At 39.5% G+C, this 65,966-nt stretch overlaps 1 protein-coding gene and 1 long non-coding RNA gene across 2 annotated transcripts; both read right to left on the bottom strand.

The window, feature by feature from the left end:
* Positions 1 to 7,608: 7,608 nt before the first annotated feature.
* LOC118812539 lies at positions 7,609 to 9,240 on the bottom strand. Its single transcript, XR_005007557.1, has 5 exons — positions 9,198 to 9,240; positions 8,771 to 8,833; positions 8,267 to 8,344; positions 7,775 to 7,837; positions 7,609 to 7,689 (listed from the first exon to the last, which is right to left on the bottom strand). It is a non-coding gene; the product is annotated as an uncharacterized LOC118812539 (long non-coding RNA).
* A 6,670-nt stretch (positions 9,241 to 15,910) lies between these two features.
* On the bottom strand, positions 15,911 to 50,514 carry LOC118811242 (antigen WC1.1-like; the record flags this gene model as incomplete). Its single annotated transcript, XM_036575400.1, is given in 30 exon segments — positions 15,911 to 15,941; positions 16,051 to 16,063; positions 16,129 to 16,200; positions 16,350 to 16,655; positions 16,900 to 17,229; positions 17,395 to 17,718; positions 17,853 to 18,566; positions 22,675 to 23,019; positions 23,081 to 23,398; positions 24,065 to 24,402; positions 24,462 to 24,783; positions 26,394 to 26,462; positions 37,011 to 37,070; positions 37,174 to 37,236; positions 37,335 to 37,397; positions 37,827 to 37,904; positions 38,332 to 38,394; positions 38,751 to 38,813; positions 43,469 to 43,564; positions 43,694 to 43,852; positions 43,960 to 44,019; positions 44,716 to 45,030; positions 45,213 to 45,284; positions 45,432 to 45,737; positions 45,972 to 46,301; positions 46,467 to 46,790; positions 46,924 to 47,238; positions 47,327 to 47,641; positions 49,797 to 50,141; positions 50,202 to 50,514. Coding segments are annotated over 30 exon segments (6,522 nt in total), but the record flags the coding sequence as incomplete, so codon positions are not given.
* Between the last annotated feature and the right edge of the window lie 15,452 nt (positions 50,515 to 65,966).

The raw sequence follows: 65,966 nt of genomic DNA, 5'->3' as shown, positions 1-65,966 counted from the left end.
CCTCTCTGGGATGCTTTTTTTATACCCAATCATGTTACTGACCATTTGCTAATCAACCACCAGGGTTTTTTTTTAGCATTACACAACTTTACCAGTCTTTTGTTGCCCCCTTCCCAACTTTTTTGGAATGTGTTGCTGGCATCAAATTAAAAATGGGCAAATATTTAAAAAAAATGATGAAATTTCTCAGTTTCAACATTTGAAACATTGCCTTTGTACTATTTTCAATGAAATATAGGGTTTAAATGATTTGCACATTTTGCACAGCGTCCAATGGAAATGGGGTTGTACATTTTTATGCATTTTTCTTTCACAAGTGCACTTAAGATTAAAAGATTAGTTTAGAGGGACTGAAATACATTTTCTTCAAAATCATACAATAAGATAGGAGACATAATCGTAATAAATCCCTGGAGTGTGGGTGAAGATTGTCTGCCGAACTGACATGCATAAAAATGGTTGTTACAACTGCCATGAGCAAAAGACAAAAGCATTTGTTTTATTGTACTTCATCCACACACACACACACACACACACACACACATCCTGACTGGCTACTTTATTAAGCACATCTTAAGTTTCTACTCTTTGTCCATTTTTTCAGCTACAGTTACCATATAGGTTCACTTTGCAGTTTAGCTAGAAAGACTCATGAGGCAAGAGTGAAGGAAAACAGTTTTGTAATCTTCAATAAGATTTTACAAGTTGAAAGATAACAGCTTAGTAGAAATTAAAGAGTCTTTAGTGTAGGCCCCATCCTCAATCCAGGTCTTGGAGCATCGAGACCCTTGCTGATCCTGCTGGATAGTAATGGGGAGCCTTCCCCCGGACAACTAGACAGGGACCAAACTGAAGGTGGTGGGGAGGAAGGAGAGGGACGTTAAAACATATGCATCTGAAAGCAGCAGAACAGGTACATAAGTCGAGTCATTACACCAAGACAGGTGTAGGCCTGTGATTGGTCAGGATTAATGAATGAATGAATGACATAGCATTAGAGTCTTCCTGCCAGAGCTGTTGCTAAAGCTTCCATTCCTATAGTTACAGATTGTAGTCCATTTGTGTCTCTGCATACTTTGTTAGCCCCCTTTTATCCTGTTCCTCCATGGTCAGGACCCCCAACAGGAAAGTTACACCCTAAACTCTGGGAAATCACATGGTAAATTTAAATGAGCACTGAATTAAGCGAGCACTGCATTAAGTATTTATTGTAAAGTATTGTATTGTATTGTATTGTATTGTATTGTATTGCACTGCTCTGTGTTTAACTCTGTTCCTGTTTCTCTAGGTGTCTATAATGACTTTCTGATTCTAGCAGTATCTGAGCTCAGGACTGGCTTCCTCTCTAACCTATTGGTAACTAGCAAAGATACTTCCTCTGGATAGACAAAGCACTTTTTGTAAGTCGCTCTGGATAAGAGCATCTGCTAAATGCTGTAAATATAAATGTAAATGTAAATTAAAGAAAGTTGTACTCTAAGTGCCCAGTTGTTAGTTTTTGTTCCTCGTTGTTTAGTTTGGTCCTGCTGTGTCTACATTTCAATAAGAACGGCAAGTATTTTATTGGTACTGATTCATATGGGGCAGTTACACTGTAAGTTTTCCTTCCAGATGGAGCTCATTGAAGTTGCTGCAAGCCATCACACTCATGTTCTGCTGTGTGATGTCTCCCGTTGTAAGTGGAAACCTCTTCCTCCTCCCTCATTCATACCAGTGTCAGTTGTGGCACGTGTGTGTATGTGAGTGTGTGTGTTTGATTTACAGTCACTTTAATCAGGTCAGATTCTGAAACTGGGTGAGTCTTTGTACTCAGCGCTTTGTGCTCAGCGCTGCAGTTCCAGAACTCCTCTCTTTGACATCATAATGACAATTTCATTGATGTTTGTGTTTGAGGTTAATACACATTGTATAATATGTGTCATCACAAAGTGGGCAGTACAAAAAGTCATAAAGCCAACTCAGCCCACACCCACACAAATCTCTGTCCTGGACCCCATACTTACATAATTTTGTGTTTTCTCTGCTCCCACTCTCTCTCCTGGCGTAGGGCATGTTGTGGTGGTCAGGGCAGTGGTCTTTTAAAGTTTAAAGATAAGTGAATGACCCCTCAGACCAGTTAAGATGTGACTGGTCTCTACCATTTCAAAATGAGCACAATATTCAAGCAAAGAATTGCAGACTGAACCAGTCAGCATCAGCTTTGATCCACAGCCCAGATCCAGAAGCAGAAGCTCTAATGTATGTGATTAAACTGCTTTTGTTGAAAGAGAAAATAAACTCTTTGGAGTAAAATTTCCATCTTGCTATTTTTGGTGTCCCAATTCACCAGAACAGCAGATGTCACCAAAGCACCAGTGCTTCTAGAACTTCTAGACCATTTTACAATTAATCTGTCTTCTTTCTGTGATAGTGTTGCTGGTGACTGTGGAGGCCTCTCTCTCTCTCTCATCTGGCAGACGGAGCCATCAAGCCTTATAACAATCAAATGAAAGAAAGCACGTTTATGAAAGAGGAAAATAATAAATCATTCAAATTTAATTAAAACATAAAGGAAGGGTTAATTGTTAATCTGTGTCTGTCTCATCATTCTGTCTCTCTTTCTACACTTTGTCTTTTCTTTGTGGATGAATTTGATCAGGTTTGATATCACTACAAGGTTTAAAAAAGGTTGAAAAGGCTAGGCTTCAACTACAAGATACAATTCAAAATGTTCTCTGGTCTTTACTGTAGCCCAACTACATATAATTTGCATTTATTTCATCATTCACAGTAAATCAGGTCTATACACCCTAAATTTCAAAACAAATAGTAGAATGAAGCTGGTTAATGAGTTTTTTTTTTTATTATTTTATAACAAAACTGAATCCATGCTGTAAAATCAAATTGCCTTTGTCATATTTATTTAAAGACATTTTTACAAAGATATTTTCTTTTATTACAGACATTTTCAGTTATTTAATGATTAAAATAATTGATTATTAAAATATAAAGAAACAAGTACTGAAAATGAAAAAAAAGGCGAAGAGAATTCAATCTCCAAAAAATAATAAATAATTTTTTGGAGAACCTGTATCCTCGCTCACTGTCTTTGGGTAATGAACACTGATCAGTTTGCCTTTATTTGAGTTTAAGTCCCTCTTTAACCACAGAATGCCATGTTTATTCTCTGTGTATCTTTACACTCTGTGTAACCGGAGATTATACTTCATCAAAGACAATTTGGTGTGCTATTTTTTTCTAATCTGTTTTCTGTTCTGACCTAGACGGCAAAGATAGCCAAAGCTTTTGCTCCTAAAAGAGTAACACAACATTTCTGAGATATAAAAAGTCAAAATGACAAACGAACATTTATCATGCATATAATATTGCTGGTCAAAATATAAAAAGGAGAGCACTGGAGAGTTACCTCTCTGACCACAGCAGGAGATTCTATTACACACTCAATACATAAGAAACAAAAGATAGAGAATTTGACTTGCAGCTGTGACTAAGGCTCTGGGTATGCATAATGTTCAATAATAATCACCAAGTATAGAAAACCCTTTTTCAGTTATAATGGCACAGTTTTTGAGGGACAACAGCACAAATGTCTGTAATCCTCTCAACACTGAATTTTAACACCACTATATCCTATCTGAGATGTGCAAAGCGAGAATAAACAATGCTTATGCTTCTTAAGGTACGAATTGTGATCTATAACAAAATCATTTATTGTGTTGGAAGAGGTTTGAATATAATGTCCCGAGGAAAGACACTTGCTGTGGTCTCTCAGTCACATGATTCATCTCTGTCTCAGGCTCCTCTTCCACATCATCATAATCTGTGTAAAATGAGAACATATATCTCAAATAATACATTTTTTTAAAGTACACTGTATTGCATTGGTCACCAACCCTGCTCCAGATCTACCTTCTTGCAGAATTCAGCTCCAGTCCAAATGTAACATACCAGATCCACCTAATTAAAAGTTAACCTCCTCAGGTAAGCAGATCTCCATGAGCAGAGTTAGTAATCACCGCCGTATTCCAACAATAAACAACGATGGAAAATGCAGGTCCAGAAAGCTACAACTCTCTAGAGTGTTAAAACTCCCCAGAATTGTGTTTCAACTGTTTATACACTTCTGATAGTGCTTTGATATTATCAGAGAATGCAGGCAGTTGGTTTCACACCTCACCTGTACAGCAGATGCCACCAAAGCACCAGTGCTTTTAGAACCTCTAGACCTTCCTAGGTGTGGCTTAAGCATAACCTGCCCCTGTATTAATTCCTAATGTGGTTTATCTGTGCCTCCTCTTGCTTGCTTTTAAGGAACTGGGGAACTTTGCTTAGTCTTGCACTACTGTAGCCTTCTACAATGAAGTAATGAAGCAGTGAAGGATGAGCTAACAAACTGTAACTGGGGCAATTCCCTAGAGACTCTTATAACAACAGCTGTTCAACTAGACCAACTCATTCATGAGAGCAGATGGGAAAGGAGACATGTTAACATAACTGCTCAAAACATTCACACATCCTTTGTCAACAGCTCCCTTGGAGCCATCGCAGTCTCCACATGTTGGAGAGGAACCCATGCAACTGAGTCACTTTCGCCTTTCTCCTAAAGAAAGGCGAAAGAAAGGGGACGCAGACACCATGAATGTAAATACCTCTGTACCATGTGGTTTAGCTGGTCAATTTTTGGAATGAGGGACCATGAGGGGCACTAGAGAGTGGAGCTGGGCAAGGTGCACCACCCCTCGCATACATGCTTTTAGACACCACACTGTCTTGGGGGCAGGACAGTAATAACCAGGATCAACTCTCAGCTGTAGTGGAGGTGCAGAGGAGAACCTTCTTGATGTCACCCTGGCCAAGCAATTGCTCATTCCTCTGGAGGAATTAATTACAGGGGGTTAAATGGCATTAAAGGAAAGGACAAGTACCCACTCCCTCTTATGTCATCTGCCTTTGACCTGCTGAGGGGGGCCACTGTGTTCACCAAATTAGATCTGCACAATGTCAATTAGCTAGTACGTATGAGGGAAGGTGATGAGTAGAAGACTGCATTTAACACCACTATTGATCACTTTGAGTACCTGGTAATGCCCTTCAGACTGTCTAACTGTCCAGTTGTTTTTCAGGCCCTGATCAATGATGTGCTTTGGGATATGGTCAACTTCTGTCTTCATATACCTTGATGAGGTCTTATTCTCATTTTCTCTAAAGGCCTGCCAGAACACATTCAACATATACTGCAAGTTCTGAAAAATATATTAGAAAATTGTTTGTAAGTCAAGATGGAGAAGTGTCAGTCTCATGTGTCTCACACCTCCTTCCTAGGGTTCCTGATTTCCTCAACAGGCATAGTGTGTGGAGAATGTATTGGATTGGCCCATTTCTACCACACATACAAAAGATTCATTTATATTTTAAGTTCTGTAGCAGCACCTATTACAACCCTCACCCATGGTGCACCTACATGGGTGAAATAGAATCCAGCTGCTCAAGCAGCAGTGACACTCTTAAGGCATGTTTCACTAAGACACCCATCCTGATAAAACCCAATCCTAATCATCCCTTTGTGGTGGAGGTGTAAGCATCCAACACTGGCATGGGGGCCATCTTGTCACAGAAGTCTACCGTTGATGGTAAAACTCCCATCCCATGTGCCTTTTTCTCTAGAAAACTTTCTCCCACCAAGCAGACATATGATGCTGGGGATCAGGAGCTGTTAGCCATCACCCTCACTGTAGAAGAGGGGAGGCTCGGGGTGGAGGGAAGCTCTCACCCCTTTCAGATGTGGGCTGACCACAAAAACCTGCAGTACGTGAGGGAGGAAACATCTCAAATGTTGAAACTGAGAAATATTATTATTTTTTGAACATATGTGCCTGAATATGATGCCAGTGACACGTTTTAAAAAAAGTAAGACAGGGAAAGACTGATGAAGTAGTCTAAAAAAAAAAAACACCTGGTGAAAGATCTCACAACTAAGTAAGTGAAATATGAAAAGGTCAGTAACATGATTGGGTATTAAAAAAGGGTCTTTCAGGAGTAAAGATGGAGAGGGGTTCACTATTCTGTGAAAAACTGCGCAGGCAAATAGTGCAACAACTGAAAAATAATGTTTCATTATTTATTTACTACATTTATTATGTACTACGGTACATAATATTTATAATATTCTATGGTACATAAAGATTCAGAGAATCCGGAGGAATCTTTCTTAATAAAGGACAAGGCCAAAAAACAATATTGGATGGCTTTGATCTTTGGGCCTTCAGGTGGAACTGCATTAAACACAGACACGATTCTGCACTGGAAATCACTGCATGGGCTCAGGAACACTGAAGAAAAACCACTGTCTGTCAACACAGTTCATCACTGCAGCCACAAATGCATGTTGAATGTTGAAACTTTACCATACAAATTTTGACGAATCAAAATTTGAAATTCTTTTTGGAAATCATGGATGCCACATCCTCCGGGCTAAACAGAAGAGGGATCATCAAAGCACCATCCGTAATGGTATGGAATACATTAGTGCACATGCCATGGGTGACACACATCTGTAAAGGAGCTATTAATGCTGAACATTATATAGGTTTTGGAGCAACATATGCTGCCATCCAGATGATGTATTTTTCAGGGAAAGCCTTGCTTATTTCAGCAAGACAATGTCAAACCACATTCTGCATGTATTACAACAGCATGGCTCTGTAGTAAAAGAGCCCAGTTGTTAAACCGGCCTGTCTGCAGTCCAGACCTGTCACCCACTGAAAGCATTTGCCGCATTGAAATGGAATATATGACAGTGGAGACCTAAAATTGTTAAGCAGCTGAAATCCTATATCAAGCAAGAATGAGAGAACACTTCACTTTCAAAACTACACCAATTGGTCTCCTCAGGTGCCAAACGCTTACTGTGTGTTGATGAAAGAAGAGGTGACACAACACAGGAACATTTTCGAAATATGTTCCTGGCATTAAATTTAAAACGGGCGTATGTTTCTCATAAAAACAATAAAATTTTGTCTTTGTACTATTTTTAATTAACTATAAGGCCTGACTGATTTGCACATCATTGCATTCTGTTTTTATTTATATTTTGCGTGGCATTCAAATTTTTTTTGGAAATGGGGTTGTACATCAAAGAAAGTCCACTGTCTATAAAGCTGTAAAATACTACATTAATGCATAAATACTGTTAATAATGCATTAACATTTCTGACAACTGACAGTGTTTAGCATCTGCATGTCTTGAGTACTAGACTCATCACATTTGTGCTTCCAGCCTTGCCTGTATGCCACTGTTGCACTAATCACTTTCATTATTACAGACAGACCCACCCAACTCTGTTCTGCACTTAGAGCTTGTGAGTTAAAAAGGCTAACAAATTAGTCTTTTCTAACTGTTTGTACATTAACAAATATGGATATGTTTGTTTATTGAGTGGACGACAACACTGTTTATGTATCACCTTTTAGCCCTTCATCCTGTTCATTACTGAAGACATCCTCATTGCTCTCTCGAGTGTCCACTACACCAACACGGAAAGATAAATATACAAGTTATTTTTTCTGTGTTGAAGCTTCAGTTTTAAATTGTAAATCAGTCATTATTTACACAATAAGAAGACTTACTTTTCATAATGCTGGAGTTTGGTCCAGTGGTAACAGCATCATCATAGACATCTGCCAAGTATTCTGTCAAGTCATTAAATCAGCTTCAGTATCATCAGGGACTGTGTTCAAGTTTGAGATTACAGTATTATTACATTATAAGTCAAACCTGTTTCAACAGCTGAGCTCTGATCAGCAGTGGTGGCATCATCATAAATCTCTGCTAAGCCCTCTACACCAAAACACAGACATATTTAAATCATATAAAACCATATTTTACACAGCTGTATTTGTTAGGTGTTTCAGACACAAGTGTACGCTGGGTTTTTGTAACATTTGTTACTATCGATGTAGTTTTATTGCATTTTTTAAGCATTAAAATAAATTTGTTTACAAAATGATTTTTTAATTTGAATAAAGATTAATACATTAATTTGGGCCAGATTTTGCAGGTGTGATGGCATATGTTGGCACCAAAAGGCCTTCCTGCACTTATATGTGGACCACTGCTTAAAGGGTCAGTAAAGCTCCACAAATGGTTCACAAAGTCATTACAAATACAGACTATTTAATTATTTTAATTTCATAACATTTGTAATGATTTTAATCTCTACTTTATTTCTGCATCTTTCTAAACTAAAGCCCCAACACAGAAACATACCTGCTACACTATCAGAGATCTGTCCAGCAGAGATGACATCATCATAGCTCTCTGCTGTGTCCTCTTTTGCTGATTCACCTAAATCAATAAAAGCATACCTTATTTATAAACATTTTAAAAATGGATGTCAATTTCCTCAATCACAATTACTCATTGGACAACAATGAAATGCAAAAAATGATAAGACTATACAGACAAACTGCTGACTGAATGTCTGCCAAAAGGCCAATCACAGTTGATTCCCATCTCAGTTGAAGTCCTACCTGGGTGCTGACCAATGGGTCACTTCTGGAGTTATTTTGTGTATAAGTAAGAGAGGACATCAGGTGTGACGTGGATGAGAATTTTACTCTGAGCCTAAATATTCTTGGCATAAAAGAGACATGGCTAAAACAAACTCGACTTAATGTATTTATTTGTGTACATGTATTTATAATGAATTCTCTAATTTCTAAAAGGTGATTGTAATATTTCTCAGTTGTATGGACTTTCAGATCTTCTTACCCAAATGGAGCTCCTCATCCACATCCTCATATCCTGAATTCTGTGCTTCAGAGATGATACTTCCTGTTAGAGGAGAGCAAAACAGTCATGAAACAGAATGCAGAACCACCCAAAATCCTCTGAGTGCTGTGGATCGTTGTGAACTGGGTCAATAACAGGAAATAATATCAGTGCAGACAGTAGAGGGTGCTCTCAGACACAACACTAAAATACAGACCCAGACACATCTCCTCCATCATCACGCACTGCACTCCCACACACACATTTATTCCCTTCACATAAATTTTCTATTTTAATTCTCTAAATACTGATTTAACTTTGGCTCATGAAACATGGATATAGGGATGAATTCTCTCATTTCTAAGTTGCGATTGTTATACGTATCAGTGGAATGGAGATTGGCTCACACATGTTCTGGTCCTCTTACCTGAGAGAAGCTCCTCATCCACATTCTCATATCCTGAATGCTGTTCTTCAGAGAGGATACTTCCTGTTAAAGGAGAGCAGAACAATCCTCTAATTGCTGTGGATCACTGCAAGCTACAGGGGGGGGCATCATCAGTTAACTTTGTATTTTGTTAAAATTCAGCCACAACAAAAATGAATTGCATACAATCATCTTTTGGTCTCATTTTAGGCCAAAATCATGATTTACAACAAAAAAAAGATTTCAATATAAGATGCATCTGTGTTTCTTTTCTTAGAATGCCTCCTCTCTCCTCAGTTCCTCAACTGATACATCTATACAGCTGCTGAGGAACACATTCTTAAGGTCTTTACACACCAAACATGATTTATTCATGCAATTTTTTTCAGACAACAATAAGTTAATTCAAGCATGTGTAAAACTGATGATCTATTGCAGTCTGTCCCAGTGGACAAGAGGGTCGCCTCAATGCAAATTAAAATTGCAGGGAGGAAAACTGTGACTATTGTGTGGGTTTATGCACCAAACAACAGTTCAGAGTATTTGGGCTTCTTGGAGCAAGTAGGTTGGGTTCTGGAAAGGGCCCCACCTACAGACTCCAGAGTCTTGCTCGGAGATTTCAATGCTCATGTTGGCAATGACTGGGAAACCTGGAGGGGGGTGACTGGGTGGAACGGCCTGCCTGATCTAAACTCAAATGGTGAATTGTTATTGGACTTCTGAGCTAGTCACTGATTGTCCATAATGAACACCAAGTGTATGTGGTACCAAAGGTCCTTGGATCAAAGGTCAATGATTGACTTTGTTATCGTTTCATCTGACTTGGGATCATGTGTTCTGGACACTCGGGTGAAGAGAGGTGCTGAGCTGTCAAGCGATCACTATCTGGTGGTGAGTTGGATCAGATTTCTGGCAAAACTGGCAGTCGGATCTGATAGACCCAAGAGGACAGTGAGGGTGTGCTGGGAAAACCTGGCAGAGGCCCCTGTTCACCACAGAGGAGGTAGATGACATGGAGTCCAAATGGACTCTGTACAAAAGTTTCACAGTGTAAGCCATCAGGCATAGCTGTAGCCAAAAGCTTGAACCCCATGGTGGACGATGGTGGTGAGGGAAGCCGTCAAGCTGAAGAAGAAGGCCTTTAAGGACTGGTCGGCCTGGAGGACTCCTGACTCAGTAGATAGATACGGTTGGGGAAAAAAGGCAGCAGCAGCGGTGGTGGCAGAAACAAAATCCAGAACATGGGAGGAGTTTGGAGAGGCCATGGAAAAACAGATTGGCTTCAAGGAGGTTCTCAACAATCGTCTGGCGACTAAGCAGAGATCAGAGTGGCTTCGCTAAAGTTGTACTCAGCAGGGGTTGAGAAACTCTGACTTCCAGAACACTTTGAGAAACTCCTAACCCAAAAGACATGCCTCCCCCATGGGATGGAATTTCCCTGATGGTGGTCATTGAGGTAGTTGGCAAGCTCCTTGGTATCAAGGCACTGGGGGTGGATGAGATTTTCCTAGAAATGCTTAAGGCTCTGGATGCTGTGAAGCTATCATGGATGACACGCCTTTGTAATGTCACATGGACCTCAGGAACAGTACCCTTGGAATGGCAGACTGGGCCGGTGGTAGACTAATCAGGAACAGCCATTTACAAGACTTATGTGTCTGCCACCACAAGTGCAGTGAACCCATGAGATTCCACACTTGGCCACTCTGCATGGCCACACCTCCCGCATGTCGTGGGTCACCACAATAATTACTGCAGCCATGGGCTACAGATCAGATCAAATTTGGAAAAAAATTCAGACTCTCTGTTGACTGACTGACTCATTCAGTCACACACTTGCTCACTCACTCACTTGGCCTCCTGGTCACACTAATTCAATTGGTCACCTATTCATTTATTCACTAATCACTTGGTCATACAATGACCACTTGGTCAATTACTCAGTCACTTGCTCATTCACTTGGTCACTCATTTGCCCGGTCAATCATTCAGTCACTGACTCACTCACTTGGTGACTTGGCCACTCATACCGGCACTTACTCATTCAGTTATAAACTCAAAAAATCACTTACTTGGTCACTCACTCGTCCACCTGTTCTCTTGGGCGATTACTCATTCCCCCAATCATTTACTTGCTCATAACTTGTTTGCTTACTTGGGCACTCATTCATCAACTGGTCACTCACTTGGTCACTTGGTCACTCACTTACCCGGTCAGTCATTCAGTCATTTATTTGGTCATTCACTAACACACTTGGTTTCGATCACTCACTCATCTGATCACTCATTTGGCTACTGACTCATTCATTTGGTGACTTGATCAAAGTAACTAACTTGGTCACTCACTTGTTTCAGTCACTTACTCATTTGATCACCCAATCAGTCACTTGGTCACTTAATCCATCACTTACTTGTAAAGTTAAAAAATTAATTGATCACTCACTCATTCACTTGGGTGCTTGCTCACTGATTCAAACACTCACCCACTTGGCTATTTTTTTGCTCACTTGATCACTAATTCTTCAAGCTATCACTCACTTAGTCACTTGGTCACTCATTTGGTTACTCGATCACTTTCTGAACAGTTCATTCTGTTGCTTACTCAGCCACTCATTTAGTTACCATTTGGTAACTCTTTAGCTTGCTTGGTTACTGGGTCTCTCGCTGACCACTCAGTCAGTCACCGACAATGAGACTTAAACACTTTGTCATTTATTCATTACACACACACACACATACACACACACATTTGGTAACTTTAACTTAGTCTCTCTCTCTCTCTCTCTCTCTCTCTCTCACACACACACACACACACACACACACCACACACACACACACACACATTTGGTAACTCTAACTTAGTCTCTCTCTCTCACACACACACACACACACACACCTGCAGCTGTGTGGTTTCTCTGTATGTACAAAAATGGAAGTTTTACAGGAATTACTCAGTTTAACTTCAGCTGCCTGATAGATGCTTATCAGCAGAATTAACACACTACACTACATGTAGATCTACTCTAACTGTACATGTCATCTAATATACACTAAACTCTCATTTAACTGATTTACTCTTTTTATAAATACACTAGGAAAAATATACTGAAATAATTCTAAGTCATTAACTCACCGACTTGAGTTAATATCACATTCACTAACACACTTGCTCATTCGCTCACATACTCATTCAGTCATGCACTTGCTTACACATCCACTCAACAATTATCCATCATGCTGACACACTCGCTTGCTTACTCACACACCTGCTCGCTCACTCACACACTCACTCATTTCCACTCTTGATCCCTTACTGGTTCACTTTCTAGTTCACTCATTCACTTATTCACTTATTGATTGACCTACTAACTCTTTGGCTGTCTCTGAATACTTGAATGAAGCTTTCTCTGTTATCACTCATTCAGATATTCACTCACTCACTCACACACACACACACACACACACACTGACTAACTAACTGACTCATTTGTTTACTTGATTGTTCTCCCTCAATTATTTACCATCTGCCTGACTGACTTAAACACAGCCTGCATCTGAATAGTCAAAATAAACTTATTTTAATATCTGCTTTCCCACATACTTATCAGTTCTGCCAATATAGTCCCAGCAGTCATGGCCTACAGATCAGACAAAATCTAGTAAAAAAAGGTCAATTTACAATTCAGACACAACCACAGACTCATTGATTGTAACTTACTCACTCAGTCACTCAATCGCTCTCTCACCCATTCATTTACTTGCACACTCATTTACTAACTCACTTAAAAAAACACTCTCTGAATGACTGACTGACTGATTCATTTGGTCACCCACTCAGTCACTCAAATGCTCTCTCACTTGGTCACTTGGTCACTCAGATGGTCACTCACTTGCCTGGTCACTCATCCAGTCACTGACTCACTCACCTTGTGACTTGGTCAAAGTAACCCACTTGGTCACTCAATCAGTTACTTATTCAGTCACTAACCTGATCACTCACTTGGCCAATGACTCAATCACTCACTTGATCACTCACTTGATCACTTACTCATTTAGTCACTTTTTCATTCATTCAGTCACTTACTTATCCATTCATTCACTTTAGTTTTCACTTACACATTCATTCAGTCACTCATGCACTCAGCTACTTCTTGTTAACTGTGTCACTCATTCATCAATAAGTCCTTTATTTGGTCACTCACTTGGTCACTTGCTCTCTCATTCAGTCACTCACTTAATCACTCAATTGGCCACTAACCTAATTGGTCACTTACTTGCTCACTTTGTCACTCACCTGATCACTCTTTGAAAAGCTCATTCTGTTGCTTACTCAGTCACTCGCTTGGTCACTTGGTCACTAACCTGGTTATCCAGTTGCTAACTTTGTCTCTCAGTCACTCACTAATCACTCCGTCACAGATTCAGCCACTCATTTAGTTACCCACTCATTCTGTAACTAACGGGCTCATTTACTTGGTCTCTCACTGATCACTCAATCAGTCACTGGCACTGTAACATAATGACTTCACTCACTCACCACTTGGTTGTTCACTCATTTGGTCACATGGACAATTACTCACTTACTCGATCACTCACTACTATCAATCCTTCAACCATGTTCTCTGTACCTAACTCTACAGGTCACTTGGTCTCTCATTTGATCACTCACTCACTCCATCAGAAACTAACTTGACCACTTACTCGAACATGCACGCACTCATTTAGTCACTTGTCATTTTTTCAATCATTCACTTATTGATGGGCTCGCACACTGAATGACAACCCGCCCTCCCCCCACATAAAACATTAGGTGTTACCCCCACTCTCTCCCTTTCTTCTTTCTCTCTCCCTCTCTCTCTCTCTCTCTCTCTCACACACACACACACACACACACACACACACAAACACCTGCAGCTGTGTGGTTTCTCTGTATGTACAAAAATGGAAGTTTTACAGGAATTACTCAGTTTAACTTCAGCTGCCGAATAGATGCTTATCAGCAGAATTAACACACTACACTACATGTAGATCTACTCTAACTGTACATTTCATCTAATAAACTGACTGATTTATTCTTATTATTAATACACTGAGAAAACTATACTGAAGAAATTGTTCATTTGAGCAAATTGCATATTTATTTGACCACAGAGCAAATGAACATGCATTGTGTTCTGTTTAATATAAGTATGTAAATATATTTTAATTTAATATATTGAACCTCATGCAGAGCACTCCATATATCACTCACCCCTTTGAGTCAAGTCATTTCTTTTAGTGATGTATCTACGGTCAATCAACTCCTCATAGACTGCCTCAGTCATAGTCTTATGTCTCTTCGTAGAGAGCACTGTGAGGGAGACAGACAGAAACATGGAGCCAGTTCAGTAGAAGAGAAGACTGATGACAGACTGAAGGACTAATGATGTTTCGAGAATGTACAGAAAGTGGATTGTAGATGATCTCTGAATCTCTCTACCTCTCCTGAGCACTCTGTTCTGGTAAAACAGCACAACTAGAAACACTAAGGCCAGGAAAAGCAGCACTCCCAGAACAACGAGAGACACTGGATAGATGGGCGGAACAGGTGGAGGAGGAGTTTGTGGAGAAGGGATTTTTCTTTTAACTGGCTGACCAACTGTAAACAAATAAGGAACAGTATAGAAACTGTGTAGAAACTGTGTGAAGCACATAATAATCTATTCAGAAGCATTTATAAAAATGACCTCAGTGACAAAATAGTACCTGTGGTGGTGGAGGTGGGGGTTGTAATTATGGGTGTAGTAGTAGAAGGCATAGATGTGTCTGTAAATGCAGAAGCAATTCACAAAATTAAAAATCCAACAAAGCACAAAAAACAAACACTCACTAAAGTGGAATCATGTTAACTAGCAATTCTGTTTCAGATTTCATACAACTTAAAGCCACACTATGTATTCTTTTAATTGAAAGAACTATCATTAGTCATGAAAATGTGTTGTGTATGCACTGCTGTAAGTCATCCTGTAAACCCAGACATAATAATTTAAAAGTCAGAGGCATCGGATCAGATCTTGTGAAGATATTGGACCCATCATATAACTCTATGTATTAATGTCACATGCCTAGGTTCAAAAAAGCAAGTCTCAAATGCAAAATCCACAATATATTGATGAAGACATGATGACGATACTTACATCCTTGGAAGACATGTCCTTTCTGTTTAAACTCTTTGAGTTCTTCTTGAATACTTTTTTAACACGCTCATGCTAGGGAAGGAGTCTGAAGCCTAACTGATGTTACAAAATCTACAAATTCTTCTGCATGCTGCGTGCAATTACAAATTTCCACCAGAGAGGTCTCCAAATCCCCAAAACTTACATAGTGTAGCTTTAAGGACTCCAAACAGCCTTGCACATGATTAAGACTAATCCAGCAAACTCCTCTGACCTTCACAGGTGACTCCAGCATCCTGCCTGAGGGAGCAGTCAGTGTGGTTCTTCAGGGAATGAGGACAGTCCCACAGGTGAATCTCATTCCCTCTACACTTCACTCTGTTCAGCCAGATAGGCCCTTCACCAGCACCAAAGACAGCACTCCCATCAGCACTCAGTGCCGGCCCACAGCCCAGCTGCCTACAGACCACCTGAGCATCCCTGATGTCCCACTGATCATCACAGACGGACCCCCACACAGCGTTATGATTCACCTCCAGCCTCCCAGCGCAGCTTCTATCAGTTCCTCTCAGCCTGAGATGCCAGTGATCTACATAATACACATCACACATGAGGAGACAGAGAAACACTGACTATGCAGGACAGTCTGAGAATAAACTTCAATACAGCTATAAACTACACTAAGGTAATATTTTTACTCTTTGTCATACACTGTGATACAAATGCACTTATCTGTGTGAAGAGGACTAACACTTACTATTAATGTGTGTTCTTACCTGTGCAGTGTCTCTGATGAGGAGATGATGAGGAGCACTTCAGACGCCGTCTCTGCTCAAAATTTCCCTCATCTTTGAATATGTCAAAGTAGTTTATTTATATGTAGCTGTATTTGTATTTAGGATGTAAATCCATTGTGCTAATATGCTGACACTCTAGATCAAATTCATTTTCACACATGCTATTTTGACAACATATAAAAGCACTACAAGCTGCCTACCTGAGCATTTAATGTGAGCTACCTCGTTGCGATTATCACAGTTGTTCTGTCCCCAGGGTGAAGATGGACAATGCCACAGACTGGAGTCATGACTCCTACATTTCAGATCATCCAGCCAGTTAGGAACTGATTTCATTCTTGCTTTGGAAGCCCTCAAACTGTCAGATCTTCCACAGTTCAGCTCTTGACAGATCACATTAGCTGTTTCTTCAGTCATTCCATTTTCACACACATTACCCCAGGACCCATTGTAGAACACTTCCAGGTTCCCCTCACAGCCCTCAGTGAGTCTGATCTCTTTAAACTCTAGTGAGAGAAAGACAAATTGTACTGAGTCTTAATACTTGTTGTGAATATGCTTTTTTACATGTTTTAGGAAATGTTACTTCATTTAAATATACAATGCCGCTTCGGTCAAAAATTTCAAAAACATTTTTGCACAAAGGCAATTGAAAATATTTTATGTAATCAGAAAAGATAAACAAATGAAGTAATAACAGCCTGTCCTAAAATAAGACGATATGAGGACTTTAAGATCAACATGCTCTACCTGAGCACACAACTCCTACATCGTCCTTGTGTCCACATTCATCCTCTCCACACAGCTGAAATCTGCAGTTCCACAGGGACGTCTCGTTCCCCTCACACTCCACCTCATTCAGCCATATGGGTCCAGTTCCAGGTCCAAACTGGGTTGGTACAGGAGCACTGAGGGCCACTCCACACTGCAGCTGTCTGCACACCACCTGCGCATCCTTAATATCCCACAAGTCATCACTCACTGTCCCCCATGAGCCGCTGTGGAAAACCTCCAGCCTTCCTGCACAGTCTCCCCCAGAACCAACCAGCCTGATGGAGCTGTGAGCTGAATTAAACTTACCTTCACAGACAGACAGACACACAAGACTGAGATCAAGATAGAGATCTACATTTGTCCACTGCATGATGTTTTTTTCTCATTTTGCACAATTACAGCGTATGTTAGAAAGGATAAATTTAGTGAAGACATTATTATCTGTTTATACTTAGACTATTAAATGGTTACCAGAGCAGGTGATTGAGAGCTGTTCTCTGGAGCTGCAGTTGACCGCTTGTGCACTGCCGCAGTTCCCCAGATGAGCTTCACTCCCAGAACAATTGAAACCCTTCACACACATGTGTCTGTGTTTAGGACTGGATGGAGAGGAGCTGGAGAAGTTCAACACAGAGCCACAGCCCAGCTGTCTGCAGACCACAGAGGCCTCAGACTCACTCCAGGAGTCCGGCAGAACTCTCCCCCAGTCCTGCATGAAGTACACCTCCACCTCCCCCTCACACTCCATCCCTCCAGACAACTGCACTCGCCCCTCATGAAACGCCAGAGAGGAGCCTAAAGAGGAAAATAATCACATGACCAAAATATGTTCAATTAACTGAGGGTGCCATACATTTTTACAGTTTTACAGTTTTTTTTCTAACATGGTCCAAATAATTATTGGGTGGTACACAATTTTAAGAGCTCACCACTGCAGATGACTCCAGCATCCTGTTTATGAGAGCATGCAGTCCGACTCCATGATGAAATGGGACATTTTGACAGGTGTGTTTCGTTCCCCTGACAATCAAACACATCAGCCCAGATCTGGCCACTCCCCTCCCCAAACCAGTCTGACCCCAACACAGCCACAGCACTCCCACATTTCAGCTGACCACAGAAGACACTGGCAGCTCTCATATCCCAGCTTACATCACACACTGTGCCCCACTCACTGAGGTACTGGAGCTCCACTCGACCAGAACAGGAGTCCAAACCATTCATCAGCCGAGCCCCTGTGTGACCTGAATGAACATCACATTAAAGGAAAGAGCAAGGATTAAGGCAATTCAGCAAATTGTTCAATGTTTTTAAAAATATTAATACTTTACCTGCACACACCAGACCCACATCACTGTCATGGGAGCAGTTGTGCTTGAGTGGTGATGTTGGACAGAAGTAAATCTGAGATTCTTTGCCTCTACACTGAAGCTCCTCTGACCACACTTGACCCTCTCCTCTGCCAAATGCAGCTCCCCCCAGCACCTCCACAGGAAGCCCACAGCCCAGCTCTCGACACACAACCTCTGCATCCTGCTGGTCAAAGCCAACATCACACACTGTGGACCAGGTCTTCACGTTAAGCACTTCCACTCTCCCAGAGCAGAGGTGAAAACCATCAGTGAGTTTGGACTTTCTGTGACCTGTGTGTATTTGAATAACATCAACATTGTAAATAACTCATAACAGATTTACAGATCTATGTACATATTATATTCAGAAATTCTTGTCATGGTTTCCAACAAGTTTCCACTAAGTAACTGTTCAGTGCAGTCAGTGTAGGATGTTAATGTTAGAGGAACGTAACACAAGAGAGAAATTAAATGTGCTGTGCAACTCAAGGGAGAATTATTTAAATAATATCTTTTTATCCTTTGTGTTAAATATTTAATGTTTATTTTATGTTTCATTTCATTGTTTAAATCCAGTTCAGTATTCAGACACCACAAATTAGTAACATTAGTGCTTTGTTGCAAATCATTTGTTGGTAATTACACCTTCAACACATCTATGGTAAGAAGTAATTAGATTTGTGCAGCACTGCAGTTCAAATTTGACCCATTCCTCTTGGCAAACCTACTTAAATTGCCCAAAGTCATGAGCGTCCCTCTGCTGGACTCACATTTCAAAATTAATTTCAAGGCTTGGCCTTCTACCTTTTTAGAATTTAGTCTTGAGTTATTATGGATGTATGTTTGGGGTTGTCGTCTTGATAAAACAACCATCTTATCCCCTTTCTTACTCAGTGTAAATTCTACTCTAAATATGTCCTGGTACATTGCTCTAGGTATGCTGCTTTCAGTGATGTGTAATTCCTCAGTACTTTTTGTCCAAATGCTTGATTGCAAATTTTAAACCTGCATCTCTGTATTTGTTTTTTAACAGATGTAGCGAACACTGGCCGAAACATGACCTCAAGTTGAATGTTTACTTAAACTCATCAACAACCAAAAGCTAAAAGCCTTTTGGCTCCAGTGAGTCTGGAGCTGGAGGTGTAAATCTGTCACTTATCACCCCCAACTCCCAAAATCAGTCGATTTACGGCTGAATCAAGAGGCTGCACCCCTCTCCTTTGACCTGGAGAAAAACAGGACCCTTCACTGGAATGCAGCTGCACGGCTCTCCAAAATCCTGTGGACAACTTCTTATCCCAAGTAACAGAAAGTACATTTCTAAGGTACTTGTCCCCTCCAAACTACAATCATTCGTTAGAACTCTTTTTAACTAAACTAGACATACCAAAACGGAACTTGTACGACTTTGGACGGCAAAATTACAACTTTCTAAATTCCCTAGGGATCTCAAGCATGGACCCACAGCACCCCCAAGGGGTGAAACCGCAAATTACCGCATCACCACCGTAAGGACTTGTGCTTATAAAAAGCAAGAAAACTTCGTGCTTTGTCTGCTTGATTCTGCTTGATGATTCGTGCTTTGTTTACTTGATTATCAACGTTTCTATGCTCTGTAAGTAATACTACTTGTGGTATTAATCTTGTTGTTGGGTAGTACCTAAATATTACCTGTATCTTTTTCTATCGTTAAGTGCTAGAAATATGTAGAGTATAACTTTGATAACAGTCAGACCCAACCATTTTCATGCATTGGGTCATGTTCAGAGTTGATAGTAAGTACCTGTGTTCTTTGACATGTATTGTGTATCAGGTAACAAGGGTTAAACTCTCTCTTAGAAACATGCCTGAATATCTAAATTGTTCATTCTTTGATTTTGAAAGTTAAACCAATCGGACGATACAGAGATGTTCTTTTCTTTGTTTAAACTAGCTGAAACAAAGGAGGCAGTGATTTTGGGGAAGGTATTCCTCAAACTATGCACAACCAATCAGAGAACCTTATGTGAAGAGAACCTATCAGCACTCTGGCACCACCTCCAAAGGGTAGGGTCTCCAGCCGAGCAAAACCAGAGTGCACCGCAAAATTCGGAGAGTGCCTGCGTTCGCAACAACTTTCTAAGTTTGTGCCGGCCTAGGTCAGAAAGACAGGTCAGAAGTATTAGGACGCTAAATTTTCAGATCTGTAACCTTTGTTCGCCTACACACCTTTGAACCACCCTCAGAGAAGGAAGGTGGATATTTCTTGTCGGGCCAGGGAGGTTATATCCATAACTTTCGATTCTGCTAAAGAGAGGTAGTTGAACCCTGATTGCAACCTGAACCTCGCCAGCGGAGTGGGAGCGGTTCGGACGCCACGGAGACCCAGCATCGCACCCAGAGCCACGCACTGATCTGTGAACAGATCGACCCTCGAAAGGCCGCCCAAGCTCCACCGTCAGGCGGCCACGAGACGCCTCCGCCCAATCACTGACGGGAAGGCGCGTGCCCGCACGGAGATGCAACATCCATGGCCAGCGAGGAGAGGAACCAACGCGTGAGCTCCAGCCTTCGATCGAGTCTGTCCTGAGACGACCCCGCTTGAAGTCAGCCCCCGACTCCCACGTAAGCTGGAACCATAAATTTGCAGTCAGGGCCCTGACGCCAATTTATTTAATAAGAGAACTTTTAAAGGTACATCCAGCCATATAGTTCTTCCCGTCCAGGCTCAGGTTAATTCTCTAGAGGCTCTCCCAAACAACTCCCCAAACCACACTGCCTCATACCATTTAGCCGTGAATCACTCTTACTCGAGCTATTTTGTCTTTCATTACTATCACTTTGTTTTGTTTTGTTTTCTGGTTTTATTTTCTATTGTTTATCATTGAATGTAGTCCAAAAGTAGTTTGATATTTAGCCAATAAATTCCCTTTTCTGAAGCATCCTTGGTGCGAGCGTTTCTCTCTCTTGCCCTGGTCTGTAGACTTCAAATAAATCCGGGTTACCTCACACCCTCACATAAGGTTCTAGCAATAATAATATTAAAAATTGCAAAACCCGTTACACAGAAGAGTTCTGAGTGGGGTGTAGGAATGGAGATAACTGTGGTGCAGTTGCTCTGCAACTGCAACTGTGACGAGACAAAAAAAAAATGTGTCAAGGTCAAATGGAGTAAATAAGATTGAAAGTCTAATAGTTCAGTATAATAAAATACACTACAGGATTGTAATTTTCTAAAAAAAAAAAAACATATGGCTACAGAACATGAATCTGCTATTTTAGCAGAACTCAACGTTCATGATATTTGTGCAGTGCAGCACCAGTTAGCTAAAACTGATAAGAGCTAGCTGTAGCTGATCTAGCAGGCTAACAGCTTCACACACCACAGCACACATTTGATTTTGGCAAACTAATGCACAATTCACCGGAGTTTAGAGGACAAAGACTCAAATCTAAGGTAATGAAACTAAGCTGTGGTATGCAGTGCTTTTACAAGCTACTATAACTGCCTTGAATACCACAAAGCAGATTGAACTGCGGCTATAGCCACCGACACAAGCTTTAAATTCCAGCTAACGACTGACACACATTTTCCAGATAAAAACCCTTATCTGAGCAAGTGAATCAGATAATTAGTGCTGGAGTGGCAGAACGACAGAATCTAACCTTTTCTGTGGTGTGTTGAGAGGTTTGACTGAGCAAAAGCCCCCTGTAACCTCATGTATTTCCTCTTTGGTTTTTGTAGAAAGCTAAAGAAAATCATGTATTGTGATGAGCATATAACACTCATTTAACTGCAACTGAAACAATATCTTGATATCTTGATTTTTGGAGAAAAGACTTGATATATAAATGAAATGTGGCAGCAATCACCATTTAATCCTGAGTCATAAAACATGAACATTTGAGATTTTCGCTCCACTTCATCTCAGTTATTATTCATACTACTTATTCTGTTCAACAAGGCAGAGCTGAATTTCCTTCTGTTAACTTTCTCCATTTTGTTACATTACAGTCTGCATGGTAGTGGGAGAAAAGGTTTGGAATGGTAAGGGTAATGAGGTGTTTCCAATTTACACTGATATGTATATTCATAAATCTTCACAATCCTAATGAGTGTAAAGACCTGGACATACTCTTTTTGCCAACTTTATATGTTTTTTGAGCAGAAGTACATCATATAAATGTTTAAGAAGGTATTATTTAAAATAGATTAAGTTATACTGTTTACATTATGAGAGTTTTTCACATGTACACATTGTCTCATTTGCCAGTATTCAGAACTACTGGTATATAATTTAATATAAAAAAGTTATTCACATTCAATCATTCAATTAATTATTCCAAAATAAGTTATGATCATAATGATAACATTTAGATGAACTCATATTCATTAATGTCATGACTAATTGCAGCTTACCTGAGCAGATGACTGCAACATCACGTCCATGATCACAGTTATGTTTGCCCCATCCCTCTGTTATACAGTTCTTCAGAGATAATTCTGATCCAGTACAGGTCACATCATCCATCCAGATTGGTCCTGATCCTGGTTCAAAGTGAGCTTTACTCAGTGCATCTACAGCGTCTCCACAGCCCAGCTCTCTACACACCACTGCAGCATCTCTCTTATCCCACTCATCATGACACACTGTTCCCCACTGTCCTCTATGAAGAACCTCCACTCTCCCAGCACAGTGACTGCCACCATCCACCAACCTCACACTTTCTTTACAACAGGGGGAGGAATAAGAGGTAGGGAGAGCTTGCAGAACAGTTTCAATATTTTACATAATTCATCGCTGCCCACAGAATCTAAGGATTACAGGAAAATCTATGGGTCTTACCAGCACAGACCAGAGCCACATTATTGTCATGGGAGCAGTTGTGTTTGAATGAAGATGTTGGGCAGAAGTGAATCTGAGATTCGTTGCCTCTACACTGAAGCTCCTCTGGCCACACCTGACCCTCCCCTCTGCCAAAAGCAGCTGCTCCCAGCACCTCCACAGGAAGCCCACAGCCCAGCTCTCGACACACAACCTCTGCATCCTGCTGGTCAAATCCAGCATCACACACTGTGGACCAGGTCTCTCCATGAAGCACCTCCACTCTCCCAGAGCAGTGAGAACCACCAACCAGCCTGACTTCTAAAAGAAGAACAATACACAAAAACAAATATACATCTACAAACTAAAGCCTAAATATACAAAGAAAACTCTATCTAAAACCATTTATCTGGGCAGTAAGCGTTCACTTATTCAGAAAACATTAACAGTGAAATAAATAAAAGTTAGCAATAAAACAATACATTATGCAAACCATTTGCAAATGTGTCTTCAAGGAAATCCAGTGTTTACAATATATAAATATATCAATATTGAAAACAAGAAAATTTCAAGTCTATGCATTTATGTTTGTTTCCTTTGCGCTTGCTGGTTAGTTTATTGTATTGTATGCCAAGAACTTCCTTGTAAATAAACAAAGGTGCAACTTCATAGCCACTTTTGGCTCAAGTAACACCTTTGAGGGTGACACAGCTAAAATCAACTTTATAACGAAAACAGAGCCTAGAGATTAATGATATAAGTGCAGGATGTTTTTTCATAGTTTTCACATTCATGTGAATCAGATAAGTTCCACTGTGGATAATGCAATTACATTGTACTACAGGGAGTTTTAGTCAGCCTATTGCTTTTGTCCTGAAAACTAATAGAGAAACTAATCATATTTCAACTTAGAGAATTATTGGTAAATAGATATAGTCAATAACATTCATAATCTTAATTCTAAAGTGATTATAATATTATGACAAATCATGAATATGATGACTAACTGTAACTTACCAGAGCAGACGACTCCAGCATGTCGGTTGTGAACACAGTTATGTTTACCCCATCCTGATGATTTACAGTTCTTCAGTGTAGACTCTGATCCAATACAGTGAACATTACTCATCCAGATTGGTCCTGATTCTGATCCAAGGTGAGCATCACTCGGTGCATCTACAGCCTCTCCACAGCCCAGCTCTCTACACACCACTGCAGCATCTCTCATATCCCAGCCATCATCACACACTGTTCCCCACTGTCCTCTATGAAGAACCTCCACTCTCCCAGCACAGCGACTGCCACCATCCACCAACCTCACACTGTCTGTAATTGTCAGAATAACATTTTAAACAGTTGATCACAGCATAGAATCTAAGACTAATAGGAAAAGGTGCAGCTCTTACCAGCACAAACCAGACCCACATCATTGTCATGGGAGCAGCTGTCTTCGGGTGAAGACAATGTTGGACAGAAGTGAATCTGAGATTCGTTGCCTCTACACTGAAGCTCCTCTAACCACACCGGACCCTCCCCTCTGCCAAAAGCAGCTGCTCCCAGCACCTCCACAGGAAGCCCACAGCCCAGCTCTCGACACACAACCTCTGCATCCTGCTGGTCAAAGTCACACACTGTGGACCAGGTCTCTCCATGAAGCACCTCCACTCTCCCAGAGCAGCGAGAACCACCAACCAGCCTGACTCCTAAAATAAGAGTGGAGATTGTATAGTACTGTAGTTTCTCAGGTCATATATCATTCTGTTACGAACTTTGAACCTATTTGTATTTTACACTTGAACACATTAACATGTTAACACATTTTGTAAAGATATACAGATTTAAAAAAAATATATTAATAATAAATTAAATGAAATTTAAAAAGTGAAAATTGAATTTATCAGCAAAACCTACCAGAACAAATGACTCCTGCATCTTTAGTATGATTACAATCATGTTTTCCCCATCCTGGTGATCTACAGTTCCTCAGTGTAGACTCTGATCCACTACAGTGCACATTATTTATCCAGATTGGTCCTGATCCTGGTTTAAAGTGAACATCACTCAGTGCATCTACAGCCTCTCCACAGCGCAGCTCTCTACACACCACTGCAGCATCTCTCATATCCCAGTAATCACTACACACTGTTCCCCACGTTCCATTATGACGAACCTCCACTCTCCCAGCACAGCGACTGCCACCATCAATCAACCTCATGCTGTCTGTACAACAAGGTGAGGATACACAAATATAGATAGAAAAATTGCAAAAGTAATTAAGTAAATATCTTATCACATTTATCAATTCAGACATTATATATTTGACATCAGTAAGAGAATAATATAATAATGGCAGCAAAGATCACAGCCACAACATGCTCTATCAATAGCTTTCAATCATTTATAATTTTATGCTGTCTAACCCCTTAAAATCTCGGGCCTATTACATACTTAGGGTTATTCAGTAACTACAGAAACTTCAGTGTAAACCGGTTGAGCTATTCTTATGTTACAGAACTGTTTAATAAAACCTTTTTGTGGCTGGGGTCCCTGGACACCTGCCCAGAAGTCTTAGTTTGTAATGTGTTCCTGTCAAATGGGAATTTGAAGGAAAATGTGGTTTCAAAATCCACAAAGATGTTCAAGATTCCAAAAATCTGTAATGACTTTTTACAGTAGAACAAAAGCTGTAAAACAGCTATTAAAGCTGTAAAAACTGTTAAATTCATTCAAGTAATATAGGAGTTAATACCAATGGCATCAAATAGAAGATTTCCTGAGCAGGTAACTCCAGCATCTTCAGAATGATCACAGGTATGATCACCCCATTTAGTCGATGTACAGTTAATCAATGTAGATTCTGATCCACTACAGTCAACATCATCCTTCCAGATTGGTCCTGATCCTAGTCCAAAGTGAGCACGTATCAGTGCATTTACAGCCTCTCCACAGCCCAGCTCTCTACACACCACTGCAGCGTCTCTTATATCCCAGTCATCATCACACACTGTTCCCCATGTTCCATTATAATGAATTTCCACTCTCCCAGCACAGCGACTGCCACCATCCACCAACCTCACACTGTCTGTACAACAAAGAGAGAGAGAGAGAGAGAGAGAGAATGTTTTATATAAACATATTGCTGCTGTCGGACGAAAAGCTTGTATTTCCAAAATGGTGACTTTACTTTCCATTTATCTTGAAATTTACACACAATATAAAGGGCTGTAGGTATTTTCAAATAAAAATAACAGAGAGAAAGCAGCACAGTTAAAATTGTATCTTAATTATTGTTTGATACTGAAAGTGTACTTACCAGCTGTGGTGAGTGTGATTGTGGAGGACAGAAGAATGAGAGCCACACAGCTGTCCATCTCCCTCTGACCTGCACACAGTCCGTTCAACTCAGCAGCAGAACAAGCTTCACCTCCACTCCCCCAGAGAGACTGAAGAAACTGATAGAGAGAGAGAGAGAGAGAGAGAGAGAGAGAGAGAGAGAGGCTCCCCACACCCGCCAATCACACTCACTATCACCTTATTAGAAAGAGGAGAGGAAATCATCAAACATTTTCAGTGACAAATCAGAGGAGGCTTTTTTTCCTTTCTCCATATTTATCAAAAGAGCGTCAGCACTGATGAACAGAACTCCACCTCTGTCTCTAGAGGTGTGTGTGTGAGGAGAGACGCTCGCAGCAGTGTGGTGAGAAACACACCAACATACAGGAGACTGACTTCAGAGAGAGGAAACACTCCAGTGTAATACAGCATTAATGCTGCACCTGCATAGAGCTGATCCACACACTGATAACATCTCACACACAAACTGCTCTTCTGTTAGAAGACAGAAACACAGAAATAAGACAAGTTCAACTGACTGACTAAAAATCCAACAAATAAATAAAGATACAGAATAAACAAAATGTAATTTAATATAATATAATCAACAGAACCCTAATGTTTTGACAGAATAATATGTTTTAACAAGTAATTTAAAATGAGCTCTTATTGTGCATTTATCACTCCAATGATTCTTTTTCAACACATGTAGTACCCTACACTATGCTCATATGACCGCTGACATCACTTCTGTGTTCTCCCAGATCTGAAAATATAAATAAATAAATAAATAAATATCATTGTCTCTTCTCCTCCATCTGCATCACTTTCTAGCATCAGTTCACAACAGGTCTGATGTCACAGCGTCACTGAAATAAAGTGTAGATAAATGTATGTGAGTGAGTGGGCATTTCTTGGTGGATGTTAAGTTATGTACATTAAAAAGTAACAATTTGAATCCAGACAGGAATAACAGATCACCTTTAGGAGAATCTGCATGACTTTTTATTGTCTAGATTTTGGTAAATGCCTGATGTGGAACACTAATAATAATAATACACATGAGTGGAGCTTGATGTCCATGAGGGTGTGTGAGAGTGTGTGTATACGGGTGTGTGCGGTAGAGCTGGTTAGGTGTGTGTGAGGCTGTGTGTAGTAGAGCTGGTTAGGTGAGTGTGAGGGAGTGTGTAGTAGAGCTGGTTAGAGGTTGAGAATGTGTTTGGCAGAACTGTTATTTGTAATTTTATAAATTAATTATTCCCTGTAAATCTTTAAAATATCAAACTAGGCCACAATACCAAATGTCACCAAATGACAAAGCAAAGTTAGACTATCATGTGACTCACCCTTATTTTTATGTGAAGTTTTTAAATGTTTATTGTCAGAAGAAGCAAGTGAATGGAGGAGGCATTTCCAATTTCCAAGCATTTACAGTTTAACACTGGAAATTCAGAAAGGAAAATAGAAATCTCAAAAGTTCATTGAAACTAATGGTGGTTATTATACATATATATATATATATATATATATATATATATATATATATATATATATATATATGTGTGTGTGTATAATAACCACCATATATATATATATATATATATATATATATATATATATATATTATACATATATATAATATTCCCTAAATCACTAAGACATGAATTCTGTTAAAGGCCTACTGAGTGTGTACTGAGTGTGTACTCTGAGGACCTTTAGCACCCAGAGTTTCCATATCAATGTCAAACCGGGGCAAATGACGACAGAGCCGACTGAGTTAATAGAGGGCACCAAGTTTGGTTAGGCTCTGTCACACTTTTGCTTTAATAGGACCCTAGGACCTAATCAGTGGTTAAAGAAGAGTACTGATTCATGAACTCTGGCCCCTTGGAAATCCATACTGGACAAGGTTGAACTAAACCTTGAGGTGACAAATCACACAGATGCAACAGGCCAAAGAAGTGTCCCCAACTCACTTTATTTGCTTGAGAATATGCATTTCCATCATTTAACACCAGAAATTCAAATAAATAAATCTAAATGTCTGATATTGAAAAGCATTGGCACAAAGTCCAAGAAATAAATATTAATTTCTAAAATACAGGTACATGAGGCTTGACATTTCAAATCAATCTCGAAAGCTCTCTGCCAAAATTTTACTGATGGGTTCTCTGAGGTAAGAAACTCAATTCGGAGGTTGGATTTTACATAGGAGGTTGGGTAAGAAGCCCAAATGCAAGTTTGACCCTGCCAGATGGCACCCCCACTGAGAGCAGAGAGAATGCAATAGCTCAGGACCCGAGCTTCCCATCACAAGTGACCATGTGTTGCTAAGCCTTTCTTGGCTGAGCAATAAGATGCGGAAAAACATGCACAGTTCTCACTCATGCACTTACAGCAGGATGCTGTAGTCTATATACAGTTGGACAGCATATTAAAATGGGTCTAAACCGGGCATGCACAAACAAGGCCACAAGGCATATAGTGCAGTGCTGAGTTTCCTGTATCTATGTCTACCTGTTGCCTTTAGATGACCCTTTCATTAAGTGATTTTAGACCCAAAGGCCTTGAATGGAGGATGTAGCATAAACAGCGCTCATCCTGCCAATCCAGACCAGCATCAGCTGGCTCTCATTAAGGGCAGCGTGAGCACCTGAGCCAAGAGGGACAGAGAGCTCATTGCTCCGCCTCCCTGTCACCGCCTCCGCTCCCCAGCCCTTCTGCCAGGATCGAACGTGAGGTGTAGTCCAGTGGCCGTGCTGTGAACAGGAGGCGGGGCCTGGGCAGTGGAGTTCGCACCAGCCTTTTACAAAGCCATGGCTCCTAGAAGCCCCAAATCAGGCATATTCCAACTAGGCCTCCATTTGATGTAGGACACTGAGTTTGGTGAGGACATGTTGTACCTTTGACTTCATAGCATTTCAGGGTCCCTTAACAAAACTGTGGCCCCTAGGATCCCCAAAACCAGATACACTCAAACTAGACGTTGAGACGCAAAGAGAACAGACCAAACAAATGGTTCTATGTAACTTTTTTGGGTTGAGAATATGCATTTTTATCATTTAACATATAAAAATAATTTAAAATCCATTTAACATGTCATTTAAAAGCATTGGCAGAAATTCCAAGAAAGTTAACCTTGGCTCCTGTGGCCCCCAATCTAGGCATGTCACCCCACTGACTTTATATGACCCTTTTTATTAGGTCTTAAATAGTAAAGTGTCTAGGAATATTACGGCAGGCCGTTACAGAACCGTGCCCCTAGGAGCTCCACGCCTGGCATAATCCAACTAGGTCTCCAAGTAATGGATGGCGCAGAGTTTGATTTAGTTAGATCATACCTTTGTCTTCACAGGACCCTTTAAAGCATTTAAAGTACATAGTTTTCACATTAAACTGGAAAGTACTTTTTTTTTTGGAAAGTACAATGATATGCAAATCATGTAAACCATATTTTTAAAGGAACATACTACAAAGACATATCAAATGTTGAAACTGAGAAATTTTAAATTTAATGCCAACAACATTCCAAAAGAGTTGGGACAGGGACATGTTTACCACTGTGTTACATTACCTCTTCTTTTAACAACACTCTATAGGCGTTTGGGAACTGAGGAGACCAACTGCTGTAGTTTTGAAAGTGAAATGTTTTCGTGTTCTTGTTTGATATAGAATTTCAGCTACTCAACGGTTCGGAGTCTTCTTTGTTGTATCTTTCATTTCATAACCCTACAAATGTTTTCAGTGGTGACAGGTTTGGACTTCAGGCAGGTCAGTTTAGCACTCAAACTCTTTTAAAATAGAGCAATGCTGTTGTAATACATGCAGAATGTGGTTCAGAATGACATTCTCTTGCTGAAATAATGAACACCTTCCCTGATAAAGAAAGTCTGGATGGCAGCATATGTTGCCAAAATATGTAGATATCATTCAGCATTAATGGTGTCTTCACAGATGTGCAGGTCACCCATGCCATGTGCACTAATGCACCCCTAAACCATCATGACTACTGGCTTTTGAACTGTGCATTGATAACAAGCTGAGTGGTCTTCAGCCTTGATTTCCAAAAAGAATTTCAAATGTTAATTTGGCGGACCACAGGACACTTTTCCACTTCTCCTCAGTCCATTTTAAATGAGCTCAGGCCCAGAGAGGGTGGCAGCATTTCTGGATCCTGTTTATGTGTGATTTCTTCTTTACGTTTTAGAGTTTTAACTTGCATTTGTGGATGCAGTGGTAAACTGTTTTTTACAGACAGTGGTTTTGTGAAGTGTTTCTACGCCCATGTGGTGATTTCCTCTACTCAATCATGTCTGTTTTTATCAAAGATCATGGCCAACAAATACTGTTTTTTTGGTCTTGTCCCTTGCAAACAAAGATTTCTCCAGATTTTCTGAATCTTTTAATGTCATTATGTACTGTAGATGATAAAAAGCAAAAGTTCTTTGCAATTGTGTTGAGAAACGTTATTCTTAAACTGCACTATTTGCTCATGCAGTCTTTCACAGAGTTATGAACCCCTCCTCATTGAGACTCAGTCTCTCTGGGATGCTTTTTTATACCCAATCATGTTACTGACCATTTGCTAATCAACCACCAGGGTTTTTTTTTAGCATTACACAACTTTACCAGTCTTTTGTTGCCCCTTCCCAACTTTTTTGGAATGTGTTGCTGGCATCAAATTAAAAATGATGAAATTTCTCAGTTTCAACATTTGATACGTTGTCTTTGTACTATTTTCAATGAAATATAGGGTTTAAATGATTTGCACATCATTGCATTTTATTTTTATTTACATTTTGCACAGCGTCCCAACTTTTTTGGAAATGGGGTTGTACATTTTAATTTATTTTTGTTTCACAAGTGCACTTAAGATTAAAAGATTAGTTTAGAGGATCTGAAATACATTTTCTTCAAAATCATACAATAAGATAGGAGACATAATCGTAATAAATCCCTGGAGTGTGGATGAAGATTGTCTGCTGAACTGACATGCATAAAAATGGTTACAACTGCCATGAGCAAAAGACAAAAGCATTTGTTTTATTGTACTTCATCCACACACACACACACACACACACACACACACACACACACATCCTGACTGGCTACTTTATTAAGCACATCTTAAGTTTCTACTCTTTGTCCATTTTTTCAGCTACAGTTACCATATAGGTTCACTTTGCAGTTTAGCTAGAAAGACTCATGAGGCAAGAGTGAAGGAAAACAGTTTTGTAATCTTCGATAAGATTTTACAAGTTGAAAGATAACAGCTTAGTAGAAATTAAAGAGTCTTTAGTGTAGGCCCCATCCTCAATCCAGGTCTTGGAGCATCGAGACCCTTGCTGATCCTGCTGGATAGTAATGGGGAGCCTTCCCCCGGACAACTAGACAGGGACCAAACTGAAGGTGGTGGGGAGGAAGGAGAGGGACGTTAAAACATATGCATCTGAAAGCAGCAGAACAGGTACATAAGTCGAGTCATTTTAAAGACAGGTGTAGGCCTGTGATTGGTCAGGATTAATGAATGAATGAATCACATAGCATTAGAGTCTTCCTGCCAGAGCTGTCGCTAAAGCTTCCATTCCTATAGTTACAGATTGTAGTCCATTTGTGTCTCTGCATACTTTGTTAGCCCCCTTTTATCCTGTTCCTCCATGGTCAGGACCCCCAACAGGAAAGTTACACCCTAAATTCTGGGAAATCACATGGTAAATTTAAATGAGCACTGAATTAAGCGAGCACTGAATTAAGTATTTATTGTAAAGTATTGTATTGTATTGTATTGTATTGTATTGCACTGCTCTGTGTTTAACTCTGTTCCTGTTTCTCTAGGTGTCTATAATGACTTTCTGATTCTAGCAGTATCTGAGCTCAGGACTGGCTTCCTCTCTAACCTATTGGTAACTAGCAAAGATACTTCCTCTGGATAGACAAAGCACTTTTTGTAAGTTGCTCTGGATAAGAGCATCTGCTAAATGCTGTAAATATAAATGTAAATGTAAATTAAAGAAAGTTGTACTCTAAGTGCCCAGTTGTTAGTTTTTGTTCCTCGTTGTTTAGTTTGGTCCTGCTGTGTCTACATTTCAATAAGAACAGCAAGTTTTCTCTGCTCTCACTCTCTCTCCTGGTGTAGGGCATATTGTGATGGTCAGGGCTCTGGTCTTTTAAAGTTTAAAGATAAGTGAATGACCCCTCAGACCAGTTAAGATGTGTCTGGTCTCTACCATTTCAAAATGAGCACAATATTCGAGCAAAGAATTGCAGACTAAACCAGTCAGCATCAGCTTTGATCCACAGCCCAGATCCAGAAGCAGAAGCTCTAATGTATGTGATTAAACTGCTTTTGTTGAAAGAGAAAATAAACTCTTTGGAGTAAAATTTCCATCTTGCTATTTTTGGTGTCCCAATTCACCAGAACAGCAGATGTCACCAAAGCACCAGTGCTTCTAGAACTTCTAGACCATTTTACAATTAATCTGTCTTCTTTCTGTGATAGTGTTGCTGGTGACTGTGGAGGCCTCTCTCTCTCTCTCATCTGGCAGACGGAGCCATCAAGCCTTATAACAATCAAATGAAAGAAAGCACGTTTATGAAAGAGGAAAATAATAAATCATTCAAATTTAATTAAAACAAAGGAAGGGTTAATTGTTAATCTGTGTCTGTCTCATCATTCTGTCTCTCTTTCTACACTTTGTCTTTTCTTTGTGGATGAATTTGATCAGGTTTGATATCACTACAAGGTTTAAAAATGGTTGAAAAGGCTAGGCTTCAACTACAAGATACAATTCAAAATGTTCTCTGGTCTTTACTGTAGCCCAACTACATATAATTTGCATTTATTTCATCATTCACAGTAAATCAGGTCTATACACCCTAAATTTCAAAACAAATGGTAGAATGAAGCTGGTTAATGAGTTTTTTTTTTATTATTTTATAACAAAACTGAATCCATGCTGTAAAATCAAATTGCCTTTGCCATATTTATTTAAAGACATTTTTACAAAGATATTTTCTTTTATTAAAGACATTTTCAGTTATTTAATGATTAAAATAACTGATTATTAAAATATAAAGAAACAAGTAAAAAAAAAAAACTGAAAATGAAAAAAAAAGGCAAAGAGAATTCAATCTCCATAAAATAATAAATAATTGGAGAACCTGTATCCTCGCTCACTGTCTTTGGGTAATGAACACTGATCAGTTTGCCTTTATTTGAGTTTAAGTCCCTCTTTAACCACAGAATGCCATGTTTATACTCTGTGTATCTTTACACTCTGTGTAACCGGAGATTATACTTCATCAAAGACAATTTGGTGTGCTATTTTTTTCTAATCTGTTTTCTATTCTGACCTAGACGGCAAAGTTAGCCAAAGCTTTTGCTCCTAAAAGAGTAACACAACATTTCTGAGATATAAAAAGTCAAAATGACAAACGAACATTTATCATGCATATAATATTGCTGGTCAAAATATAAAAAGGAGAGCACTGGAGAGTTACCTCTCTGACCACAGCAGGAGATTCTATTACACACTCAATACATAAGAAACAAAAAGAGAATTTGACTTGCAGCTGTGACTAAGGCTCTGGGTATGCATAATGTTCAATAATAATCACCAAATATAGAAAACGCTTTTTCAGTTATAATGGCACAGTTTTTGAGGGACAACAGTACAAATGTCTGTAATCCTCTCAACACTGAATTTTAACACCACTATATCCTATCTGAGATGTGCAAAGCGAGAATAAACAATGCTTATGCTTCTTAAGGTACGAATTGTGATCTATAACAAAATCATTTATTGCGTTGGAAGAGGTTTGAATATAATGTCCCGAGGAAAGACACTTGCTGTGGTCTCTCAGTCACATGATTCATCTCAGTCTCAGGCTCCTCTTCCACATCATCATAATCTGTAAAATGAGAACATATATCTCAAATAATACATTTTTTAAAAGTACACTGTATTGCACTGGTCACCAACCCTGCTCCAGATCTACCTTCTTGCAGAATTCAGCTCCAGTCCAAATGTAACATACCAGATCCACCTAATTAAAAGTTAACCTCCTCAGGTAAGCAGATCTCCATGAGCAGAGTTAGTAATCACCGCCGTATTCCAACAATAAACAACGATGGAAAATGCAGGTCCAGAAAGCTACAACTCTCTAGAGTGTTAAAACTCCCCAGAATTGTGTTTCAACTGTTTATACACTTCTGATAGTGCTTTGATATAATCAGAGAATGCAGGCAGTTGGTTTCACACCTCACCTGTACAGCAGATGCCACCAAAGCACCAGTGCTTTTAGAACGTCTAGACCTTCCTAGGTGTGGCTTAAGCATAACCTGCCCCTGTATCAATTCCTAATGTGGTTTATCTGTGCCTCCTCTTGCTTGCTTTTAAGGAACTGGGGAACTTTGCTTAGTCTTGCACTACTGTAGCCTTCTACAATGAAGTAATGAAGCAGTGAAGGATGAGCTAACAAACTGTAACTGGGGCAATTCCCTAGAGACTCTTATAACAACAGCTGTTCAACTAGACCAACTCATTCATGAGAGCAGATGGGAAAGGAAACATGTTAACATAACTGCTCAAAACATTCACACATCCTTTGTCAACAGCTCCCTTGGAGCCATCGCAGTCTCCACATGTTGGAGAGGAACCCATGCAACTGAGTCACTTTCGCCTTTCTCCTAAAGAAAGGCGAAAGAAAGGGGACGCAGACACCATGAATGTAAATACCTCTGTACTATGTGGTTTAGCTGGTCAATTTTTGGAATGAGGGACCATGAGGGGCACTAGAGAGTGGAGCTGGGCAAGGTGCACCACCCCTAGCATACATGCTTTTAGACACCACACTGTCTTGGGGGCAGGACAGTAATAACCAGGATCAACTCTCAGCTGTAGTGGAGGTGCAGAGGAGAACCTTCTTGATGTCACCCTGGCCAAGCAATTGCTCATTCCTCTGGAGGAATTAATTACAGGGGGTTAAATGGCATTAAAGGAAAGGACAAGTACCCACTCCCTCTTATGTCATCTGCCTTTGACCTGCTGAGGGGGGCCACTGTGTTCACCAAATTAGATCTGCACAATGTCAATTATCTAGTATGTATGAGGGAAGGTGATGAGTAGAAGACTTCATTTAACACCACTATTGATCACTTTGAGTACTTGGTAATGCCCTTCAGACTGTCTAACTGTCCAGTTGTTTTTCAGGCACTGATCAATGATGTGCTTTGGGATAAGGTCAACTTCTGTCTTCATATACCTTGATGAGGTCTTATTCTCATTTTCTCTAAAGGCCTGCCAGAACACATTCAACATATACTGCAAGTTCTGAAAAATATATTAGAAAATTGTTTGTAAGTCAAGATGGAGAAGTGTCAGTCTCATGTGTCTCACACCTCCTTCCTAGGGTTCCTGATTTCCTCAACAGGCATAGTCTGTGGAGAATGTATTGGATTGGCCAATACATTTCAACACATTTGGTCAACACAGTTCATCGCTGCAGCCACAAATGCACGTTGAATGTTGAAACTTTACCATACAAATTTTGACGAATCAAAATTTGAAATTCTTTTTGGAAATCATGGATGCCACATCCTCCGGGCTAAACAGAAGAGGGATCATCAAAGCACCATCCGTAATGGTATGGAATACATTAGTGCACATGCCATGGGTGACACACATCTGTAAAGGAGCTATTAATGCTGAACATTATATAGGTTTTGGAGCAACATATGCTGCCATCCAGATGATGTATTTTTCAGGGAAAGCCTTGCTTATTTCAGCAAGACAATGTCAAACCACATTCTGCATGTATTACAACAGCATGGCTCTGTAGTAAAAGAGCCCAGTTGTTAAACCGGCCTGTCTGCAGTCCAGACCTGTCACCCACTGAAAGCATTTGCCGCAGTGAAATGGAATATATGACAGTGGAGACCTAAAATTGTTAAGCAGCTGAAATCCTACATCAAGCAAGAATTAGAGAACACTTCACTTTCAAAACTACACTAATGGTCTCCTCAGGTGCCAAACGCTTACAGTGTGTTGATGAAAGAAAAGGTGACACAACACAGGAACATTTTCAAAATATGTTCCTGCCATTAAATTTAAAACGGGCGTATGTTTTTCATAAAAACAATAAAATTTTGTCTTTGTACTATTTTTAATTAACTATAAGGCCTGAATGATTTGCACATCATTGCATTCTGTTTTTATTTATATTTTGTGCAACATCCTAATTTTTTTTGGAAATGGGGTTGTACATCAAAGAAAGTCCACTGTCTATAAAGCTGTAAAATACTACATTAATGCATAAATACTGTTAATAATGCATTAACATTTCTGACAACTGACAGTGTTTAGCATCTGCATGTCTTGAGTACTAGACTCATCACATTTGTGCTTCCAGCCTTGCCTGTATGCCACTGTTGCACTAATCACTTTCATTATTACAGACAGACCCACCCAACTCTGTTCTGCACTTAGAGCTTGTGAGTTAAAAAGGCTAACAAATTAGTCTTTTCTAACTGTTTGTACATTAACAAATATGGTTATGTTTGTTTATTGAGTGGACAACAACACTGTTTATGTATCACCTTTTAGCCCTTCATCCTGTTCATTACTGAAGACATCCTCATTGCTCTCTCGAGTGTCCACTACACCAACATGGAAAGATAAATATACAAGTTATTTTTTCTGTGTTGAAGCTTCAGTTTTAAATTGTAAATCAGTCATTATTTACACAATAAGAAGACTTACTTTTCATAATGCTGGAGTTTGGTCCAGTGGTAACAGCATCATCATAGACATCTGCCAAGTATTCTGTCAAAATAAAAATAAAAGTCATTAAATCAGCTTCAGTATCATCAGGGACTGTGTTCAAGTTTGAGATTACAGTATTATTACTTTATAAGTCAAACCTGTTTCAACAGCTGAGCTCTGATCAGCAGTGGTGGCATCATCATAAATCTCTGCTAAGCCCTCTACACCAAAACACAGACATATTTAAATCATATAAAACCATATTTTACACAGCTGTATTTGTTAGGTGTTTCAGACACAAGTGTACGCTGGGTTTTTGTAACATTTGTTACTATCGATGTAGTTTCATTGCATTTTTTAAGCATTAAAATAAATTTGTTTACAAAATGATTTTTTAATTTGAATAAAGATTAATACATTAATTTGGGCCAGATTTTGCAGGTGTGATGGCATATGTGGGCACCAAAAGGCCTTCCTGCACTTATATGTGGACCACTGCTTTAAGGGTCAGTAAAGCTCCACAAATGGTTCACAAAGTCATTACAAATACAGACTATTTAATTATTTTAATTTCATAACATTTGTAATGATTTTAATCTCTACTTTATTTCTGCATCTTTCTAAACTAAAGCCCCAACACAGAAACATACCTGCTACACTATCAGAGATCTGTCCAGCAGAGATGACATCATCATAGCTCTCTGCTGTGTCCTCTTTTGCTGATTCACCTAAATCAATAAAAGCATACCTTATTTATAAACATTTTAAAAATGGATGTCGATTTCCTCAATCACAATTACTCATTGGACAACAATGAAATGCAAAAAAATGATAAGACTACACAGACAAACTGCTGACTGAATGTCTGCCAAAAGGCCAATCACAGTTGATTCCCATCTCAGTTGAAGTCCTACCCGGGTGCTGACCAATGGGTCACTTATGGAGTTATTTTGTGTATAAGTAAGAGAGGACATCAGGTGTGATGTGGATGAGAATTTTACTCTGAGCCTAAATATTCTTGGCATAGAAGAGACATGGCTAAAACAAACTCGACTTAATGTATTTATTTGTGTACATGTATTTCTAATGAATTCTCTAATTTCTAAAAGGTGACTGTAATATTTCTCAGTTGTATGGACTTTCAGATCTTCTTACCCAAATGGAGCTCCTCATCCACATCCTCATATCCTGAATTCTGTGCTTCAGAGATGATACTTCCTGTTAGAGGAGAGCACACAGTCATCAAACACGCTCAGAATGCAGAACCACACACAATCCTCTGAGTGCTGTGGATCATTGTGAACTGGCTTAGTAAGACAGTAGACAGTAGAGGGCGCTCTCAGACACAAGACTAAAACACAGACCCAGACACACCTCCTCCATCATCACGCACTGCACTCCCACACACACATTTATTCCCTTCACATAAATTTTCTATTTTAATTCTCTAAATACTGATTTAACTTTGGCTTATGAAACATGGATATAGGGATGAATTCTCTCATTTCTAAGTTGCGATTGTTATACATATCAGTGGAATGGAGATTGGCTCACACATGTTCTGGTCCTCTTACCTGAGAGAAGCTCCTCATCCACATCCTCATATCCTGAATGCTGTTCTTCAGAGAGGATACTTCCTGTTAAAGGAGAGCAGAACAATCCTCTAATTGCTGTGGATCACTGCAAGCTACAGAGGGTGACATCATCAGTTAACTTTGTATTCTGTTAAAATTCAACCACAACAAAAATGAATTGCATACAATCATCTTTTGGTCTCATTTTAGGCCAAAATCATGATTTACAACAAAAAAAAGATTTCAATATAAGATGCATCTGTGTTTCTTTTCTTAGAATGCCTCCTCTCTCCTCAGTTCCTCAACTGATACATCTATACAGCTGCTGAGGAACACATTCTTAAGGTCTTTACACACCAAACATGATTTATTCATGCGATTTTTTTCAGACAACAATAAGTTGATTCATGCATGTGTAAAACTGATGATCTATTGCAGTCTGTCCCAGTGGACAAGAGGGTCGCCTCAATGCAAATTAAAATTGCAAGGAGGAAAACTGTGACTATTGTGTGGGTTTATGCACCAAACAACAGTTCAGAGTATTAGGGCGTCTTGGAGCAAGTAGGTGGGGTTCTGGAAAGGGCCCCACCTACAGACTCCAGAGTCTTGCTGGGAGATTTTAATGCTCATGTTGGCAATGACTGGGAAACCTGGAGTGGGGTGACTGGGAGGAACGTCTAAACTTCTGAGCTAGTCACTGATTAATGACATTTATGATGTCATTATGATTTATGATTAATGATTAGTGTCCATAATGAACACCAAGTTCGAAAACAAGGATGTTTATAAGTGTACATGGTACCAAAGCTCCTTGGATCAAAGGTCAATGATTGACTTTGTTATTGTTTCATCTGACTTAGGACCATGTGTTCTGGACACTCGGGTGAAGAGAGGTGCTGAGCTGTCAAGCGATCACTATCTGGTGGTGAGTTGGATCAGATTTCTGGCAAAACTGGCAATCGGATCTGATAGACCCAAGAGGACAGTGAGGGTGTGCTGGCAAAACTGGCAGAGGCCCCTGTTCACCACAGAGGAGGTAGATGACATGGGGTCCAAATGGACTCTGTACAAAACTTTCACAGTGTAAGCCATCAGGCATAGCTGTAACCAAAAGCTTGTTGGGGTGGCAACCCCAGAACCCCATAGTGGACGATGGTGGTGAGGGAAGCAGTCAGGTTGAAGAAGAAGGCCTTTAAGGACTGGTCGGCCTGGAGGACTCCTGACTCAGTTGATAGATACGGTTGGGGAAAAAAGGCAGCAGCAGCGGTGGTGGCAGAAACAAAATCCAGAACATGGGAGGAGTTTGAAGAGGCCATGGAAAAACAGACATTTGTCTGGCGACTCAGCAGAGATCAGAGTGGCTTCGCTAAAGTTGTACTCAGCAGGGGTTGAGAAACTCTGACTTCCAGAGCACTTTGAGAAACTCCTAACCCAAAAGACATGCCTCCCCCATGGGATGGAATTTCCCTGATGGTGGTCACTGAGGTAGTTGGCAAGCTCCTTGGTATCAAGGCACTAGGGGTGGATGAGATTTGCCTAGAAATGCTTAAGGCTCTGGATGCTGTGAAGCTATCATGGATGACACGCCTTTGTAATGTCACATGGACCTCAGGAACAGTACCCTTGGAATGGCAGACTGGGCCGGTGGTAGACTAATCAGGAACAGCCATTTACAAGACTTATGTCTCTGCCACAAGTGCGGTGAACCCATGAGATTCCACACTTGGCCACTCTGCATGGCCACACCTCCCGCATGTCGTGGGTCACCACAATAATTACTGCAGCCATGGGCTACAGATCAGATCAAATTTGGAAAAAAATTCAGACTCTCTGTTGACTGACTGACTCATTCAGTCACACACTTGCTCACTCACTCACTTGGCCTCCTGGTCACACTAATTCAATTGGTCACTTATTCATTTATTCACTAATCACTTGGTCATACAATGACCACTTGGTCAATTACTCAGTCACTTGCTCATTCACTTGGTCACTCATTTGCCCGGTCAATCATTCAGTCACTGACTCACTCACTTGGTGACTTGGCCACTCATACCGGCACTTACTCTTTCAGTTATAAACTCAAAAAATCACTTACTTGGTCACTCACTCGTCCACCTGTTCTCTTGGGCGATTACTCATTCCCCCAGTCATTTACTTGCTCATGACTTGTTTGCTTACTTGGGCACTCATTCATCAACTGGTCACTCACTTGGTCACTTGGTCACTCACTTACCTGGTCAGTCGTTCAGTCATTTATTTGGTCATTCACTAACGCACTTGGTTTCGATCACTCACTCATCTGATCACTCATTTGGTTACTGACTCATTCATTTGGTGACTTGATCAAAGTAACTAACTTGGTCACTCACTTGTTTCAGTCACTTACTCATTTGATCACCCAATCAGTCACTTGGTCACTTAATCCATCACTTACTTGTAAAGTTAAAAAATTAATTGATCACTCACTCATTCACTTGGGTGCTTGCTCACTGATTCAAACACTCACCCACTTGGTTATTTTTTTGCTCACTTGATCACTAATTCATCAAGCTATCACTCACTTAGTCACTTGGTCACTCGTTTGGTTACTCGATCACTTTCTGAACAGTTCATTCTGTTGCTTACTCAGCCACTCATTTAGTTACCTAATCATTTGGTAACTCTTTAGCTTGCTCGGTTACTGGGTCTCTCGCTGACCACTCAGTCAGTCACAGACACTGAGACTTAAACACTTTGTCATTTATTCATTACTTGGTCGTTCACTCACTTGATCACATGGACAATCAGTTACTCAATCCATGACTAATTAAGTCACTATTCATTATTTCACTCACATGGTCTCTCAGTCAATCACTCAATCATCTTCTCAGTAATTCACTTAATAGGTCACCTGGTCACTCATTCAGTCACTCACTCGGTCCATCTGTAACTTACTTGGTACCTGATTTGATTTGGTCACTCACTCACTGACTCACTCATTTAGTCACTTGTCATTCATTCAATCAATCACTGTTTGATGAGCTCGCACAGTCAATGACAGTCACACACACACACACACACACACATTTGGTAACTCTAACTTAGTCTCTCTCTCTCTCTCTCTCTCTCTCTCTCTCTCTCTCACACACACACACACACACACACATACAGTGTTACCCCCACTCTCTCTCTTTCCTTTATCCTCTCTCTCTCTCTCTCACACACACACACAAACACACACACACACAGACAGACACACACACACAAACACCTGCAGCTGTGTGGTTTCTCTGTATGTACAAAAATGGAAGTTTTACAGGAATTACTCAGTTTAACTTCAGCTGCCGAATAGATGCTTATCAGCAGAATTAACACACTACACTACATGTAGATCTACTGTAACTGCACATTTCATCTAATATACACTAAACACTCATTTAACTGATTTACTCTTTTTATAAATACACTAGGAAAAATATACTGAAATAATTCTAAGTCATTAACTCACCGACTTGAGTTAATATCACATTCACTAACACACTTGCTCATTCGCTCACATACTCATTCAGTCACGCACTTGCTTACACATCCACTCAACAATTATCCATCATGCTGACACACTCGTTTTCTTACTCACACACCAGCTCGCTCACTCACACACTCACTCATTTCCGCTCTTGATCCCTTACCGGTTCACTTTCTAGCTCACTCATTCACTTACTCGCTTATTGACGGACCTACTAACTCATTGGCTGTCTCTGAATATTTGAATGAAGCTTTCTCTGTTATCACTCATTCAGATATTCACTCATGCAAACACGCGCACACACACACACACACACACACACACACACACACACACACTCACACACACACACACAGGTTAAATCACTCATTTGATCGTTCCATCGCTCCATCACAGATTCAGCCACTCATTTAGTTACCCACTCATTCTGTAACTAACGGGCTCATTTACTTGGTCTCTCACTGATCACTCAATCAGTCACTGGCACTGTAACATAATGACTTCACTCACTCACCACTTAGTTGGTCACGCATTTGGTCACATGGACAATTACTCACTTACTCGATCACTCACTACTATCAATCCTTCAACCATGTTCTCTGTACCTAACTCTACAGGTCACTTGGTCTCTCATTTGATCACTCACTCACTCCATCAGAAACTCACTTGACCACTCACTCGGACATGCACGCACTCATTTAGTCACTTGTCATTCTTTTAACCATTCACTGATTGATGGGCTCGCACACTGAATGACAACCCCCCCACATACACATAAGGTGTTACACCCCCAGTCTCTCCCTTTCTTCTTTTCTCTCCCTCCCTCTCTCTCTCTCTCTCTCTCACACACACACACAAACACCTGCAGCTGTGTGGTTTCTCTGTATGTCCAAAAATGGAAGTTTTACAGGAATTACTCAGTTTAACTTCAGCTGCCGAATAGATGCTTATCAGCAGAATTAACACACTACACTACATGCAGATCTACTCTAACTGCACATTTCATCTAATAAACTGACTGATTTTTTCTTATTATTAATACATTGAAAAAACTATACTAAAAAAATGTTAATTTGGGCAAATTGCATATTTATTTGTCCACAGAGCAAATGAACATGCATTGTGTTTTTTTTCTGTTTAATATAAGTATGTAAATATATTTTAACCTAATATATCAAACCTCATGCAGAGCACTCCATATATCACTCACCCCTATGAGTTGAGTCATTTCTTTTAGTGATGTATCTACGGTCAATCTCCTCATAGACTGCCTCAGTCAGAGTCTTATGTCTCCTCTTAGAGAGCACTGTGAGAGAGACAGAGAGAAACATGGAGCCAGTTCAGTAGAAGAGAAGACTGATGACAGACTGAAGGACTAATGATGTTTAGAGAATGTACAGAAAGTGGATTGTAGATGATCTCTGAATCTCTCTACCTCTCCTGAGCACTCTGTTCTGGTAAAACAGCACAACCAGAAGCACTAAGGCCAGAAAGAGCACCGCTCCCAGAACCAGGAGAGACACTGGATAGATGGGCGGAACAGGTGGAGGAGGAGTTTGTGGAGGAGGGATTTTCCTCTTAACTGGCTGACCAACTGTAAACAAATAAGGAACAGTATAGAAACTGTGTAGAAACTGTGTGAAGCACATAATAATCTATTCAGAAACATTTATAAAAATGACCTCAGTGACGAAATAGTACCTGTGGTGGTGGAGGTGGTGGTTTTAATTATGGGTGTAGTAGTAGAAGGCATAGATATGTCTGTAAATGCAGAAGCAATTCACAAAATTAAAAATCCAACAAAGCACAAAAAACAAACACTCACTAAAGTGGAATCATGTTAACTAGCAATTCCGTTTGAGATTTCATACAACTAAAAGCCACACTATACATTTTTTTAATTGAAAAAATGATAAACATACTAAAATGTGTTGTGCATGCGCTGCTGTGAGGCATCCTGTAAACCCAGACATAATACTTTAAAAATAAGAGGTGTCAGATCAGATCTCGTGAAGATTTTGGACCACATCATGTGTCTCTATGTATTAATGTCACACGCCTAGGCTCAAAAAAAGCAGTCTAGCTTCAGTCTCAAATGCAAAATCCACATTATATTGATGAAGACATGATGACAATACCAGATAACTCACTTACATCCTTGGAAGACATGTGCTTTCTGTTTAAACTCTTTGAGTTCTCCTTGAATACTTATTTAACACGCTCATGCTAGGGAAGGAGTCTGAAGCCTAACTGATGTTACAAAATCTACACATTCTTCTGCATGCTGCATGCAATTACATATTTCCACCAGAGAGGTCTCCAAATCCCCAAAACTTACACAGTGTAGGACTGCATACCTTAATTCACTTTTCCAAACAGCCTTGCACATTATTAAAACCCACATAAAATTGTTTTGATTCAAGTTAGAAACTTCAAAATCTAGCAAACTCCTCTGACCTGCACAGATGACTCCGGCGTCCTGCCTGTGGGAGCAGTCAGTGTGGTTCTTCAGGGAATGAGGACAGTCCCACAGGTGAATCTCATTCCCTCTACACTTCACTCTGTTCAGCCAGATAGGCCCTTCACCAGCACCAAAGACATCACTCCCATCAGCACTCAGTGCCGGCCCACAGCCCAGCTGCCTACAGACCACCTGAGCATCCCTGATGTCCCACTGATCATCACAGACGGACCCCCACACAGCATTATGATTCACCTCCAGCCTCCCAGAGCAGCTTCCATTTCCTCCTCTCAGCCTGAGATGCAAGTGCTCTACATAATACACATCACACATGAGGAGAAACACTAACTATGCAGGACAGTCTGAAAATAAACTTCAATACAGCTATAAACTACTAAGGTAATATTTTTACTCTTTGTCATACACTGTGGAACAAATGCAGTTATGTGTGTGAAGAGGAGGACTAACACTTACTATTAATGTGTGTTCTTACCTGTGCAGTGTCTCTGACGAGGAGATGATGAGGAGCATTTCAGATGCCATCTCTGCTCAAAATTTCCCTCATCTTTGAATATGTCAAAGTAGTTTATTTATATTTAGCTGTATTTATATGTATGTAAATCCATTGTGCTAATATGCTGACACTCTAGATCAAATTAATTTTCACACATGCTATTCATGACAACATATAAAAGCACTACAAGCTGCCTACCTGAGCATTTAATGTGAGCTACCTCGTTGCGATTATCACAGTTGTTCTGTCCCCAGGGTGAAGATGGACAATGCCACAGACTGGAGTCATGACTCCTACATTTCAGATCATCCAGCCAGTTAGGAACTGATTTCACTCTTGCTTTGGAAGCCCTCTGACTCTCCAATCTTCCACAGTTCAGCTCCTGACAGATCACATTAGCTGTTTCTTCAGTCATTCCATTTTCACACACATTACCCCAGGACCCATTGTAGAACACTTCCAGGTTCCCCTCACAGCCCTCAGTGAGTCTGATCTCTTTAAACTCTGGTGAGAGAAAGACAACTTATACTGAGTCTTAATACTTGTTGTGAATATGCTTTTTTACATGTTTTAGGAAATGTACCAATACAATATCGCTTTGGTCAAAAATTTCTAAAACGTTTTTGCACAAAGGCAACTGAAAATATTGTATATAATCAGGAAAGATATACAAATGAAGTAATAACAGCCTGTCCTAAAATAAGACAACATGAGGACTTTAAGATCAACATGCTCTACCTGAGCACACAACTCCTACGTCCTCCATGTGTCCACATTCATCCTCTCCACACAGCTGAAATCTGCAGTTCCACAGGGACGTCTCGTTCCCCTCACACTCCAATGCGTTCAGCCATATGGGTCCAGTTCCGAGTCCAAACCAGGCTGGTACTGGAGAACTGAGGGCCACTCCACACTGCAGCTGTCTGCACACCACCTGCGCATCCTCAATATCCCACACGTCATCACACACTGTCCCCCATGAACCGCTGTGGAAAACCTCCAGCCTTCCTGCACAGTCTCCCCCAGAACCAACCAGCCTGATGGAGCTGTGAGCTGAATTAAACTTACCTTCACAGACAGACAGACACACAAGACTGAGATCAAGATAGAGATCTTAATTTGTCCACCGCATGATGTTTTTTCTAATTTTTGCACAATTACAGCATATGTTAGAAAGGATAAATTTAGTGAAGATATTATTATCTGTTTATACTTAGAATATTAAATGGTTACCAGAGCAGGTGACTGAGAGCTGTTCTCTGGAGCTGCAGTTGACTGCTTGTGCGCTGCTGCAGTTCCCCAGATGAGCTTCACTCCCAGAACAATTGAAACCCATCACACACATGTGTCTGTGTTCAGGACTGGATGGAGAGGAGCTGGAGAAGCTGAACACAGAGCCACAGCCCAGCTGTCTGCAGACCACAGAGGCCTCAGACTCACTCCAGGAGTCCAGCAGTACTGTCCTCCAGTCCTGCCTGAAGTACACCTCCACCTCCCCCTCACACTCCATCCCTCCAGACAGCCGCACTCGCCCCTCATGAAACGCCAGAGAGGAACCTGAAGAGGAAAATAATCACTTAACTAAAATATATTCAATTAACTAAGGGTGCCATACATTTTTACAGTTTTACAGTTTTTTCCTAACATGGTGTGAATAATTATTGGGTGGAATACAGTTTTAAGAGCTCACCACTGCAGATGACTCCAGCATCCTGTTTATGAGAGCATGCAGTTCGACTCCATGATGAAATGGGACATTTTGACAGGTGGGTTTCATTCCCCTGACAATCAAACACATCAGCCCAGATCTGGCCACTCCCCTCCCCAAACCAGTCTGACCCCAAAACAGCCACAGCACTCCCACACTTCAGCTGACCACAGAGGACACTGGCAGCTCTCATATCCCAGCTTACATCACACACTGTGCCCCATTCACTGAGGTACTGGAGCTCTACTCGACCAGAACAGGAGTCCAAACCATTCATCAGCCGAGCCCCTGTGTGACCTGAATGAACATCACATTAAAGGAAAGAGCAAGGATTAAGGCAATTCAGCAAATTGTTCAATCTTTTTAAAAAATATTAATACTTTACCTGCACACACCAGTCCAACATCACTGTCATGGGTGCAATTGTGTTTGAGTGAAGATGATGTTGGACAGAAGTAAATCTGAGATTCGTTGCCTCTACACTGAAGCTCCTCTGTCCACACCTGACCCTCCCCTCTGCCAAATGCAGCTCCCCCCAGCACCTCCACAGGAAGCCCACAGCCCAGCTCTCGACACACAACCTCTGCATCCTGCTGGTCAAAGCCAACATCACACACTGTGGACCAGGTCTTCACATTAAGCACTTCCACTCTCCCAGAGCAGCGGTGAAAACCATCAGTGAGTTTGGACTTTCTGTGACCTGTGTGTATTTGAATAACATCAACATTGTAAATTACTCATAACAGATTTACAGATCTACGTACATATTCAGAAATTCTTGTTATGACTTTCAACAAGTTTCCACTAAATAACTGTTCAGTGCAGTCAGTGTAGGATGTTAATGTTAGAGGAACGTAACACAAGAGAGAAATTAAATGTGCTGTGCAACTCAAGGGAGAATTATTTAAATAATATCTTTTTATCCTTTGTGTTAAATATTTAATGTTTATTTGATGTTTCATTTTATTGTTTAAATCCAGTTAAGTATTCAGACACTGCAAATTAGTAACATTAGTGCTTTGTTGCAAATCATTTGTTGGTAATTACACCTTCAACACATCTATGGTAAGAAGTAATTAGATTTGTGCAGCACTGCAGTTCAAATTTGACCCATTCCTCTTGGCAAACCTACTTAAATTGCCCAAAGTCATGAGCGTCCCTCTGCTGGACTCACATTTCAAAACAAAGTTTGGAGATTGCCTTGGCCTTCTACCTTTTTAGAATTTAGTCTTGAGTTATTATGGATGTATGTTTGGGGTTGTTGTCTTGATAAAACAACCATCTTATCCCCTTTCTTACTCAGTGAGATTAAATTCTACTCTAAATATGTCCCGGTACATTGCTCTAGGTATGCTGCTTTCAGTGATGTGTAATGCCCCAGTACTTTTTGTCCAAATGCTTGAGTGAAAATTTTAAACCTGCATCTCTGTATTTTTTTTTTTAAAGAGGAGCTTTGAGTGGGGTGTAGGAATGGAGATAACTGTGGTGCAGTTGTTCTGTAACTGCAACTGTGACAAGACAAAAAAAGATTTGTCAAGGTCAAATGGAGTAAATAAGACTGAAAGTCTAATAGTTCAATATAATAAAATACACTACAGGATTGTAATTTTCTAAAAAAAACATACGGCTACAGAACATGTATCTGCTATTGTAGCAGAACTCAACGTTCATGATATTTGTGCAGTGCAGCACCAGTTAGCTAAAATTGATAAGAGCTAGCTGTAGCTGATCTAGCAGGCTAACAGCTTCACACACCACAGCACACATTTGATGTGGACAAACTAATGCACAATTCACCGGAGTTTAGAGGACAAAGACTCAAATCTAGGCTCTGGTGTGTGGCGCTTTTACAAGATACTGTAACTGCTTTGCATACCACAAAGCAGATTGAACTGCGGCTATAGCCACCGACACAAGCTTTAAACTCCAGCTAACGACTGAAACATTTTCCAGATAAAAACCCTTATCTGAGCAAGTGGATCAGATAATTAGTGCTGGAGTGGCAGAATGACAGAATCTACCCTTTTCTGTGGTGTGTTGAGAGGTTTGACTGAGCAAAAGCCCCCTGTAACCTCATGTATTTCCTCTTTGGTTTTTGTAGAAAGCTCAAAAAAATCATATACTGTGATGAGCATATAACACTGATTTAACTGCAACTAAACCAATATCTTAATATCTTGATTTTTGGAGAAAAGTCTTGATATATAAATGAAATGTGGTGGCAATCACCATTTAATCCTGAGTCATAAAAGATGAACATTTTAGTTTTTTCCTCTTTGCACAACCTGAATTAAAAATATATTTAGTTTATTTTCTGGTTAATAAAGCTAAAGTGAGAAGCTTACTGTTATGTTTTTGCTCCACTTCATCTCAGTTATTATTCATACTACTTATTCTGTTCAACAAGGCAGAGCTGAATTTCCTTCTGTTAACTTTCTCCATTTTGTTACATTACAGTCTGCATGGTAGTGGGAGAAAAGGTTTGGAATGGTAAGGGTAATGAGGTGTTTCCAATTTACACTGATATGTATATTCATAAATCTTCACAATCCTAATGAGTGTAAAGACCTGGACATACTCTTCTGCCATTTTTATACGTTTTTTGAGCAGAAGTACATCATATAAATGTTTAAGAAGGTATTATTTAAAATAGATTAAGTTATACTGTTTACATTATGAGAGTTTTTCACATGTACACATTGTCTCATTTGCCAGTATTCAGAACTACTGGTATATAATTTAATATAAAAAAGTTATTTACATTCAATCTTCATTATTCCAAAATAAGTTTCGATCATAATGATAACATTTAGAAAAACTCATATTCATTAATGTCATGACTAATTGCAGCTTACCTGAGCAGATGACTGCAGCATCACTTCCATGATCACAGTTATGTTTGCCCCATCCCTCTGTTATACAGTTCTTCAGAGATAATTCTGATCCACTACAGGTCACATCATTCATCCAGATTTGTCCTGATCCTGTTCCAAAGTGAGCTTTACTCAATGCATCTACAGCCTCTCCACAGCGCAGCTCTCTACACACCACTGTAGCATCTCTCTTATCCCAGTCATTATGACACACTGTTCCCCACTGTCCTCTATGAAGAACCTCCACTCTCCCAGCACAGCGACTGCCACCATCCACCAACCTCACACTTTCTGTACAACAGGGGGAGGAATAAGAGGTAGGGAGGGCTTGCAAAAAAATGTCAACATTTTACACAATTCATCGCAGCCCTCAGAATCAAGAATAACAGGAAAATCTATGGCTCTTACCAGCACAAATGAGAGCCACATCACTGTCATGGGAGCAGTTATGTTTGAGTGATGATGTTGGACAGAAGTAAATCTGAGATTCATTGCCTCTACAATGAAGCTCCTCTGACCACACCTGACCCTCCCCTCTGCCAAAAGCAGATGCTTCCAGCACCTCCACAGGAACCCCACAGCCCAGCTCTCGACACACAACCTCTGCATCCTGCTGGTCAAATCCAGCATCACACACTGTGGACCAGGTCTCTCTATGGAGCACCTCCACTCTCCCAGAGCAGTGAGAACCACCAACCAGCCTGACTCCTAAAATAAAAACAATACACAAAAACAAATATACATCTACAAACTAAAGCCTAAATATACAAAGAAAACTCTATCTAAAACCATTTATCTGGGCAGTAAGCGTTCACTTATTCAGAAAACATTAACAGTGAAATAAATAAAAGTTAGCAATAAAACAATACATTATGCAAACCATTTGGAAATGTGTCTTCAAGGAAATCCAGTGTTTATAATATATAAATATATCAATATTGAAAACAAGAAGATTTCAAGTCTATGCATTTATGTTTGTTTCCTTTGCGCTGGCTGGTTAGTTTATTGTATTGTATGCCAAGAACTTCCTTGTAAATAAACACAGGTGCAACTTAATAGCCACTTTTGGCTCAAGTACTTTTTGTGTGAAAGTCTGTATTTGCCAGATAAGAGAAAAAAAGCCCTACTGTGATACTGGTTCATTGTGACATAATATAAATGTCTTATTTATTAGATTTGACTTTAAGTCTAAATAATGACTCAAAAATGAGTAAAATTAAGAAGAAAAAAAAAACATTATTAATATAATATTTATCTTAAGTCATTAGATGAGTGTAAAAACCATAGATATACATACCTAGATGCCAGCGTTGTCAACATTGCTGCTGGACTGCATTCAGTACCATTACAAAGCGGCAGTTTAAGAAAGATTCTGTTCAAAATGATACTATTTCAAGAATATTGCACTCAGAAAGCGGGATAGGATTATATAACGGAGGGAACGCAGCGATCCCGCTCATGCATATTTTTTTGTATGATGTTTATGTGTAGATATGGCCGTGTGGTTGGTGAGGCACAAAGAACCTGTTGATGTGATTGTTTTTCCTCTGGTTTTATTTTGAGCTTATTTCATTTAATGTTCAGTTTAGGGGATGTTAACTTGATGTAGTAGTTATTTATTTACAATGATGGTTGCTTTGTAGCTAGGTAAATTATAGCATTCCTTAATCTGTGTAGATTAGAAGTGATTCACACAGTGATGGATTTGCTGATGTGTGTGAGATTATGTTTCTACCATAGCTCACACTAAACTGTTTTTAATGTCAGGTGCAGACTAAATTCTTTTCTGCTGGTCTGGATGGCTAATTAGCACCATCAGTTATTAAAGAAATCAAAGCTACCGAGAGCAGTCTGGGGATTATAACAAAACAAATTTTGTGAATTTGTTCACAAGCGGATCTTGACCGGATCAACTTACCTCAGTTAGGGAACAACAGACAATGCGGCATCTAGGTATGTATATCTATGGTAAAAACATTGTTTAACTGAAAGAACCTCCTTTTAGTTCTTTATTTCCTTCGTCCAATTAAGAATGTGACATGTCAGACATTCACAAAAAAAAATGTTTATGTAGAAAATAAAGTAATGTGTTCTAAAAACCTCTCTCTTTTCTCTCTCCACACACAAACAGTGGTAGCAACATTAGCACTAATAAATAGGACAAGCTTTCCACAAGTGTTAAATAACACAGTTAATATTTACTATCAGTATTGGTAAATCACAGTAAGCGCTTCTTTATAATAATCTTTTTTCAGTATTCTGCGCTTTGACAGAGAAACTCTTATAAATGCATATGCAATGAGGCAAAGGCGCAAGAGCAGCATCCGCCGCTTTTATCTTCTTTTGCTATAAGGGCGTTGTGCCTCTTTAGTGAACTGTGACAGTCGCTTTTTAAAAGTCAAATGGAATCTGTAACAGTGCAAAAAATGTGTAAACCTGCCCATATGTGTTCCCAGCCTTTTGGCAGGCAATGCATAACAATGAATAGAAATCAATGATGATTCTGTTCTATCGCTCTCTAAAACAAACAATGATAGTCGTTGATTGTACATTCCAAAATAAAAAATACAAAATTAAAATACATTCATTAAAAATCAGGACTGATCAAAACACCTTTGAGGGTGACACAGCTAAAATCAACTTTATAACGAAAACAGAGCCTAGAGATTAATGATATAAGTGCAGGATGTTTTTTCATAATTTTCACATTCATGTGAATCAGGTAAGTTCCACTGTGGATAATGCAATTACATTGTACTACAGGGAGTTTTAGTCAGCCTATTGCTTTTGTCCTGAAAACTTATAGAGAAACTAATCATATTTCAATTTGAGAATTATTGGTAAATACACTCAGATAGATATAGTCAATAACATTCATAATCTTCATTCTGAAGTGATGATAATATTATGACAAATCATGAATATGATGACTCACTGTAACTTACCAGAGCAGACGACTCCAGCACGTCGTTTGTGAACACAGTTATGTTTACCCCATCCTGATGATTTACAGTTCTTCAGTGTAGACTCTGATCCAATACAGTGAACATTACTCATCCAGATTGGTCCTGATTCTGATCCAAGGTGAGCATCACCTGGTGCATCTACAGCCTCTCCACAGCGCAGTTCTCTACACACCACTGCAGCATCTCTCATATCCCACTTATCATCACACACTGTTCCCCACTGTCCTCTATGAAGAACCTCCACTCTCCCAGCACAGCGACTGCCACCATCTACCAACCTCACACTGTCTGTAATTGTCAGAATAACATTCTAAACAGTTGATCACAGCATGGAATCTAAGAATAACAGGAAACAATGCAGCTCTTACCAGCACATACCAGTCCCACATCACTGTCATGGGAGCAGCTGTGTTTGAGTGAAGATGATGTTGGACATAAGTAAATCTGAGATTCGTTGCCTCTACACTGAAGGTCCTCTGACCACACCTGACCCTCCCCTCTGCCAAAAGCAGCTGCTGCCAGCACCTCCACAGAAAGCCCACAACCCAGCTCTCGACACACAACCTCTGCATCCGGCTGGTCAAAGTCAGCGTCACACACTGTGGACCAGGTCTCTCCATGAAGCACCTCCACTCTCCCAGAGCAGCGATGAGGACCACCAACCAGCCTGACTCCTAAAATAAGAGTGGAGATTGTATAGTACTGTAGTTTCTCAGGTCATATATCATGCTGTTATTAACTTTGAACCTATCTGTATTTTACACTTGAACACATTAACATGTTAACACATTTTGTAAAGACATACATATTTTAAAAAAGTAAATTAAATGAAATTTAAAGAGTGAAAATTGAATTTCTCAGCAACACCTACCAGAACAAATGACTCCTGCATCTTTACCATGATTACAATCATGTTTTCCCCCTCCTGGTGATCTACAGTTCCTCAGTGTAGACTCTGATCCACTACAGTGCACATTATTTATCCAGATTGGTCCTGATCCTGGTTTAAAGTGAACATCACTCAGTGCATCTACAGCCTCTCCACAGCGCAGCTCTCTACACACCACTGCAGCATCTCTCATATCCCAGTAATCGCTACACACTGTTCCCCATGTTCCATTATGAAGAACCTCCACTCTCCCAGCACAGCGACTTCCACCATCCACCAACCTCACACTGTCTGTACAACAAGGTGAGGATACACAAATGTTGTTAAAAGCTGTTAAATTCATCCACAGTAGAGCTGCAAAAGCTGTTAAATTCATTCAAATAATATAGGAGTTAATACCAATGGCATCAAATAGAAGATTTCCTGAGCAGGTGACTCCAGCATCTTCAGAATGATCACAGTTATGGTCACCCCATTTAGTCGATGTACAGTTAATTAATGTAGACTCTGATCCACTACAGTCAACATCATCCTTCAAGATTGGTCCTGATCCTGATCCAAAGTGAGCACCTCTCAGTGCATCTATAGCATCTCCACAGCCCAGCTCTCTACACACCACTGCAGCATCTCTCATATCCCAGCCATCATCACACACTGTTCCCCACGTTCCGTTATAATGAATCTCCACTCTCCCAGCACAACGAATACCTCCATCCACCAACCTCACACTGTCTGTACAACAAAGAAAGAGAGAGAGAGAGAGAGAGAGAGAAAGAGACAGAAAGAGAGAGAGAGAGAGAGAGAGAGAGAGAGAGAGAGAGAGAGAGAGACAGAAAGAGAGAGAGAGAGAGAGTTTAGTCAAAAAAGCCGCATATGTTTTATATATACATATTGTTGCTGTCGGATGAAAACCTTGTATCTCCAAAATGGTCACTTTACAGGTGAAGGAAAAAAAAGACTTTACTTTTGACATAAGTCAATGGAACCAGACATTTTTCCAAGTAATTCTGGACCTGGTCCTTTGTCCATTTATAAGGTTATATTGCAAATGTTTTTGGATCATTTATATTGACACAGTGTTCATAATATTTCCACACAATTTTCAATTTTTTGAAAAAAATGCTATATTCAAGCAAAAAAAAATAGATATATGGATAATTTACACTGTAATAACATAAGCTAAAACTTAAAATAACATTAATTAATGTGACAACACCTAAATTAAGAAATTGAGAGACTGAAGAAGAGCGACAGACAGACAGAGAGAAAGCAGCACAGTTAAAATTGTATCTTAATTATTGTTTGATACTGAAAGTGTACTTACCAGCTGTGGTGAGTGTGATTGTGGTGGACAGAAGAATGAGAGCCACACAGCTGTCCATCTCCCTCTGACCTGCACACAGTTCGTTCAACTCAGCAGCAGAACAAGCTTCACCTCCACTCCCCCAGGGAGACTGAAGAAACTGATAGAGAGAGAGAGAGAGAGAGAGAGAGAGAGAGAGCTCCCCACAGCCGCCAATCACACTCACTATTACCTTATTAGAAAGAGGAGAGGAAATCATCAAACATTTTCAGTGACAAATCAGAGGAGGCTTTTTTTTCTTTCTCCATATTTATCAAAAGAGCGTCAGCGCTGATGAACAGAACTCCACCTCCGTCTCTAGAGGTGTGTGTGTGAGGAGAGACGCTCGCAGCAGTGTGGTGAGAAACACACCAGCATACAGGAGACTGACTTCAGAGAGAGGAAACACTCCAGTGTAATACAACATTAATGCTGCACCTGCAGAGAGCTGATCCACACAATGATAACCATCACACACACACAAACACACACACACACACACACACACATACAGATTGATAAACTATTGACACACACAAACATATGCACACACAAGCACACGCTACTCTAAATACAGATTCACAGGAATACTAGGCCCACTTTATCACTCAATACAGCAAAGAAAATTAAAGAACTAAAGAACAGGCTGCCTTTTAATTATTTTAAAACAAAAGAAAGAAAGCACATGATAAAAATTTAGCAAAATCACACAATACTCTACAGATTTATAAAAATAATATATTTTTCATCACAGTTCAATGCCCCTGTATCCCAGCCATTTATTTTAAATGCTTTCCACACATTCTTCACTGTAATAGTTTATTCTCCACAAGGTGGCAGCAGAGTATTAATAATCAGACAATGTAGTAAACTTGAGTTTAAAGCTGTGAAGTGCATTTTCACTTCATACACTCTACAAGTTCTCTGATTAACTCCAGCGTATGAGACGATGTATTGTAGGGCTGCAACAAACGACTAATTTCATAGTCGAATAATCTATCGATTACTGAAACGAATAATCAATTGTTCGGATTATGAATCACTTCATTTCCAAATCATTTTTATGTAGCTATTAGCTTTTAAATTTAGCTTGAAGTTGTTTGATGCATTTGCTAACTAACAATGAAGACAATAAAGATGAATAACATTCAAGAATTCACTGTTTTAATGAACTTTCCTGCTGATACAAAAGATAAATAAATAAAACTCCAATGTATTTTTCCTGTCACAATTAATAACCAAGGATGTGCAAAGTAGCAGCAATAAAATATAACAAAACAATCGGTTTTTCATTCAATCAAGTAAATAAAAAAATAAATCTAAATTTCAATGTTGACTTTAAACAGTGCAGTCTGTGCTCTGTGCATTCTGCTGTCTGTCTACACTTTGCTGCAACTAAATTTTACAAGTTTTTACTGAAACGGAGGAAGGACAGCATCTCCGTACTCCTGAGAGAGTCTCGCTGTCCTCTGAGAACGGATATTCCTCTCTGCAGAGAAGATGTGCTCTGACGGAGCTGATGGGAAAGTGGAGAATGTTTGTGGAAAACGTCTCTATGAACAGTTAAATTAACGGTTTTGTGTAAACACTTAATTTCAGTAACCCCTCGTCCAGTTACCCTGTGTGTTCACGGAGAACTACCTCCTGAAACTGTTAGCGAGTGAAGCTAAACGTTCGCGGAGAGCAGAGTCCTGTTTGTAAACTCTCCTGTGATGGCCAAACTTGAACACACCGGTGGACTCGACGTTAAGACGACGACGCAGTGTTTAAAAGTGTAAACGTTATCTGGAAAGTGAACAGGGTCGCTGTGAATAACCGTTACTTGCTCCTCTGTTCCAACTCCGTTAACGATTCCAGAGAACTGCATTTCAAAACAGAAAACGTTACAGCTCGGCTCACAACATGAACATTAACATTAACATTGGCTAACGACCTCGCTAGCACGATCTCCGCGTCCCAAACCACACACTAAACCACTACAGCTAATTCACCCTTTAACCCTGAAGGTTGGCACGCAGACTGCTGATCACCATAGCAACGACAGCCAGGTAGTGGCTGTTGAGCTGTAACTCCGAACCTTTTTAAAGGGCCAAAGATTTATTTTGAGTTGAATATTTCACTTTAGGGGTATTTTTATGATTTTGTCGTCAGTGGTTCAGTTACTCTCAATATGGGAGAATCTGCTGAATGTGTGTGTTTAGCATTTTGAGAATGTGAATGTGAGCATTTGAGAGCAATGACACCCTGAAATGTGTGTAAGCAATAGAGAAAAATTCATATTATACATTATTTTCCTAGAATGATGTGTCTGAGCCTGGAACCTTTCAGAACATGTTAGTGTGTATAATACTGCTCAGTTCTTTTAACAAATGTAAAAAGAACAATATGATAGTAATGAAGTTTCAAATGTTGCACCAGAGGAATGAGTGTTGGAGAGTGGAGAAGAAAGAATCTCCCCAACTGGGGCAAAGGGGCATTTAAAAGATCTGCATATTTTTATTCTCTAATACTCATTCTACCCCAGAATGATTGCATCAGAGATTGTATCTCTGACCCTCCTTCCCTCTAAGATAATAAAATGAGAAAAATCGTTAGAAATAAAATGATGAAATTGAAATATATCAAATTTGAAACAACATTTACAGAACAGAGAAAGTAACTGTCCAAGGTGCTGATAATGATCACCTGCGTTCAGAACCACTGTGGACAGTTGACCTGATGCCCTTATCCCTGTGTGTGTGTGTGTGTGTGTGTGTGTGTGTGTGTGTGTATCTGTCTGTTTTGCTAAAAAGCTATTGTTATTATTATTAATATTATTGTTATTATTATTATTATTATTATTATTATTATATTTTCTTTTTATTAATATAATAATAACAAACATATGCATTGTCGCAGTAATATAATAATAATAATAATAATAATAATAATAATAATACTGTTCAAATAGTTAAGAGTCTGTTTTAAGGACATGTAAAATGCATTTATGGCTGATACTGAATTGTTCACAGCTGAATAAATGAAAATATAAAAATTCTCAATAAAATCATCATAACAGAACTGAAATTTAGTTCAGTGTAAAACACTATTGTTTAATAAACCTATAATTTCTAAACTTACAAACATAAAAAGGGTTCTTCAGGGGTATATGGTAGAACAAAAAAGAAAATGAAATAAAATCCTAGTACCTGACTAAATAGTTCCTCTTAAACAGTTATTCTAAATGCTGTATTCTGTAAATAAATAAATAAATAGTGTTATTGTTACAAGTGAAATAACCTTTTTGGTTCTATATAGAACTCTTTCTGCTAACACTGTAAGCTATGGTGAACAGCCTTTCAGTCGACAGTACAAATAAGAATAAGAATAAGTATAAGAATAGGTGGCTGTATTGGGCTGGTGTAGACAAAAGTCCAGGGCTGAATTTAGTTCCCAGTCCAGCCCTGCATCCAGGTAACACCAGGGACACTCTCTGGACATCTGAACATCCAAGCTCAGCTCAGTTCACAGTTGGGTTGTTTTGGGCTGTCCTCCCCCAGAGTTTTTAATCAGGCTGTGAGAGTTTTTACTTCTTTATTTGCAAAACACAAAGAGTGAAAACACTGCTTTTAATAGAAAATGTGTCCACAGATCTGTGTAATAAAGCGATCATGTTTTTGATTCTGATATTTACTGATACTTTAAAATGCTGAATTCAGTACAGCTCTTTTTGCCTCGATTTAAACTAGAAACAGTATCATTAATATAAAAGATCAAACTAAAACAAAACTCGTTTGCTTGAAGCTTGTTCTGCTGCTGAGTTGAACTGACTGTGTGTAGGTCAGAGGGCGATGGACAGCTTTGTGGGTGTCATTCTTATGTCCTCCACAATCACATTCACCACAGCCTATAAGTACACATTCTCACATATAGTTAACATCATTTTTGCTGTACTGTAATATAACATGAACTGTTACTGCGGATGAAATATTTGCTCTTGTGAACAATAAAAAGAGCTTCAGTGTGAGACATATGATAATGTCTAGGGCTGAAGTTGATTAACAGGCATTGCAAGATTGTATCAATAAAACGAGTGCAATGATGTCAAACTGCATTCACTGTATTTACTTAAAGAATTAGGACAGATGAATAATGCTTAAAATGAATGAAAATTCACAACAAAATCATTATAATGAAATGAAGGGTAAAAAGAAATGAACACCTCCGAAAATAGCTGATGTTTTGGTCTGAGAGTTCTGTGACATTCTGTCAGTCTTCTGCAGCATGTCCTCTCCTTCAAACTCCACCTTTATCCTCAGAAAGACCATCTTTCTACTCTTTTTTTTTTTTACTTAAGTATAATGACACCTCATCAAATACAAAATGTATCATAATGTTTGCAATGTATTTTCAGTTCTGACCCAGACAGCAAAATGAGCTAAAATCTCCTAAAAGAGTCTTTTCTACACAGACTAACACACAATTTCTGAGACATACAGAGTCAGAGACAGATTAACAGTTATCAGGTGTCCACAGGTGTACCACTGGTCAAGATATAGAGAGGATAGGACAGTCCAGAATTATCTCTCAGTCCCCGGCAGGAGATTCAGTGCATTACACACTTAAATCATAAGAAACTCAATATATAGAATTTAACTCATAGTTGTGATTAAGGCTGTGTGGATATGATCTCACATTAATAATCAAACAATATTTACAGTCTTGCAAATAACACAAAAGAAAAAAGTGAAGACTCCTTTTTACACTGTAACACAATATTAAACGATTAATCTGTTAATCCATTGTCTGTTCATTTGTAAACATTTATAATGATCTGGCCAGTGTTTGGGTGACAACTGTCTCTAACACAGCAATGGGTTAAATGAATCACTCATAGAAATGTACTACAGTAAAACAGCACTTAGATTAATCAAGCCCAAATCATTTACATACTTAAACTGTAATTAAACTTTTTGGTAATAAATGGATTATTTCTCCAAACAGCTCCCTTATAAGACTTGATATGCTAATTAGCAATACACATTTTAACAGTATTTACACACATTTCGAGTCAGGACACAGGAACACAGCACATCACTGACAGAAACTGTAACTGCCTGTGTTGAATATGAGAACACTGATAGCATAAAAATAACCTGAGATGTGTTCTTCTTTCCTGCACACACTGATGTGTTCAATAAATAACACACTACATGTTGCTTCACATCTGTATTGACAGTATAGCTCACTAAGGCTGGTAGATTTCAATGAAAGCCATGCATTTTGTGACACTGGGCTTGGTAAATCTGGGGGGTAAGATAGAATAAACAATGTTTATACTTTTTAAAATATGAATTGTGATCTGTAATAAAATCATTTCTTGCGTCTGAAGAGGTTTGAATGTAGTTTCCTGTGGAAAGACACTGGCTGTGTGCTCTCAGTCACATGATCCATCTCTGTCTGAGGCTCCTCCTCCATCATCATAACCTGTAAAATGAGTATTTTTTTAAAAATAAATAAATACATACATACATAGACACAAACATACATAAGAGTTGTGCTAATGAAAATCCTCCCTTGGATTTTCTTCCTACTGTGTATACTCCAGCTGCTGCTGAGAATCCAGGTAGTTGGATTGAAATCCTGGGGAACCATAGTGCTATTCTAAAGCACTATGTACAGCCCCAATTCCAAAAAAGTTGGGACGCTGTGTAAAATGTAAATGAATGTAAATAAAAACAGAGTGCAATGATTTGCAAATCTGATAGACCCATATTTTATTAACAATAGAACATAGAACACACATCAGATGTTGAAAGTGAGACATTTTACCATTTCATTAAAAATATTAACTCATTTAGAACTTGATAACAGCAACACATCTCAAAAAAGTTTGGACAGGGCCGTGTCTACCATTGTGTAGCATCCCCTCTTCTTTTATCAACAGTCTGTAAACATCTGGGAGGTGAGGTGACCAATTGCTGGAGTTTTGGGAGAGCAATGTTCTAGCTGTACAACAGGTCTTCCTGAGTTTTCATTTCATGATGTGCCAAATGTTTTCTGTTGGTGAAAGATCTGGACTGCAGGCAGGCCTGTTCAGCACCCAGACTCTTCTTCCATGCTGTTGTGATGGATGCACTATGTGGTTTAGCATTGTCTTGCTGAAATATGCAAGGCCTTCCCTGAAAGAGACGTTGTCTAGATGGGAGCATATGTTGTTGTAAAGCCTCTATATGCTGTTCAGCATTGATAGTGCCTTTCCAGATGTGTAAGCTGCCCATGCACTAATGCAACCCGATACCATCAGAGCTGCTGTGCGCTGATAACAAGCTGGATGGTCCCTCTCCTCTTGAGTCTGCAGAACACGGCGTCCATGGTTTCCAAAAAGAATTTCAAATTTTCATTAATCTGACCACAGAATAGTTTTCCATTATGTCTCAGTCCATTTTAAATGAGCTTTGGCCCAGAAAAAATGGCGGTGTTCCTGGATCGTGTTGACATATGGCTTCTTCTTTGCATAATACAGCTTTAACTTGCATTTTGGATTGCATGGTGGACTGTGTTCACAGACAGTGATTTCTGGAAGTCTTCCTGAGCCCATGCAGTGATTTCCAGTATAGAATCATGCCTATTTTAATGCAGTGCCGCCTGAGGACCCAAAGATCACGAGCATCTAATATTGACCGTTATCCTTGTCCCTTGTGTACAGGGATTTCTCTAGATTCTCTATATCTTTTGATGATATTATTTACTGTAGATGGTGGGATACTCGAAGTCTTCGCAATTTTACGTTGAGAAACATTTTTCTGAAATTCTTCCAAAATTTTTAGATGCAGTTTTTCTCAGATTGGTGAACCTCTGCCCATCTTTGCTTCTGAGAGACTCTGCCTCTGTAAAATGCTCTTGTAGCGAACACCACCATCTGGTTGAGCCAAAATCACCCTGTTTAGAAGAACTCTCCACATGACCCGAACTAAAAACTTTGGCTCCACAAAGTCTGAGGTAGAAGCCAACAACCTTTACAGCTTAAAAGAACATTACCTCGGGAATCTGGACACTGTGGGAGGTTAGCAACCCCCCTTTGCTCCATATGGCAAACCAGGCTATAAATCCTTGCCTGGAATCCAGCTACAGGCCTCACCAGACTTTTAACTAAACTTGTGAATTACAAGAAATCAAGTTTCTAATGTGTGCACCAATACAGAATTACCACCATTCAACAGGGTCCATTTCAAGAAGTCGAGGTTGTTATGAGAATCTATAACAAAGTTAGCCTTTTTAGATTTTATTGACAATTTAGATATGGAGCCACAACACCCCCGAGTGGTGAGAATGAGGCACAACACACCACCATCATAAGGACATGTGCTTATAAGAACCCAAGAAACTTGTTGCATTGTCTGCTTGATTATCAACATTTATATAATCTGTAAGCAATACTACTTGTTTTATTAATCTTAGTGTTATGTGTATTACCCCAATATTACCTGTATCTTTTTCTACTATTAAGTGCTAGAAATACATAATGTATAACTTTGATAACAGACCGAGACAACTGTTTAATTGTAATGAGTTTAGACCATTGACCAATATGTATCCTGAATGTGGTTTTCTTTTCTTTTCTTCCTTTTGTTCCTTTTCTTTCGTTGTGGATTTTATTTCTTTGTGTATTGGGTCATATTCAGATATTACAGGCAAACATTACCTGTGCTCTTTAACATGTGTATCAGCTAACAAGGGTTAAACTCTTATAAACATATCTGAATATCCTAGTTGATCATTCTTTGATTTTTCAAAGTTTAACCAGTCTGATGATATATATTTTTTTCTTTCTTTAAAACTAGCTGAAACAAAGAAGGCAGTGATTCTGGGGAAGGCATTCCTAAAATTATGCACAACCAATCAGAGTTGGAAACAATGAATAGCTAATTGACTGTTAGGTGAGGAGAACCTATCAGCACTCTGGCTCCACCTCCAAAGGGTGGGGCCTACAGTCGAGCAAAACCTGAGTGCACCGCAAATTTGGGTTCAGTTCAGATTCCTGCGTTCCCAACAAGTACTTTCTAAGTTTGTGCCGGCCGGTGAGAAAGACAGGTCAGAAGTATTAGGACGCTAAATTTATCAGATCTGAAACCTTTGTTTGTTTTGTAACTTGCCTGTTTGTCTACACACCTTAAGTTTAAACCACCCTTAGAGAAAGGAAGGTGGATATTTCTCTCGTCTGGGCCAGGAGGATTGTTCATACTTTCGACTTTCTGCTAGAGAGAGGTAGTTAGTTAAATTGGTACCACCAGCCTCAGAACCCTGATTGCAACCTGAACCTTGCCAGCGGAGTGGGAACGGTTCGGACGCCACGGAGACCCAGCATCGCACCCAGAGCCACGCACTAATCTGTGAGCAGATTAACCATCGAATGGCTGCCCAAGCTCCACCGTCAGACGGCCACGAGACGCCTCCGCCCAATCACTGACGGAAAGGCACGTGCCCGCACGGAGATGCAGCATCCACGGCCAGCTAGGAGAGGAACCACCGCATGAGCTCCAGCCTTCGATCGAGTCTGTCCTGAGACGACCCCTCCTGAAGTCAGCCCCCGACTCCAACGTAAGCTGGTTCCATCAATTTGCAGTCAGGCCAGTTTAATAAGAGAACTTTTAATAGGTACATCCAGCCATATAGTTATTCCCGTCCATACTTAGGTTAATTCTCTAGAGGCTCTCTCATGTGTAAGTTTCGAGCGACTTCCCAAGAACCACACTGCCTCATTAACTGTGATGATTGTAATGATTGTTTACTCGAGCTATTTAGTCCTTTTGACTTTTATTATTATTTTTTTGTTTTGTTTTGTTTTTGTTTTATTTTCTATTGTTTATCATTGAATGTAGTCCAAAAGTAGTTTGATATTTAGCCAATAATTTCCCTTTTATTGAAGCATCCTTGGTGCGAGCGTTTCTCTCTCTTGCCCTGGTCTGTAGACTCATTATCCTACACTCTTATCTAAGGTTCTAGCAATAATAACATTAAAATTGCAAAACCCGTTACACTCCTTTTATACCGTCATGTGAGTTAGTTGCAAATTGCTCTTCCAGCTGTTTTTTTTAGTACTACTTTTCCAGCGTTTTGTTGCCCCTGTCCCAACTTGGCAGCATTGCTGCCATGAAGTTCTAAATGAGTTAATATTTTTCATGAAATGGTAAAATGTCTCACTTTCAACATCTGATATGTGTTCTATTTTCTACTGTGAATAAAATATGGGGCTATGAGATTCGCAAATCGTTGCATTCTGTTTTCATTTACATTTATTCACATTTTACACAGCGTCCCAACTTTTTGGGACTTGGGGTTGTAGGTTATGTTTAATATTACAGGTTTACTCACAGTTCAAGTCCTTCACTGAAGTCCAAGGGAGCACAGTGTAAAATGTTAAAGATGTTTATATGACTAGCATGTTATATTAAAGCTGTTTGAGCGACATCAGCCTTGTGATTGGTGAGGAAAAAGCTGATGTAAGCTTTAACAAAGATTAAAATCATCCTAGTTTACACTAAGGAAAGTGAAATTCTGATGAAATTCATAATTTATTTGACATTACAAAATCATTCACAGGATATTTTTTTGTACATTGTGTGTTCACAAGAACAAAACTAACCTAGTTTGAAAGAAGAAGATGGATCTAGAATAATATATTTGAATAAAATATGTCATTTTATGGATAAGGATAGATTTAGAGACAAGTAACTTCCAGTATTGCAATAATAGAAGTGGTGCACTAGTCATTTTTAGTGTTACAGGCAAACCCTTACTCTGCTGAAGAATTGAATTTAATTTATAATTATTAATTATATTACTAATTAATTTAATTATATATATATATATATATATATATATATATATATATAGAGAGAGAGAGAGAGAGAGAGAGAGAGAGATTTGTAACATTTATGGAGATAAGAATAATGGCTGATGTATGAAGGAAACACACATTTTCATGTCTCTAATAAAGGCAGTATTAATCATAACATTGCTATTACTTGTATGTGTAAAGCCCACGAACAACAATATACATCATATATCATCACCAACTTTCTTGAAAGCGGTCTATATAATGCATTCTGCAATCAAACCCTTCAATTATTCATGGCACACTGCTTAGTTTGTTACATAAACTGCACTTAGTCTATGCAAGAAATGACTCATGCCTGACCTGCCTCAACAACAAATATGGCTGCATTTGTTACATTAGTGAGTGAAGACATAAGGTGACCCTTTACACCACATTGACCCACATTACCATACGCAATAGATAATGTAAAGATGTTATCAGTAGTGTACACAAGATCAACCACTCACCCTTTATTCCGCTTACATCCTGTTTGGCAGTGCCGACATCATCATAGTTCTGTGTAGTTTATGTATAGTATAATATAATTATTTGTCCACATTTAGGAAAAACCTACTTGTCACAATGTTGGAGTTTGGTCCAGCGGTAACAGCATCATCATAGATATCTGTCATGTCTTCTGTCAAAATGTAGAGATAAATGTCATTAAATCAGCATCAGTATCATCAGTGACTGTGTTCATGTTTGAGATTGCAGTATTGTTACATTACAAGTCAAACCTGTTACAACAGTTGAGCTCTGATCAGCAGTGATGACATCATCATTGTTCTCTGCTATGTCCTCTACACCAAAACAGAGAAATATGTAAAGGGCCTATATTCTTTTTTCCTCATGGTCCACTTATAATGTTTGTCATAATTCATTATTTCATGACCATTTAATTTTTTTTGTCCCTTACAATAAAACAGGCTGTTTTTTGTCACTGTGCCTTTAAGACTGATATGTGTAAACAGGCCTCTGTTCTGATTAGCTGTCCTGTATTGTGCATCATTTACAAAGCTGTCTGGGCTTCAGCATGATTGGATGGAGCTAAAGTGCTCTAGGCTAAATAGGCTATACATAAATGATTGTTTTCCAT

The sequence above is a fragment of the Colossoma macropomum genome, unplaced genomic scaffold (genome assembly GCF_904425465.1).
Source record: "Colossoma macropomum unplaced genomic scaffold, Colossoma_macropomum, whole genome shotgun sequence".
NCBI lineage: Eukaryota > Metazoa > Chordata > Actinopteri > Characiformes > Serrasalmidae > Colossoma > Colossoma macropomum.
The sequence above is the reverse complement of the archived record's forward strand: the minus strand, read 5'-3'. Positions and strand labels throughout refer to the sequence as shown.